Consider the following 72,089-nt stretch of genomic DNA (forward strand, 5'->3'; position numbering starts at 1 on the left):
CATAAATATTCCAAAAAAACCGTAGATTTTTTTATTAAGTTTGGACTTCGTTTGGTATGGATAATCTGTGAAACAAAAAACATACAACAAACAGGAACTGACACTGGGCACTAGATCAATATGTTAGTCCCAAAAATAGTATAAAAAGTTGCCAAAAGTATATGAAAGTTGTAGAATATTGGCATGAAACAATCAAAAATTATAGATACGACGGAGACGTATCAGCATCCCCAAGCTTAATTCCTACTCGTCCTTGAGTAGGTAAATGATAAAAAAGATAATTTTTGATGTGTAATTCTAGCTATCATAATCTCGATAATATAATCAAATCATGGCATGAATACTAAAACACAAGTGATTCGAAGCAATAGTCTATCATTTGACATAAAGACAATAATATTTCAAGCATACTAACAAAGCAATCATGTCTTCTTAAAATGTCATGGCCAAAGAAAGTTATCCCTACAAAATCATATAGTCTGGCTATGCTCCATCTTCCCCACACAACGTATTTAAATCATGCACAACCCTGGTTTTAGCCAAGCAATTGTTTCATACTTTAGTGTTCTCAAACTTTTTCAACTTTCACGCAATACATGAGCGTGAGCCATGGACATAGCACTATAGGTGGAATAGAATATGGTGGTTGTGGAGGAGACAAAAAGGAGGAGATAGTCTCACACCAACTAGGTGTATCAACGAGCTATGGAGATGCCCATCAATAGATATCAATGTGAGTGAGTAGGGATTGCCATGCAACAGATGCACTAGAGCTATAAGTGTATGAAAGCTCAAAAAGAAACTAAGTGGGTGTGCATCCTACTTGCTTGCTCACGAAGACCTAAGGCAATTTGAGGAAGCCCATCATTGCAATATACAAGCCAAGTTTTATAATGAAATTCCCACTAGTATATGAAAGTGACAATATATGAGACTCTCTATCATGAAGATCATGGTGCTACTTTGAAGCACAAGTGTGGTAAAGGATAGTAGCATTGTCCCTTCTCTCTTTTTCTCTCATTTTTTTGGGCTCTTTGGCCTCTTTTTTTCCTTTTTTTCATTTTCCTTTTCGTTGTGGGCTCTTTGGCCTCTTTTATTACTTCCTCACATGGGACAATGCTCTAATAATGATGATCCTCACACTTTTATTTACTTAGAACTCGATATTTAGAGAAAAATATGACTCTATATGAATGCCTCCGGCGGTGTAGCGGGATGTGCAATGATCTAGCGTAGCAATGACATCAAAGAACGCACAAGAAATGAAAACATCATGCTAGCTATCTTACGATTATGCAAAGCAATATTACAATGATGGTTCGTGTCATAATAAACGGAACGATGGAAGTTGCATGGCAATATATCTAGGAATGGCTATGGAAATGCCATAATAGGTAGGTATGGTGGCTGTTTTGAGGAAGGTTATATGGTGGGTGTAATGCACCGGCGAAAGTTGCGCCGTACTAGAGAGTCTAGCAGTGGTGGAAGGGTGAGAGTGCGTATAATCCATGGACTCAACATTAGTCATTAAGAACTCACATACTTAGTGCAAAAGTCTATTAGTCATCGAAACAAGGTACTATACACATGCTCCTAAGGGAAGGGTTGGTAGGAGTTAACCATCGCGCGATCCCGACTTCCACACAAAGGATGACAATCAATAAATTAATCATGCTCCGACTTCGTCACATGACGGTGCACCATACGTGCATGCTAAGGGAATCACAAACCTTAACACAAGTATTTCTACGAATACATAATTACTCACTAGCATGACTCTAATATCACATCTTCATGTCGCAAAACTATTGCAAGGAATCAAACATATCATATTCAGTGATCTACAAGTTTTATGTAGGATTTTATGACTAACCATCTGAATGACCAACTACTGTTAACTCTCTAAATAGGTATAAGTGAAGCATGAGAGTTTAATTCTTTCTAGAAAATATATGCCCCGCTCTAACAAATATAAGTGAAGCAAAAGAGCATTCTACAAATGGAGGTTTTCTATGTGTAGGGAAACAGGCAATCCAAACTTCAAATGATATAAGTGAAGCACATGAAGCATTCTATAAAGCCATACTCAAAAGATATAAGTGAAGTGCAAAGAGCATTCTATAAATCAACCAAGGACTATCTCATACCAGCATGGTGCATAAAAGAAATAGGAAAAATAAACACAAACGACGCTGCAAGCATTTGCACATACCATGTGACGAATAAAAGTATAGCTCCGAGTAAAATTACCGATAGATTGTAGACGAAAGACGGGATGCCTTCTGGGGCATCCCCAAGCTTAGACGCTTGAGTCTTCCTTGAATATTACCTTGGGGTGCCTTGGGCATCCCCAAGCTTAGGCTCTTGCCTCTCCTTATTCTTTCATTCATCGTGGTCTCACCCAAAACTTGAAAACTACAATCACACAAAACTCAACAAAACCTTCGTGAGATCCGTTAGTATAATAAAGTAAATCACCACTTTAAGTACTGTTGTTAACTCATTACAAATTCATATTAGCATTATATCTACTATAATCCAACTTCACCATGGTTCATACCCCCCGATACTACCCATAGATTCATCAAAATAAGAGAACAATGCATAGAAAACAGAATATGTCAAAAACAGAACAGTCTGTAGTAATCTGAACTTATACCATACTTATGATACTCCAAAAATTCTGAACAATTATGAAAATTAGGAAAATTTGCATATCAATCAGCATCAAAAAGTATTAACTCAAAAGCTCTTTCTGGATAGGAATTAAAAATAATTTCGTGATCACAAATTTTATGTCTTTTTCAGCATGATCAAACAACTATCACCCAAACTAATCATAAAGGCTTTACTTGGCACATTATTTTTATAATACAATGGAATTTTACAAGGGGATAATTATTTTTGTGAGAAACTTCCATGAAAAATTCTACATTGTTTCCATGAGCATGAACACAAGTGTTCAAGGTCGACCCTCACTTCCGCAATGCATCACCTTTCAATCACTTCTCTTTTTGAAAAAGTTTTAAGTTCCCCTCTATATTTTTTTCGTTTTTAAACTATATAAAAGCACTCAACATAAATAATTTACTCTCTAAAACTTCCGGGTTGTCTCCCAGGCAACGCTTTCTTTAAAGCCATTAAGCTAGGCATAAAGTGCTCAAGTAATGGATCCACCCGGATCCCAAGGTATATCAAAGCCAATTTTAATTAACAATGATTTGTAATTTAGTAGTGAGCACAAGGTAACATATATCATGCAATGACAAAGTCTAACTCTCTTCCTATGCTTTGGCATGTCATAAAAGAACAATTCATGCACATCAAGTAAAGGCCAATACATAGCATAAGTAGTTTCTTGCAACTTTATCGTATTGGAAACATAGAGAGGTGGAGATGTAGTTCCTCTCTCATAATAATTGCAAGTAGGAGCATCAAGCACATGCATACTATATTCATCAAAATCATCATGTTTAATAGTAGAAGGCAACCTATCTATGTAATCCCTAATAAGAGCAAACTTCTCCGAATAGTGTAGTTGGCAGAGTTCAAAAAGATAATAGGACTATCATCAGTGGATGCGATAGCAAAAATTTCATGTTTAACATAAGGAACTATAGCAAGTTCATCTTCATAAGCACCATTCATATTGGCATTCTGGCCACAAACATTGCAAGCATCAAGTTCATCAAAAAGGGATATTTCAAACGAATCCTAGGGATCATAGCAATCAACATAGCATTCATCCTTCGGTAAGAACGAAGGGAAATTAAACAATGTATGAGTTGAAGAGTTACTCTCATTAGAAGGTGGGCACGGGTAGCTAGTCCGCTCTTCCTCCTTTTGTTCTTCGCTCTCCTCGTCATCGTTTTCATCTAATGAGCTCACAGTTTCTACATTTTCTTCTTAAATAGTTTCCTGCAAAATATTAGTCTCTTCTTGGGCGTAGAATTTCTCCATAAATCGATCAATATGGGAATTATATTCATAATTAGTATAGCAATAACAAAGCATAACCAAATTTTCAGATCGGTAAGCAGCATCATGATTATCATCACACCTTCTAAACAGAGCTTCAATTTCATAAGCACCCATAAAAGCAACAAACCCTTCTATTTGTTCCACATCATAGTAATCATATATACCATTAGCATAAGAACCCAAGGTTTCATTAGCATTAAATTTATAAGAAAAGGGAAGGTGTTGAGCCTTCATACTAAAGCAACAAGTAATATCATATCTCGAGCATAGCTCCCAAGCATACCATTTCAACATATGAATTTGATCCCATAATAGTTTCCCTTTTTGAGTCAAGCGCTAATCCCTAAAGTATTCACGTTGATCCAACGTGTATCCCATCATATAATTCAATGGGGTTTTCTCAGGATTATTAAAGAAGTGCATAATATTTTCACATAACGAGCATCGAGGGTTTTAGGAGGTTCCCCATCTCCATGAGTAGCAAGTACACCTATTTTTTTTGGTATTTCGTGTTCCATATCCATAACTAAATATAGAGAACAACTTAGAACAGCAAATAAATCTACTTAGTGATAAATCAAACAAGCACACACGAGAATATTCACCCCACGCTATTGCTCCCCGGCAACGGCGCCAGAAAAAGGTCTTGATAACCCACAAGAATAGGGGATCAATTGTAGCCTTTCTCGATAAGTAAGAGTGTCGAACCCAACGAGGAGCTAAAGGTAGGAAAAATATTCCCTCAAGTTCTATCGACCACCCATACAACTCTACGCACACTTTACATTCGCTTTACCTAGAACAAGTATGAAACTAGAAGTACTCTGTAGGAGTGATAGGAGAGGTTTGCAAGAAAAGAAAGAACACGTAAATAAAAACTAGGGGCTGTTTCGATGAAGAAACAATTACGTTAGTTTAATGAGTGTGGAAAAGTGGTGGTAGGAGTTGCGGAATTGTCCCTAAGCAATTCACGACGTTACTAGACCGATAGCAAGTTTTATGTGGGAGAGGCCACTGCTAGCATGTCATCCCTTACTTGGAATTCTATGCACTTATGATTGGAACTATTAGCAAGCATCTGCAACTACTAACGTTCATTAAGGTAAAACCCAACCATTGGAATAAGATATATTGGTCCCCCTTCAATCCCGTATGCATCAATTTATATGCTAGGCTGGAGCTTTTGTCACCCTTGCCCTCCAATACATAGTCCTATTAACATACTACTAACCCTATGGTGTGATCCACGCAAGCCTCATATGATGGGCACCAAAGGACAACAACATAACCACAAGAAAATTAAACCAATCATAGCAATTCATCAATCACCGATAGGACAACGAAAATCTAATCAGACATCATAGGATGGCAACACATCGTTGGATAATAATATGAAGCATAAAGCACCATGTTCAAGTTGAGGGCACAGCGGGTTGTGGGAGAGTGGACCGCTGAATATAGATGGGGGAAGGTGATGGAGGTGTTGGTGTAGATCGCCGTCACACGATGATGTCCCGGGCGGTGTTCCGGCGCCGCCGGGAGAGATGGAGAGAGAGCCCTCCTTCTTCTTCTTCTTCCTTGACCTCCTCCCTAGATGGGAGAAGGGTTTCCCCTCTGGTCCATGGTCTCCATGGTGGCAGAGGGGCGAGAGCCCCTCCGAGATTGGATCTCTCTCTTGGTGTCCTTCTGTTTCTGCGCTCACAGATTCTGCCTTTCGCCGTTTCTTAAATTTCGTAACTCCGATTGGGCTGAAATTTTAACACGATTTTCTTCCGGATATTATCTTTCTTGCAGCAAAAGAAGGGCCCCAACCGCGTTAGGGATTGGTCACAAGCCTGCCAGCCGCGGCCTAAGGGGGGGCCTCCTCGGCTTGTGACCTCCTCGGGCATCGTTTCGCGTAGATTCTTCTTCCCAAAAATCATAAATATTCCAAAAAAAATCACCGTAGGTTTTTTTATTGCGTTTGGACTTTGTTTGGTATGGATAACCCGCGAAACAAAAAACATGCAACAAACAAGAACTGACACTGGGCACTGGATCAATATGTTAGTCCCAAAAATAGTATAAAAAATTGCCAAAAGTATATGAAAGCTGTAGAATATTGGCATGAAACAATCAAAAATTATAGATACGACGGATACGTATCATACATGCAGCCGCTTAAGGATGAATTGCAAGAATCTTGGGATAATGCGGTCAATACATACGATGCCTCTAGAAAAGAAAACTTCAAAATGTATCTGTGGTACATGTACTCTATGCATGACTTGCCGGCGTATGCGCTATTCTATGGATGGGGTTTGCATGGAAGGTTTCCATGCCCCACATGTAAGGCAACTCTTTTGTTTCATTGGTTGCAGGAGGGTCGGAAGTATTCTTGCTTTGACTTGCATAGACAGTTACTGGATCCTGACCATCAGTTCAGAAAAGACAAGAAGAACTTTACCAAAGGTAAAGTTGTCAATAACTTGGCACCACCTGCGTTGACAGCCAATAGATCCTGGATCAGTTAAACACCCTCAAGCCTGATCCAGAGCGTCCAGGGTATTTCAAGGGTATAATTCAAAACACACCTGGACTCACAAGCCATGCTTGTGGGATCTGCCTTACTTCAAGGACCTCCTTCTTCCATACAATATCGTCATAATGCACACAGAAAATAATATCGGAGAGGCTATTTTTGGTACATTATTCGACATAGATGGGAAGAAAAATGATAATACTAAGGCTAGAGTCGATCAAGAGACACTATGTCACAAACCATTACAAAACATGCGAGAAGGCAAAGGAAAGCAGAAGTGGTCGAAGCGAAAGGCCTGGTTCAATCTTGGAAGGCCAACTATGAGGGAAATTATCTTGTGGGTCAAAATGCACTTTATGTTCCCCGATGGGTATGCAACGAATCGAAAGAGGGGAGCGAGTCTTGAAAAATTAAACATATTTGGTCTCAAGAGTCATGATTGGCACATATGGCTTGAGCGGATAATGCCGGTGATGGTATGTTGCTTTGTTCCCGAGGATGAATGGCTAGTACTGGGGGAGCTGAGCTATTTCTTCCATGTTCTTTGTGCGGAAGAATTGTTTCCTGGTGTGGTAGATGACATGGAGGAGTTTGCACCGGAGTTGTTGTGCAAGTTTGAGAAGATCTTTCCGTCGGGCTTCTTTAATCCAATGCAACATTTGATTTTACATCTACCGACCGAGGCAAGATTGGTTGGGCCCATGCAAAATCGTTGGTGCTATGCAACCGAGGGGATGCAAAAGAAACTTCGAGCTAAATGTAAAAATAAGCATAGAATTAAAGCATCGATGGTTGAGGCATTCATTACTGAAGAGGTGGCAAACTTTGTGACAACACACTACGAAGCCAAAAATCATCATTTTCATAATCCGAAGCCTCGGTACAATGATGCAGACCCTAAAAAAGGTGGATCCAACCTCAGCCTATTCAAAGGGAAGCTCGCACCAGTCGGTGCTTCGAAACCAATAACGTTGGATGTCGAAGAATGGCGGAACATTTCGTTGTATATCTTCAACAACCTAAGAGAAGTGCGGCCGTACATCGAGTAAGTTCTCGGCACATTTTTCTGTAACTTCTGATTCCTTTGAACTGCTCTTATTCCCGGATATTTCATACAGCCGATATGTCGCCAAATTCTTTGATGGAGCGGTGATCCAAAATGATTCCGTCGAAGAGTATGAGCTTCTGTTAAAGCATGGAGGCGGCTATCCCGGTTTCATCTCTTGGTTCAAACAAACGGTAATTATCAATAATGGACCTTTTCATGTCTTGGTCTAACTTGCGGCTAATGCAAGAATCGTTTCGTATTAAACTTGTAGGCTAATTCAGAGTCTATGGGCGCCAAATTGAGACAAGCCGCTAATGGTTTTGACTATAAGGCCCGTTCATTTGAGAACTACAACATCAAAGGGTATCTCTTTCGTACCTTTCGGAAAGAGCTATCTATGCCCGACCGGAAATATACAAATTTTTGTGTCTCTGCTATCGGCGAAGGTGGTATCGAGTATTATGGAAGAGTTGAAGAAATTTATGAACTTCAATTCTATGGTGAAAACCCACCGAACGTCGTAGTCTTCAAATGTTATTGGTTCCAGCCGAAGGAGACTAGAAGGACTCATGAACATATAGGACTAGTCGAAATCAATCCAAACACCCATTAGATGTTCCCGATGTCTATATTACGTCTCAACCGGCGACCCAAGTTTTCTATCTACCCTGGGCATGGCAAACTGATAAGACTGGAAGGTTGGTATGTTGTTTATGAAGTGCCGCTACGTGTTTGACCACCTCCCCCAAATGAACAAGATTATGAAGCTCACATTAACCGAGACACATATGATGGAGAATTCTTCCAAGAAACACGTCTTTCCAAGAAACGTTTCAAGAACCGCCGTGCTTCACCCCAGAACATGGAAGTAGACAACGACAATGAATCCGACTTCACCCCTGAGCCGGAACCAGCAGAGCTGGAACTAGAAGAGGTTACTGATGCGGATGACCTATCAATGCTTGACCGATTACAGAAAGGCCTTCCACAACTTTATGCCATTGAATCCGATGAGTACGTCATTCATGAAGACATGCGTGATAGTAATGACGATGATGCATTTATTGATGATGATTATTAGTTTGTAAGATTCCCAACTTAAATTATATATGTACATATTATTATTCATGTTAGTTATTGAACTTTTTTATGTTGTACTAATTTCTTTTAATCTTTATCATGGTAGGTCAGCAGGTGTTGAAAGATGGTGGGCGCGGGTCCAGATCGCTCGACGGGTTCTTCTTCGGTGGCCCTCACGAGGGGTGGTACTTCCATTCCACCCTTATCTCTACGTAGAGCCTTGGCATACAGACTGAAGACACCACCCACGGGTGCTTCTTCATCGACGGCATTGCCCCCTCGGAGAGGTGCTGGTCGGGTAGGGAAGAAGGGGAAGGGTACACGGAGAGGTGGTGGCCGTGGAAGAGGTAGGCAGACTGTTGCGCCCTCCTCGCCACCACCACCAGCTCATTCACTCGAGCACAAGACTACTATGGTGGACCCGTTTGCGGAGGAGGCTACGGGGACTCCGGTCCACGAGCCTCGGGTGGACAGGCATTCGGCCCATGAGACACCGGTCCAGGATCAGCCTCGGGTCGAGTTGCCTTCGGCCCATGAGACTCCGATTCCTGACGCTACACCCCAGGAGACTCCTGCCACACAGGCTTCGGCCTACGTGGAGACGTCCGGATGGGGTGCCTGGCCGGATCGGACCGAGGGTCCGGGTGGCTGTTCTCTTGATGGCCGGGATGAGTCTACGGATAGTGAGGGCGACGTGCAGGTGGACGGGGCCACCGTATACAAGCGTGGTAGTACACGTCTCCCGGTTGTGTCGGCTACCCGCGAGCAGAGGCCGGTGATTAAGCCTGAAGGGGATAGATACGTACATTTACTCTTTTTGTAGCTTCTTCTTTCAAGTTTCTTCAAATATCTAATGCATTGACCTTATCATACTGCAGGGGATGGACACACCCTCGTGGAGTCCGCAAGCCGAACATCATCCTTGTTGTGCTTTGCCGGACAAATTTCCCGGGGTTTGACATGTTTCCTAGTGAGGGTCAGGTTCCCACACTAGGTTTTACCTTGGAGCACTACCAGGCTGCGCAGGCCCCACCGGAGGAGATTATAGATGGTGTCTTGTGCCACACGAGGGCCGAGATGGTGGTTAACAGCTTTTGGGTAAATTATCCTTTTACACAATGTAAAATTAAGAATATATCTAATTATTGTACTAATCTGTTTGTCTTATTTGATTGCAGACCTTCTATAGGTGTGAGAAGGGATATGAGGAGGAGGAGGCCAAGGTTATCGAGGCCGAGTGTAGGCAATTATTACAGAACTTAGGCCACGAGGCTCGGCCGCGGGCTATTCGATACTACTACGCCACGCTTGTTCTTAAGAAGGATAAGAAGGAGTGTCGCAGAAAGCATCTGAAGAAGGAGCAGTACATGAAGGTAACTACCTATTCTTAAGGCCTTGTACGTAGTTTTCTTGATTTGATTCATAGGCGTAGCGCTCAATATTATTTCTAATAACTTATAGGTGCCCCCGAGATGTTGTGTGGATAAGATGGATTGTTGGAAGGCGTTGGTGGATGAGTGGTGCACAGACAACTGGCGAGCCGTCCACGACAATGCGAAGGATCGGCGTAGCCAAATGGTTGGTGTGCCACACCATCAAGGCAACGCCAACTTACTTCAGTTCGGACGAAACTGGGTATGTGGTTTGCTTCATTATTCATGCTAGCTTGAGCCCCTTACTAATACTTTGTTCCTCTCTTTTAGACGCATCACAATAAGACAGAGATGCCAGAGTTGTACGACTTTTAAGTCATGGCCCATACCGCCTCCTACAAGAAGGCGAAGGCATTCTCTGAGTCTGACATGGATGATCCAAATAATTTCACCAACATCTCATCCCACTACAAGCTCGTGGAATACACGGACACGGGAAAGGCTTGGAAAGGGGAGGACTTTAACCCGAGCCAGGAACCTTTGGATCCAGAGCTGGTGATGATATTTGGTGGCGGGAGGCCCCATGGCTCCATAGCCATTGGATATGGGATAATACGTTGTCCAATCACTCTCCCGGAGATCAAGGTGCGCCAGTCGAGCTCATGTCCTGAGATAACGCCTCGCCCACGGCGAGTCGATCTTGCCATCGAGGTTAGTTGTACGGACTCAGAAAACTTTCATCCATTTCAATGTGTGTGTGGCCATCGATCATTACTGTGGTAACGAGGAATGGTGTTGCAGGTTGCTCTTCAGAAAGAGAGAGCGGAAAACCAGGCTTCCCTTGAGAAAGAGAGATTGGCAAGCCAGACTGCTCTTCAGGCTGCTCATGAGGAGAGGGGCCGGACCACGGCTCGGTTGATTGAGGAGGAGAGGGCTCGGAATGAGGCGGCTCACCTGTCCATGTACGAGCTTATTGTGGTATGTTTCTTTTTTACATTAGCCAAATCATGTGTGTAATGTTTGTTTCATTACTAACTAATACGACTAACTCTTAAGAACCGAATGTGCAGTCTATGTGCGAGAAGACCAGTCAAGCCCCTCCGCCGATGACCGTCTTCTCTGCGATTGGCACGGTGAGTTTCATTTCAATGGTCATTATAAACTAGTATTAACAATTGAGTGTCACCATGCTAACTGAGACATTGCAAAATATCTTTTCTACATAATAACTACCAAGCGGCATCGCATGAACCTTCTCCAGGGCAACCGTCTCCAAACGAAGCCGCCGCGAGCAACCCTGGTGTTTCTCCTCCTTGATGACCATTGTGGTAAGTTTTCTCCAAAATGACATAATAAGCACCTCCTTCATTTCTACTAGAAAAAATGGTTAGTAAACCACTAGTTTCATAACTTAGCTAATTTAGCTCCCAAATGGTTAGTGAAACCACTAGTTTCATAACTTAGCTAATTTAGCTCCAAAATGACATAATAAGCTCAATTGAAATAGGAAAAATGAAAAGAAGGAAGAGGAAGAAGAAGAGAAGAAGAAGAGAAGAAGAAGGACAAGGAGGAGATGAAGGAGATGGAGCCCTCCTTCTTCTCCTTCTTCTTCTTCTCTCCTCCTTCTTCTCTTCTTCTTTTTCTTCTTCTCTCCTTCTTCTTCTTTTTCTTCTCCTTCTTCTATTGTTCTTGCTTCTTATCTTTCTTCTTCTACGTAGCTTATTTTCCCCAACAAAGACATACTTAGCTAATTATCCTCCAAAATGATATAATTAGCTTAGTTAGGTAAAAACATCATAAGAACCTTAGTTAGCTCGTTAAAATGACTAATTAAGCTCCAAAAAGACATAATAAGCTCAAAATGGCATAAGAACCTTGGTTAGCTCATGAATATTATATACTTAGCTTGTTATCCTCTAAAATGACATAATTAGCCCATTTAGCTCGAAAAAGACATACTTAGCTAATTTAGCTCCAAGAAGAGGAGAAGAGGAGAAATAAAAACAAGAAATAAGAAGAAGAAGAAGAGAAGAAGAAGAGAAGGATAAGGAGAAGAAGAAGAAGGAGGAGAAGAAGAAGAAGAGAATAAGGAGAAGGAGGAGAAGAAGGATAAGGAGCCCTCCTTGTTCTCCTTCTTCTTCTCTCCTCCTTCTTCTCCTTCTTCTTCTCCTTCTTCTTCTCTTCGTATTTTCTTCTTCTTCGCCACCTCCTTCTCCTTCTCCTCCTCCTCCTCCTCCTTCTTCTTCTTTTTCTTGTCCTTCTTCTCTTCTTGCTTCTTCTCTTTCTTCTTCAGTTTAGCTTATTTTCCCCAACAAAGACATACTTAGCTAATTATCCTCCAGAATGACATAATTAGCTTAGTTAGGTAAAAACGTCATAATAACCTTGGTTAGCTCATTAAAATGACTAATTAAGCTCCAAAAAGACATAATAAGCTCAAAATGGCATAAGAACCTTGGTTAGCTCATTAATATTACATACTTAGCTTGTTTTCCTCTAAAATGATATAATTAGCCCATTTTACTGCAAAAAGACATAGTTAGCTAATTTAGCTCCAAGAAGAGGAGAAGAGGAGAAATGAAAAGAAGGAAGAAGAAGAATAAGAGAAGATTAGGAGAAGGAGAAGGAGAAGAAGGAGGAGGAGGATGAGAAGAAGAAGAGAAGAAGAATATAAGAAGGATAAGGAGGAGAAGAAGGAGAAGGATCCCTCCTTCTTCTCCTTCTTCTTCTCTCCTCGTTCTTCTCCTTCTTCTCGTTCTTCTTCTCTTCTTCTTCTCTTCTTCTTTTATTCTTCTTATCTTCTTCTACTCCTCCTCCTTCTCCTTCTCCTCCTCTTCCACCTCCTTCTTCTTCTTTTTCTTCTCCTTCTTCTCTTCTTGCTTCTTCTCTTTCATGTTTAATTTAGCTTATTTTCCTCAACAAAGACATACTTAGCTAATTATCCTACAAAATGACATAATTAGCTTAGTTAGGTAAAAACATCATAAGAACCTTGGTTTGCTCATTAAAATGACTAATTAAGCTCCAAAAAGACATAATAAGCTCAAAATGGCATAAGAATCTTGGTGAGCTCATTAATATTATATACTTAGCTTGTTTTCCTCTAAAATGACATAATTAGCTCATTTAGCTCCAAAAAGACATACTTAGCTAATTTAGCTCCAAGAAGAGGAGAAATGAAAAGAAGGAAGAAGAAGAAGAAGAGAAGGATATGGTGAAGAAGAAGAAGGAGGAGAAGAAGAAGAGAAGAAGCGGAAGGAGGAGGAGAAGGAGAAGGAGGCCTCCTTCTTCTTCTCTTATTCTTCTCTCCTCCTTTTTGTCCTCCTTTTTCTCCTCCTTCTCCTTCTTCTTGTCTTATTCTTTTCTTCTTCTTCTCCTTCTCCTTCTTCTTGTCTTATTCTTTTCTTCTTCTTCTCCTTCTCCTTCTCCTCCTCCTCCTTATTCTTCTTTTTCTTCTCTTTCTTCTCTTCTTGCCTCTTCTCTTTCTTCTTCAATTTTGCTTATTTTCCCCAACAAAGACATACTTAGCTAATTATCCTCCAAAATGACATAATTAGCTTAGTTAGGTAAAAACATCATAAGAACCTTGGTTAGCTAATTAAAATGACTAATTTAGCTCCAAAAAGACATAATAAGCTCAAAATGTCATAAGAACATTGGTTAGCTCATGAATATTATATACTTAGCTTGTTTTCTCTAAAATGACAAAATTAGCCCATTTAGCTCCAAAAAGACATAGTTAGCTAATTTAGCTTCAAGAAGAGGAGAAGATGAGAAATTAAAAGAAGGAAGAAGAAGAAGAAGAGAAGAAGAAGAGAAGGATAAGGAGAAGAAGAAGAAGGGGGATGAGAAGAAGAGAAGAAGAGAAGAAGGAGAAGGATGAGAAGAAGGAGAAGGAGGCCTCCTTCTTCTACTTCTTCTTCTCCTTCTTCTTCTCTCCTCCTTCTTCTCCTTCTTCTTCTCCTACTTCTTCTCTTCTTCTTTTCTTCTTCTTCTCCTCCTCCTTCTCCTTCTCCTTCTCCTCCTCCTCCTCGTTCTCCTTCTTCTTGTTTTTCTTCTCCTTCTTCTTCTCTTCTTGCTTCTTCTATTTCTTCTTCAATTTAGCTTATTTGTCATATATATGTTGCTGTTCTTCTTATGACTTTCTTATTCCCATTTTGCAGATTGAATGTACTACATGCATGGAAGCTGACATTGATGATGTGCTTTAGTTCTAGTTTTCATTTGAGTTGATGAACAATGTGCACTACTAGGAAAAGGCCTCCTAGTGACGCTCCTGTTTTGGCTACTAATGGCGCACTACAGGTGCGCCACTAGCATCACTCCATTAGAAGTTTTTACTAATGATGCACCAGGCAGTGCGCCATTAGTATAGCCCATGGTGCGTCATTAGTATGCCTCCCAGGAGGCCATAATTACCCATGTGCTCTGGCTTACTAATGACGCACTAGTTAACGATGCGTCACTAGTGTGCTTTTTGCAGTGCGCCACTAAAGTGCTGAGTTGTACGCCACTAGTATGAATATTAGGTTTTTTGGTTACTCTACATTTCTACTCTTAGGGTACTGCTAAAACTCCAGGTCGGGACCTATTCCAGAGTACTGCTAAAACTCCAGGTCGGGACCTATTCCAGAGTACTTCAGCACAAGCTGTGGTCTATATTTCGAAACAGTTCTACTAGAAACATGGTTTGGGTTGACCGAGAGGGGAAATGGTTCTCACTTGTACGTAGAGCAAGTGACTTGGTTCAGCTCAAAGGCGATGCAAACACGGCGGAGGAAGCAAATGATGATACAGACAAAGTCTTGGCAATACAGCGGATTCGCCTGACGACACAATTAGAAAAGACATAAAAAAATACCCAGTCTCGAACTGTGAGTTTGTAAGTAACAAAAACTACTCAAAATTGTTGAGAAGCTGAGGAACTTGTCCTCCACTTGAATCATGAAGCAGATAAAATTGTATGCATACTAGTCCATTTGCTACAGAAAAAAGAAGAATGGCTGGCTGTAGGTAACTTGCGAGTTACAGTATAGTATTTGATACAGCGGTAAACATGAAGAGATCGTTGACACCACAAAAAGGGAAATAATCTAGGTAAGGTAATCAAGGCCGTCGTGCTTGTCGTTGTTGTGGAGCAGCCAGTGGCCGTTATCCGCGTGAGCAAGAAAAGTTGCCCTTTGGCGCAGATCCGCTCTTGGGAGGAATCGAACCAGGGGCAGCTGCATAGAGAGGAGAATAAAATAAATCTTAGGAGCAATGTGATTCAACAAACATTATTAAGAGCTATAAATCTCAATCAAGCAGGAGCATTCAACTGTAGAAGCAGAGCAATTAAACTCGCACGTACTTTTAAAGAAATATAAAGAAGAGAATGGCTTGAAGATAAAAGTAATTGGGGCATTAATATATGGCACTGCAATCTTTTCTTCATCGGCGCACTGCTTGCTCGAGCCAGATTGCAAAAACAAAGCTACTCAACATGACAACAGTACACCTAGTTTTAAAAGTTTTCAGTTTGGCAAGTGGCAACAATGAGAGCAGACAGCCAAACAAGTTACTATTCTAGTTATTAACAAGCACGTCAACAGCGAGCTAGCTTAATGAATGTGTCAAACAAGAAACGTCGGAAGGACCTGACCACTCCTCTCCTCTCTTGTGTGAAGGAAGAAAATTTCAGTTTTCTTGTCACAAATTTGATGGCTATTAAATAGCCAACTTTATCTACGCCATTATATATACTTGCTCCAGAGATCAGATCAGAAATGGTATAAATTAAGAGAGCACCAGATTTCAGAATTGAACAACATAGCAAGTTTACGTGTTCAGAACAACATAGCAAGTTTACGCGCAAACTAAAGAATGAAAGCCTTTGGGAAGAAGATACATGTTGCGGTCATGACTAGTTCTGCTATCAAGGGGAAAAATTAGACCTAGTAAAGTAATGCACTTGTCACCTTGATGCCGACAGCGGTGAAGGACTTCTCGTAGCAGAAAAAGGTGCTGGAGTGGTGGGCATACTGCTCTGCTCTGCTCCGAGAGGGGCCATCCGTTTCTCTGCCACACCACAGGAAGGTGAGGTGATTAATCGATCAAAATATCATAAATTACGGACTCAACCAAGAGGAGAGATTTTTATAAATCAAAATTGTGTGATTTTACTAGTAAATAAACGAAACTGAGGATTTTTTTTTGCATCACATATGAATCCATATCCATCATACAGTGGTACTACTAGTGTATATATACTATCAAAAAAATAGCAGCATGTAATCCTTAAAGCTACAAGCAACACATAAATCAACTTGAGTAGATACTTCGTATACCCAGTAGCAAATTAATAGGTACATTTGAAAGCAGAAACAATCTGTCCAAATCTGATTCTTGAAAGAAGAAAAGGCAATCTATCGGAAAGAAAAACAATAATCATAGGCTAGAGAGCAGCAGCACAATTCATTCATGGAACAGAACATTTCCAAAAAAGAAGCATCAGCAGGTAATCCTTATAACTACTATGGTTACAACTCAGCCACCACCGGACTACTATGGTTTCCCTGAGAAGTAACAGCACATACACGCACACAGATTAGAAAACAAAGAAACATAGCTGATCTGAAACGGTTTATAAAGGGAAACAAAATAACAAGGAAACAGACCTTGTAACATTCCTTCCCTTGCCACGCCCTTTTTGCTTCCTGGGAGGTCACCTCAAACCAAATAATCTCTCTCATCTGCCAAAAAATATACGCACGTGTCAGTCCACTACGGCCGGGAGATGCACTAACAAACATAGAGACTATTGTGTTGAAGAAGGAAGTTTACATGTTCTGAACAAGCAGCCAGACTAATCTACAATCTCTTATGACCACTCAACTCTTGTACGTGCAGACTAAAGAAAGAAAGCCTTTGGTAAGAAGATACATGCTAGACTCATGACTAGTTCTGCTATCCAGGGAAAAATTAAAACCCAGCGAAATACTGCACTCGTCACCTTGATGCCGACAGCAGTGACACACTCGTCATAGCACAAAAAGGTACCGGAGCGGTGGGCATACTGCTCCGCTCCGAGAGGGACATCCCCTGCTCTGCCACACCACAGGGAAGGTGAGATTTTGATTAATCAATAATGTGTGCTTTTACTAGTAAGTAAATGGAACTAAGGAAAAAATTTGCATCACAGCACAGCACGTATGGATCCATCCATCATAAAGTAGCAATACTACTAGTGTATGCATACTATCAAAGAGAAAGAAAATTTAGGAACGTATACAATCATCTTGCGAAATCTGTGACCATACTCAGATATATTTATAACACAAGACTGAATCTTTTGTAGTCAGTGACTATATTATGACAGCCAACCACTAATGTGACCTTGTTTCCCTCGAAAAATAAGAATTTACCACACCAAGTTATTTTTGAAAGAAACGGGGACAGCTTCCACGGTTCATCTAAAGCTAAAAGTACACAGTGATTAATAGCTTCAACTTATGCAAAGCTCGGACATTTAGCCAAGTAACTACAGAATAGGAACTAGCCACAAGCTGAGTTAACTAGTACGTGACCATCAATTCAGATACAAACTGAAATCCCATTCATTCTGTAGCAACACAACAACCATAATTAGCTACTAGTACATGACCATCAGGAACCACACACACAAATCATGCAGCAGGACCAATTACGATATGAATTATATTGGAACCAAAGTTCAGCTAGCCTCATACAGGACCTCAATCCATCCAAAATCTGATTCTCGAAATAACGAAAGGCAATCTGTCCAATAAATATACAGTAATCACATGCTAGAAAGCATCAGCATCATTCATTCAGGAAACATTCCAATTTCCAAAAAGTAGAACCAGGTAATCCTTAAAGCTAAGGTCAGTAGCAGCACATAAATCAACTCCATAGATACTTCATATACCCAGTAGCGAGTTAATAGGTACAAGGTACTCCCTCTGTAATGAAATATAAGAGCTTTTAGATCACTAAAGCAGTGATCTCGACGTTCTTATATTTCTTTAGGGAGGGAGTACATTTGACAGCACAAACAATCTGTCCAAATCTGATTCTCAAAAGAAGGAAAAACTATATGTCCAAAAGAAGAAATAGCAATCACAGGCTAGAGAGCAGCAACTCAATTTATTCATGGAACATAACATTTCTTAAAAAGAAGCATCAACAGGTAGTCCTTATAACTACTATGGTTACAACTCAGCCACCACCGGACTACTATGGTTTCCCTGAGAAGTAACAGCACATACACGCACACAGATTAGAAACAAAGAAACATAGCTGATCTGAAACAGTTTATAAAAAGAAACAAAAAAACAAGGAAAGAGACCTTGTGACATTGCTTCCCTTGCCAAAAATAGTCACCTCAAACCAAATGGTCTCTCTCATCTGCTAAAAAATATAGTCACGTATCAGCATCATTCATTCTGCTAAAAAATATATTGCAGAGGACATATGAGTTCCATCCCTAATCATGGACAACAAAATCTTCCATGTGCACGAAATGATTAATGCACAACCTTTCGCCATATAAAGCTAACACATTTTCTGCATCCAGTTTAGCCTACCAAGAACGGGAGCACTAACCAGGGGAATAAATTTAATTTGGGAGTGGGTTTTAGTAGCTGAAGGTTAGCAGTTATGTTAACCACTTAGACCACTAACTAAATTAGGGACCAATACAAAAGCATCACTTCGAGGAGTAGAATCCTAACTACAAGAGCATCAAACAGCAGCAGGTCTATAGGAACCACACCATTTACACACTTAGACCATACCATGTCCAGGAAGGAAACAAAACATGGTACAAGAATATTATAACCAGAAGTGTAGCTTCAAGTACGTTTGGGCAGTTTTTTTTGGCCCAGAAATCTTATCAAATGTACCAACCAATCATATCTTAATACCAAAAAAAAGCATAAGTGTTGCGGCAAGTAGTGCAGCAGGACTATTCAGTTCGACATGATTTTAGTAGCTGAAACTTAGAAGTTTAGTTAACCACTTAGAGCACTAACTGAAGTAGGGATCATATCAATAACGGATCATCAATTGAGGAGTAGAATCCTAATTAACCACAAGACCATCTGAAAGCAACAAACATGTCTATATATAGCTACCCCCAGATCATTTACTTGACAAGCAAGCAGCACATAATAAACCGTAACCACATGTCCAGCAAGGAAATAGAACACGGGACAACAACAATTCTTGCACATAGGAGGTGAACAACCCTAGCATGACATAACATGGACTAGGTAGATATCCACGGCTCAGAGCAACCGGAGGCGAAGAATGGAGCAAGGAGAGGAGCTCAACACCGGGGTTCTGTAGCCGATGTCGTCATTCACTGTTGTCACACGGCATAGGAGGATACCTCGGGAAGCGCCCGTTCCATCGCAAACTCTGGTGCATCATAGCAATAGTCAGTTGGTCACTCCGGCAGGCAGTCGTGAGTAACAAACCAACTGAGGATTATTTTTGCACCAGGGGCAGAGCATAACACGTATTGATCCATCAATCATTCAGTGGCAGTACTACTATCTACGTACTAGTCTGCTGGTGTAATAGAAGAACAAGTGTGGGCACAAAAAATGGATCCATCCATCATACAGTAATGGTAGCGATCATTCATTAGTTTGGCACCAAGAATTTGCAGCATTTTGTGACTAAAGAAGATGATTTTACAGTGAGCAGGTAGATTAACCAAAGTGTGATGGGGATGGGGCGCTATCTGCTGCTGAACAGGGGAGGGGAGGATGCAGAACCACACGTCTTGCAACTCCGCGCCTCACAAATTAAATCGAGCCGAAACGAAAGAACAACATCACCAGCCTACCAAATGAAATCAAAACGGACGAACCAACAAAGGGCGGAGAGGGAGAGAGAGAGATGGGGCCAAGAGAGCATGCCGTTGTCGGACGGCGTGTCGCTATGGGGGCGGATGCGGGCGGCGCCTGACCTCGTCGAGAAGGTGCACAACACCCAGGGCAGAGCATTAGGAGAGGTAGAGAGATACCTCCACTTCCATGGCGTCGGCAGGCACTAGGGTTGGAGAACCGGGACAGCAGAAGAAGCAAATGGAGCCATGGTCTCCTAGGTGGTGCACCTGCACGCACAAGGGGAAGAGGGAGGAAACCGCGTCAGGAAGGGAAGGAGGGAGGGAGGGGAGCGGCCAAACAGCAGACATGGCGGCGGGTGCCAGATGAGTGGTAGTGGAGATGAAGACTGCCTGAGGTGGATCCGGCGGTAGGCGCAGAGGAGATCGACGACGACGGCCAAAGGAGGGCGGATCTGGGCGTGCCATGGCCGCCGGCTCACCTGCTGGTTCGCGATCGCGGTGGAACTCCCTCCGTCCTGCCTCTTCCTGCTGGTTCGAAGTCGCGATAGGAGCAGAGAGATACTTTTTTTTTTTTGCAAAAGCGCACCGCCTACAAATACGCCATTAGTAACCCTGGTTACTAATGGCGCATCAGCTAGTGGTGCGCCATTAATAGTTTTGCAAAAAGAAAAATTTATAGTAGTGGTGCACTGGGTGAGTGGTGCGCCATTACTATTTAAACTAGTAATGGCGCACTTTGCCCCAGTGCGCCATTAGGACTTTTGGAAAAAAAGTTTGTTAGTAGTGGCATACCGTGTGTGGTGCGTCATTAGTGTCCATCACGCTAATGGCGCACCTACACATGATGCACCACTGCTATATAGTAGTGGCGCACCACTTGTCTGGTGCGCCATTAGTGTCTATATTATCCATAGCCCTTTTCCTTGTAGTGGTGGAATTATATGTATATGTATATATGGATGAACAGTATATGTGGAACTATATGTATATGTATATATATGGATGAAACTTTGTTCTATGAATATGTGTTGTGACCTATATGTGTGCTATGAATTATATGTGCTATGTATATGTATATGTGTTGTGACCTATATATGTGCTACAAATTATATGTGCTATGTATATGTATATGTGTTGTGACCTATATATATGCTATGAATTATATGTGCTATGTATATGTATATGTGTTGTGAAATAAATAAATAAAAACTATGACAATATGGGCTCTTTGCCGTCTGCCAGCTGATGGCAAAATCCTTTGCCATTAGGGAGCAGACGACAAAGGTGCCATGTGGCACCCAGCTGGGCAACCTGGGGCAGCAGCAGCTGGCCCATATAGTCTCTTTTCCGTCCGCTGCCTTGGGAGGATGACGACACAGCGGGAGGGGGGCTGACGACAAAGGGATGATTCCTATGCTAGTCCAACTATGTGCTGACCCATAGAAGCAGACGACAAATAAAGGGAGGGAGGCACACGACAAAGAGCCGACAGGAGGCAGACGACACAGAGAGGGAGGGAGGCAGACGGCACAGAGAGGGAGGGAGGCAGACGACACAAATAGGGAGGGAGGCAGACGACACAGAGAGGGAGGGAGGCAGACGGCAAAGCCTCCATTAGCCCTCACAGAGGCGTTGCCTGTCAGCTGCCGTCTAAGCATGTGTGTTGTTTGCTTGGAGCCAGAGACTAACGACAAAGGTCTTTGCCGTCCGCTTCAGGAAGACTGACGGCAAAGAAGGTGATATGTCGTTGAAAGTAGTCGTAGGAACATTGCCTACAGGAGGCTGACGGCAAAGACCTTTGCCATCGGTGGATCACCTCTTTGTCATCCGTTATGAAGGATGGCAAAGATTCTGATTCTTGTAGTGATACCCGAGGTAAGCACCCGAATAATGCCTTTCCCCTGACGACACTAAGTAAAGAGTCCACACATTGGTGACATCCCTCATGATCTACATCATACGAGCCTTGCTCAAGATCATACCACCCACGAGGGCATGCAATGATGTGCTCGGTGTCTGTGAAAACAGCCCATGGTCACCCTGCTTGACACGACCCCGTCTCGAGAGTGACCACGCGAGTCTCGCCATTGGTAATGCAGGATCTCTGCTAGCATCGACCAAAGTAATCAACAAAGCCCCGTCCCATAAGGGGTATCATGGTCTCACATGTAAGGTTGGGACGGTCAACAAATAAGAAATCTCTCATGTTTTCGAAACCATACACACACAACTTGCTTCCATACACTACTTCTTTCTCAAGTGGTTACCCAGCTCAAGACCATCTCCCTGAGGCATTTGTGTCACCAAACAGGGTTTTTGAAAACTCTTCGAAACCTTTTCTTTCATTTACACCATGCATATTCCTATCCCATTTGTGTATCATTTACTAGCAACCTAACTACTTCCCACCCGCACAACCCTCATAGGAAGGTAAGGTCATGCCTAAGTGCATCTGAACGAAGGTGGTCACGGATTCAACATGTTTCAATGCATCTGAACGGAGTGCTATTGGACATGCATAAAAATAGTTCAGGAGACATGTCTCAACAAAGTCCTGGGGTCTTCAAAGTCTTCTGGTCCAAGCCCTTCGTCAACACTGCAATCTATCATCGCAAATATAACGAGAATAATTAGACCATGACAAAAATAGGAAAAATAACACACTCACAAAAACGTCAACCTATTTTTGTAAAGCACTAGGGCGAGTATAGATAGTGTGAAAATTGTTAGGTTTTATTTTTGAAGTGCAAAAAGTTGTGAAAGACATTTTAACAGAAGATTAAAATGCCCTAAACAATGTTTTAAAATAAAACATTGCACGAAACTTTGTGCAAAAATTACACAAGTGGCATCATTAAATATGTGGGTTTTTTAGAAATTTTTAGGAGTTGGAATCATTGCACTTGGACCTATATTCACTTGTGTGGGAATTTTCCAAGTACGTGGAAAAATAAAAATAAAAACACCACTATTCCCGTGGACCAAAACAGGATCAGCAGAGCTGGCCCAGAGGGGAAACAGCCCGCCCGAGGCAGCCATGTCGATGGCGTAAAGGCAAAGTACGCCTTCAGCCAACCTGACCGCTCGGCCCCAGCAGTCAGCGAGTGAGAGGGGAAAGGGAGGATGACACACAGGCCCCACCAGGGGTCATTTTCAAACTCCAGAAAGGAGAGAGGGAGGGCTCACTGGTGGCGAGATGGGGCACAACTAGCCTTGGCGATGGAGGGAATGAGAGCAACATGGACCCACCGTTTAGGTGGTGGTGAAGGGAGGAGCCGGGGTGCAGGGACTCACCAACAGCATGGTCCCTGATACTTCTCCAACGTATCGATAATTTATGAAGTATTCATGCCATGTTTGCCTTTTATATGTTTTTGATGCACTTTATATGATTTATTTAGAACTAAACAGGACTAACGTTGTTCTTGGCAGAACTATCATGGTGTTGTTTTTTGTGCAGAAATAAAAGTTCTCGGAATTGGACGTAATTTTTTGATGATTTTTTTGGAGGAAAAGAGAACTACTCGAGCAAAGAACCACTAGAGGGGCCCCTGGTGCCCACTAGACATGAGGCCGCACCTCCCCCCGGCGTGTGTTGATGTGTAGTGGACACCTCGTGGCCCATCTTGGCATGATTCCAACGCCCGAAAATCCTATAAATATTGAAAGCTCCAAAAATAACCCTAGACCAGAAGTTCCATTGCAACTTGCCTGTGTAGCCATGAAAAACCAATCTGGAGACGTTCGAGTACCCTGTTAGTGAGGGGAAATCATCTCTGGTGGCCATCTTCATCATCCCCGCAACCACCATGACAAGGAGGGAGTAGTCGACCCTCAGGGTTGACGGTGTGTACCAGTAGCTATGTGTTTACTCTCTCTCTCTCGTGTTCTTGAGAGTTAAAGATCTTGATATATCACGGGCCTTGTTAATATAGTTGGATCATATGGTGTTTGTCCCATGCTATTGTTGTGATGAATTAAATCTTTCACTTTAAGATCTCGTTATGTTGGATTAAATATTCAGGTTTGAGAGGACATAATATATGTCTTGCATGAGGATACCTATAGTGACATTGGGGTATTCAAGTGATTCACTTGATATATGTTGTGACATCTACTCACGGATTCCCAACGTGACAATGGGTAATCTAGCCATAGGGACTGATTGCCCGTTTTCATACTATGTTCTCCGACATAAATCTGGTGTGCTCCTTGAAGTTCTTTGTGTTGCATTGAGTATTATGAATCTGAATTTTTTATGGTGGTATTTTAGTACGAACTCTTGATAGATCGATCGAAAAGGAGAACTTGTTATCTTAGTACGAACTCTTGGAAAGGTTGATCGAAAAGAATAACTTTGAGGTGGTTTCGTACCATACAAACAATTTCTTCTTATGTTCTCCGCTATATATGAACATTGGATTGATTCTTTTTCGCACGTAGAGGGACTGTTATGTGATCCAATTATATTAGCATTGTTGAGAGATTGCACAAGCGAATGTACGGACCCTAGGAGAGATTGTTGAGAGGTTGTCATTTGAGGGATCTTATGTTTTCAAGCTTTGCAACAATGTTTTGCTCGCTGTTTTACACTTGCTACCTTGCTATTTTTGTATTTTTAGATTACGAAAAACTATATCTGCTATGATTACTACACTTGTAGCACCATAAATGCGCTGAACTAGTGCACCTATACAATTTACCATTGTATTTGGTGTGTTGGGGACACAAGAGACTTTTTATAATTTGGTTGCAGGGTTGTTTGAGAGAGAGGATCTTCATCCGACGCCTCCCACGGATTGTTAAACCTTAGGTCATCCACTTGAGGGAAATTTTCTACTTCCATACAAAACTCAGCGCTTGGAGGCCCAACACGAGTCTACAAGAACAAGTTGTGTAGTAGAATCAAGCTCTTTTATGGCGCCGTTCCCGGGGAGGTGATTGCTTGAAGGTATATCTTTAGATCTTGCAATTAAATCTTTTAGTTTCTTGTTTGTCACTAGTTTGGTTTTATAAAAGAAAATTATGAAAAAAATGGAATTGAGGTGATCTGATATTATTCTTCTCTATCATGTCTTTCTTGAAAATGATGGAAAGGAAAATTATGCTCAATTGCTAAAGGAAGAATGTATGAAAATGCTTAATGTGAATTCCTAGAATGATGAGCATGATAATAATATTGTTAGTATGAGTTCTCTCAATATCCATGATGCTAATGATACACAAATCCACAAGCTTGGGGATGCTATGTTTGATGAATATGATAATTTTAGTCCCCGAAATTTTGATGAGCAAATTTATTATGATGAGAGCATGCCTGCTATTTATGATGATTATATTGAAAAAAGTGGGTTTGGAAGGGTGTCAACTCTAGGTACTAATGATCCCACTATTTTGTAGGGTGTTGAATTTTTTCACAATGATGAAAGTGGATTTGGAGAGGTCATGACTTTATTTAGTTATCAGTTCACTCTTTTGGAAGAGGTTTCAATTGACTATGAAAATAAAGTTGATATCTATGATGATTATTGTGATGACATGTATGCCATAAATAGTAATAATAACCATGAAACTTGTCATCATGATTTTAATTTACATTTGGATTATGCCACTCAAGTATCACATGATAGTTATTTTGTTGAGTTTGCTCCCACTATTATGAATGAGAAGATTTTTTATTTTGTGGGTAATAATAAAAATTATATGCTTGTGCATCATGAAAATAATTATGTATGTGATAGTTATATTGTTGAATTCCTCATGATGCTACTGAAAATTATTATGATAGAGGAACATATGCTTGTAGGAATTGCAATAATATCAAGTTTCCTCCCTATGTATTCAAAGTTTTGAAGTCATGCTTGTTTTGCCTTCCTATGCAAGTTGATTATTGCTCCCATAAATTGTTTTCTCACAAAATCCCTATCCATAGGAAGTGGTTTAGACTTAAATGTGATTGTCATGTGCTTCATGATGCTCTCTTGCATGTTTCAATTACTAGTTTTTATGTGAGCATCGTTGAAATCATCATGCCTAGCTAAAAGGCATTAAATAAAAGCAATTGTTAGGAGATAACCCAACACTTTTAATTTCTGTTTCTGTGTGTTCACAAGATTAAGCTAATGTGGTAATCATTTTTATAGCTTTTATTTCAATAAAGTGCCAAGTAAAGCCTTTGTGATAGTGTGGATAATTGCTTGTTTGATTCTGTGCAGAACAAAAACTTTCATGTCTAGTGCAGAATTTCTGTGGATAATTGCTTGTTTGATTCTAAATTTTATACAAAGTTTTGGTACGCAAATTATTTACGTTGTCCAAAGTTTTCATAATTTTTAGATTCAGGTAAGTATGGTTCTAATGCATATCTTCACAGACTGGTCTGTTTTTGACAGACTCTGTTTTGAGTGCATAGTTTGCTTGTTTTAGTGTTTCCATAACTTATATTGAGTGATATAAATTATGGTAATGATAAAACATTGTAGGTATTATGTGAGAACAATTATGAATCTTGTCTTGACAGTACCTAAGTAATGATCTATATTTATCATACTAACCCATCTCACGAAGTTCTTTTAAGTTTTGTGTGATTGAAGTTTTCAATTTTTGGGTGAGATGCCAATATGAGGATAAAAAGGAGCATAAATAACCTAAGATTGGGGATTCCCAAGTCACCCTCAAGGTAATATCCAAGGAAGACTCAAGCGTCTAAGCTTGGGGATGCCCCGAAAGGCATCCCTTCTTTCATCTCCAACATTATCAGTATAGGTCACTTGGAGCTATATTTTTATTTGTTACATGATATGTATTTCACTTGGAGCATCATTTTATTCTTTTGTTATCTGTTAGATGTTATTTATATTGTTTTTTTTAATAACAAGTTCCAAGAATGGGCTTTAGAATGCTTGAATTGCATGTGTGATGTGTGTTGTACAAAAACAGAAACTTTTGCTGTAGTATTTGAATTATCATATTTTACTGGAACGTGGAAAGTTTCTAAAAATTTTACACATTACTGCCATAAAAAATTCTTTATCATTTCCTAAATTTTTGGAAGTTTTGGAGATAAAACAATAGATGTTTTAAATAGATTTCTATAGACTTTCCTATTTAGACTGATTGCTGTCATAGTTTTGTTATCTACTTATCCTATAGTTTCCATAGCCTATGTTGGTAGATATAAATTGTGGAAATGATATTAAACAGTAGATAATATTTGAAAATTACTCTGCAACTTTTTTGGGCATTACATGAATTGTTGATTTACTTTTATGTGTACTAACCTATCTCACAAGTTCTTTTCAAGTTTTGTGTGGTTGAAGTTTTTGAAACTTAGTGAAACCGAGATATGAGAGAGATTGAACGAGAGACAAAATCTCAAGCTTGGAGATGCCCAAGGCACCCCACGTAAATATTTCAAGAATTCTCAAGCATCTAAGCTTGGGCATTCTATGCATCCCACCTTTCTTCATCAAACAACTATGGGTTAGCCTATGTTGAGCCTAAAGTTTAATTTGTCCACATGATATTTGCTATTCTTGGAGTGTATTTTGTTTTATTTGCTGTATGGAACAAAATATAAGATCTGAAAATCTTTATTGAGAGAGAGTCCTCACATATGTAGTTAATTTCTTTGACTGCTCATTGATCTCCACTTATATCTTTCGAGAGTAGTTTGTTTCAATAGATCTAGTACTTCACTTATATATTTTTTAGCACGGAGGTGTTTCTATCTTGAAGAAATATGCTCTCATGCTTCATTTATATTATTTTGAGAGTTAGTTGAAACTTTTAATAAATCCTCTCTTGCTTCACTTATATTATTTTGAGACTTGAAACTTTTGAAGGAACTTGTGCTCTTGTTCTTCACTTATATTTGTTTGAGAGCTTGTTATTTGCAATGGAAATTTGCTTTTAATGAAATTGGCCCCAAAGTAATAGATATTCATGTGAGTTATAATAAAAACTTTCATTAAGATCATTGGATGTTAGACTTGATTCTTTGCAATAGTTCCGCGATATGAAGATAGTGATATGTGAGTTATGTTAATGAGTAATTATGCTTTAGTAAGAATATTGGTGTTAAGGTTTGTGATTTCCTATGCATGCACATGAACTCAATAATTATGCTATGAAATTACATACTACTTGTGTTGCATTTTCGGTGTTAGTTATGTTTAATGTTCGCTTATGATGGGTTTTGTTCCTTGGTTGGGCACTTCTCAATCTATTTACTAGCCCTCACTTGTATAAGCGGGAATGTTGCTTGTGCATCCAAATACTAAACCCAAAGTTGTGCCAAATGAGTCCACCATATCTACCTTTATGTGGTATTTCAACGTTGTTCCAAGTAAATTTACAAGTGCCAACTCTAATATTCAAAATAAACTCATGTTTTGTGTGCCCGTACCGCTCATGAAGCGGTGAGGGGTGGTCGGTATCTTCCATGTTAAATAGGTTATTCTCAAGATGAGTGTTTATTCACTTGTCATTGCGCGAGGCTATGGCGGTAATAGAGATGCCTGGTCCCAAAATAAAAAAAATATTTTTTATGTTGTCAAATAATAAATTCATTGGAAAGTGTTGGTATCGACGGTACCCGTGGATATGGCTAGATGTGAAGTGTGAAAGAATGGTGGAAAAAGGAATAAACTTTATTTTCAGTTTGGAAACCGCCTATTATTTGTTTAGGATGGGAGATATTGGAAAGTCTTAGTCATTTTCGTTGACAGGAAAAGCATGCCTCCCAAAATAATTTTATCTGTCAACTTAAGCTTTCTGCTCTGGCACCTCTAGAAATCCATGCTTCCCTGTGCGAAGGGCCTATCTATTTACTTTATGCAATTTTTATTTTTAATTTGAGTCTCATATTCTCATATAAAGAACCAACTAAGGAACACTATTATCATAATTGAGCATTGGATGTAGCTAATATTTGGGTGTGTCGCATGAATGGATCAATGATGGAGCATGATGGGCTAGGGATAACGTTCTTTAGCATTGATATTTTGAAATACTTGGTTGCTTGTTGATATGCTTGAGTATTCATTTTTTCATATCAAATTATGTACTATTGCTCTGAAACATCTACAAATCCATATGTCCATGCACTAGTAGGAAAAACCTTATTGGTAGGAGGCTAGTAGTAGCGCTGGAATATGGCGCTGGATCTGAAAAGCGCTAGTGCTAAGTAGAATAGCATTAGAGCTATTGGGGAATAAGCGCTACTGGTATGCATGTTCCTGTGTCGGCGCCCAAATCCCCTAACTCTCCCTCCACTCCTTCCCCCTCCCCTCCCCCCATGCGCTCCTGTGTCGCGGGCGCCGCCCGCCGGTGCCCTCTCTACCTGTCCCTGTGCGTGCCTTCGACCCCCCTCCCCTGCCACTCCGGTGAGCCCCCGGCCTCTCCTTCCAATGCCTCTGTCCCTCGCATCGAACGCCCCCACCATCTCCTCCCCATGATGTGGTGTAGTTAGAGATTAGGAGAAGAAGAGGAGGAGAAGAATAAGAAGAGGAGAAGAAAAGGAAGAATAAGAGGAGGACAAGTAGAAGAAGAGGAGGAGGAGGAGAAGAAGAGGAGAAGAAAAGGAAGAAGAAGAGGAGAAGAAAAGGAAGAAGAAGAGGAGGAGAAGAAGAAAAATATTTAGAATTTTTAATTTTACTTTTTGTCATTTAATTGCTATATATTGTTATTAGGTTAGTGCTAGATTATTAGGGTTAGTAATATTTAGAATTAGGTTAGGGTTAGAAGAAGAAGAAAGATGAACAAAAAGAAGAAAATAAGAATAGGAAAAAGGAAAATAAGAAGAGGAGGAGAAGAAAAGAAGAATAAGAAGGAGAATAAGAATAGGAGCAAAGGAGAAGAAGAGAAAAAATGGAAGAAGAGGATAAGTAGAAGAAGAGGAGAAGTGGAAGAGAAAGGGGAGAAGAAGAAGAAGAATAAGAAGTAGAAGAAGAAGAAGAACAACAAGAAGAAAAATAAGAAGAAGAAGATGAACATGAAAAGGAAGAAGAAGAGGAGGAGAAGAAGAGAACGAGCAGAAGAAGAAAATAAGAATATGAAAAAGGAAAATAAGAAGAGGAGGCGAAGAAAATAATAAAAAGAAGGAGAATAAGAAGAGGAGAAGAGGAAAAATAGAAGAAGAGGAGAAGTAGAATAAGAGGAGAAGTAGAAGAAGAAGAGGAGAAGAGAAGAAGAAGAAGAAGAAGAAGAAGAAGAAGAAGAAGAAGAAGAAGAAGAGAAGAAAAGGAAGAAGAAGAGGAGGACAAGAAGAAATAGGCAAGCTAGTGTGCTAGGTTAAATATGTTTTTCTTTAAATTTTTGTCATTTGATTGCTATGGTATTAATTTTTCTTTCCAAGTTTGTGTTAATTCATCACATATTGTTTTGTGTTAATTAAGTACTCTGTTCTGTAATGTTGGTCGTTTCTCCCATAGTCACGAGAATTTAAAATATCCTTAGTTTTGTCGGAATGTCCTAGTGGCCTATTATTTGTTGGAATGTTGGATCATTTTGTTCGGGCAAATTTCAGGCACACCATATGTCCACTTTTTATAAAAGGCCATGCCGAAAATTGTCGTGAATTTCGGCATGACTTGTGCTACAAACTAGAACACATTGAGTGCACGGGAATTGCCGGAAAGGGGAATGAATCAACATTCCAACCTAATATAGCCCCCCTTTTATTATTCATGGTTGTGTTTATATATAGATATTCAATTATTTTGATATAGTGTCAAGGTTAAGTTAAGTTACCACATTAAAACAGGAAATGTCTAATGATGATTATTGGGAGTGTTAATATTGCAACAACTATCGAGGTTTGTGCGACAAACCTCACTTGCGAGACGACATGTTCTTCAGCATCAAGCTTGACGAGACCTTCGAATAATCTATGGTATGCAGCGATGACAAGTGTTTTTTTTTCATAATTAAGCATTAAGCATGCATGACTTATGTTTCTTTGCTTCAACATGTAATTTCTGTTTTATACAATTCGACTAGTTCCTCCGTTGCCATGCAAGAAGATATGTGTTGGAAAGGCTCGGTTTCGAAGACCACCAGAGTATGGAGACAAAGAGAACTAACATGAGGACTATACATGGTCACACATTTCTGATCAAATTAATGAATTCAATTTTAACACATAAATAGGGTACCGAAATTGGGATGATGTTTGCAAGGCATATGGATTTCAGAAGGGTATGGAAATAACCTTCAATCTTCGTCCTGAGGATAATATGCTAGGCAACATCGACATTCGGGTGGTTTTTTTTACCAGCTACTGTAGGGAAGCACCCCACAACCTTTTCTTGTATTCCAATATAAAGAGAGTATATGTACATGAGAGGATTAGAATATACAATAGGGATGGGTGTAGAGATACAAACCTCAAGGAGGTAGGAAGGAGATCCACTTAAGGAGATCTTCCTTAAATCTAGCCTTAATCCTATAGGCTAAAAGAGAGATATCATGAGTGAAGCTAGACTTCCATTTACTGAACCTGGGATGCTCATTGTTGAAATTCCTTGTATTTTTAACTGTCCAAATATTCCAGCAAGCAGTGAACACTACTTCAGAGAAAAAAGTATGCTGAAAGTCTTTCCTGGCTGCTAATGAAGTGGCCCACATGGAAGTACCTTGCCAGGTGATCTGAAGTTAGTTCCAAACTCTGTTGCTGAATAGGCAGTTGAAAAAGAGATGATCCCTATCCTCTTTGACCCTCGCATGCCAAAGAACACATAGGTTTGAATCAGAAACTTCCCAGTGGCGCCGTTCAAGCATATCCTGGGTATTCAGCCTGTCCATAATGAGCATCCAGGCAAACATTTTGATCTTCATGGTGCATGAACTCTTCCAAATCCAACTGAGCATATGGTTGGGAATAATGGGCTGATGGACATGAAGGTAGTATTTCTTAGCAGAGTAAACTTACTGTCAATACTCCAAAGCCAAACATCTTTGATGGACTGATCTCTATCAAGGTTTTGGAGTAGGCAGGTGACTGATTCCAACTCCTGGAAGGCCCTATCAAAAAGAGGCAAGTGAAACATGCTGGTCATGTTATTTGTGTGAAAAGCTTGGAAAACCTCCTCAGCAGTGCAAAATTTATCGATAACAAAGGAGAACAGTCATTGGAATCGAAGAGCTAGGGGCATGGTTGAGTCGCCTAGTGCCCAAGAATCAGACGAAAAGAGGAAAGTATCTCCTCTGTTTGGCTGGACATAGGTGACAACTCTGAAGATGTCCATTCTCTTGCACATATCCGTCCACCAGAATGATCCACAAAGGGAGGTACCCTCGGGAACTGTGTTGTGCTAGTAGGTGTTCCATATTAAATCAACCCAGGGCACATCCTCTTTATTCAAGAACTTATCCACATGCTTAAGAAGCAGAGCCTCATTCTAGAACGACAAATTCTTAATCCCCAAACCACCCTTCATTTTTGGTCTGCACACTAAGTCCCAGGCCGCAAGAGAAGGTCAATGATCTTGGCCATTCTTTCGCCAGAGACATTATCTTTGTATGCTTTCCAACTGCTTAAGCATCCCTGGTGGTATGTCCAAACTACAAAAGAAAAAAATGGGAACAGAGGACAAATCTGAGTTGAGATATTGCAAACGACCACCATGAGCCTGGAATGAGGAGCTAGCAGAGAGCCTCCTTTCCATACTATCCACCAATGGCATTAAATCAATAATCCTTGGTTTGGTTGTCCTAACAGGTAGACCAAGATAGGTGAAAGGTACTGATCTTACCTTACACCGAATAGAGGCAGCCAACCTTTGAAGTTCTCCATGATCAATGTTGATAGGCAACATAGAAGACTTGTGATAGTTCACTTGAAGACCACTGGATTGGGAGAAGAGCATAAGCATCTTTTTGAACTGCAGTAGTTGGGATTCCACAACATGCAAGATGATAAGAGTGTCATCTGCATATTGGACTATTGGAAAGTCTTTATCATGGCAATGTATTGGCAGCTGAATGAGTCCATTCTCCAACAACTGGTTTACCAAGGTTTGGAGAAAGTCAGCAGCAATGGCAAAAAGAAGAGGGGACATGGGATCTCCATGTCTGACACCCTTCTTGCACATGAATTTTCTATGAGGAACTCCATTCAGAAGAAGAGAGGAAGAGCCATAAGTGAGTAGCTGTTGTACCCATAATATCCACCTATCATTAAAACCCTTGTGCCTAAGAATCTGAAATATGAATTCATGTTCCATAGAGTCAAAAGCCTTTTCAAAATCAAGTTTGAGGATGACAATGGTTTTTTTGAGTGGTGACATTGGTGTAGGTATTCCAATACCATCCAACATAGTCTTGGATGGTTCTCGACTTGATGAAAGCACACTGATTTTTATGGATACATTTCATGATCTGTAACTACAGTCTATTGGCAACCATTTTGGAAAGGAATTTAAGTCCCATACCAGTGAGGGAGATAGGCCTAAAATCACCTACTTGCTCAGGAGAACTCTTTTTGGGCACCAAAGTAATGTAGGAGGAGTTCATATTTTCCAGCTTTGCATTTCCTGCATGAAAGTCATTTGCAAGCTGGTAAAATTCAAACAGATGATATGCCAGCAGTTATTGAAAAAGAGTCCATTGAAACCATCTGGACCAGGAGCTTTATCAATGGGCATTTCTTTGACAGTCTTATCCATCTCTTCTTTGGTAAAAGCCAATGTAAGAACATCTAGCCCTTCTACCCTATGAATGAGAGACAGAAGATTGAAGGCAAGGTTAATTCCCTGAGAGGATCCCATCCTGTCTTTGAAAGAGGACCAAAAAAACCAGCAATTTGCTCATGATCAGATATAACAGTTCCATCCCCCAATTTAAGTGATCAAATGAAGTTTCTTCTATATCTTTAGGTTGCCATGGCATGGAAAAACTTACTGTTCTCCTCCCCAATCTTGATGAATCTGATGGTAGCTCTCTTTTTCCCGTAAAGGAATTGTAAATGCAGTAGGTGGTCTAGGTGTAGCTTCACAATCACTCTGAAATTGCCTTCAGGTCTGAACAGGGGTCTAAGTTCTTCAAGATCATCCAGACAAAGCACCACCTTATTGCAATTATCAATGAGTGCTTTGCGCTGAGAGAGGCTAGTCTACCATCTCCTCAGAGCCTGCGTTAGGTGTTTAAACTTATCCATGATGATGGCAGTGACGTGAATTTTCTTGGAAGGAATCTTCGAAGAATCTTGGACACAGTCAAGAAATCCATCCATCTCCACCAAATAGTTTTCAAAACCGAGACAGGTTACATTTGGGAATGGAAGTGTTTACTTTCACAACACAGGGGACATGATCAGATACAGATTTGGCTAAAGGAAGAACCTGTGTCAATGGGTAGGAGGATATCGAATTGGCAGAAGTGAAGAACCAGTCTAGTTGTTCGAGCAGAGGCGAGTCTTGCATATTTGACCAAGTGAAAGATCTGCCCTTGATTGGTAGTTCTAATAGACCTAGATGGCCATAATCTCATTAAAGATAAACATATCATTCACATCAGCACCATGAAGATTTCTATTAGAGTGTGAGCAAATAAAGTTAAAATGTCCAAGAAGGAGCCAATTATCATTGGCACGGATATTAAGATTATACAACCAGCTGACAAATTGATCCCTAGCCTCTCCTTGGCAAGGACCATAAACATTGACGAGAGTCCAAGATTCAGAAGTATGATTTGAGGTGAATGACACAATTAAACCAAAGGGCTGAGATTCAATCAAGGTGCCCGTTAAGATGAAGGAATTCCATAGGGTGATCAATCCACTAGAGGCACCACGTGATGGGGTATAAGCAAATTGATCAAACCTTTTGGGGCAAAAACTTCTAACAGTCCGAAAATCAATATGCCGCATTTTAGTTTCCTGGAGGCAAACAACCGAAGCTAAGCTTTCATCTATCTTGTTACGAACTGCCCATGGCCGTGAGTCTGAGTTTAAGCAACGCACATTCCAGCAGAGAACCCGCCAAGTTCTTGTAGATCGACTATCCATAGCAACGATATGTAATAACAAAAGCACAGTTACATAATAAACAATGCAACCCAAGTTCAAAGAGTTGTGACACACAACAAGCAGTATCATGATAAAGGGAACAACAGATAAAGCATAGGTACATAAGCACTTGTCTAATAATCATTGGGTGGAGGCTTGGAGACAGCAGGATCTTCCATAAGTCGATCCTCAGAGAGCTTCTCGGGGGCGATGCCAAAGCTTTGGCAACAACTTGGACCACCCGAACTGGAGTCGCTGGTGGGACGGACTCCTCCTGCAATGGTGGCGGTGCTGCCTGAACCTCCGGTACTTGCATGGGTTTAGCTCGCGACTTTCTCTTCTTGTGAACATGCATCGGAAGCTCCTGCAAAACAGGCTTGAAGCCATCCCATTTCATCGAGCCTGTGGTGCGTCTGCGGACTGATGAGTCCACAATGGGAGTGGCCTTCTTGCGTGGCACCTTCTTCGTGGCAGCTGGAGATTCAAAAGAGAAAAGATCCCCTGATGGTGCAAAGATGCTGTCACCTGGTGGCATTACCTCCGATCTCGGGGCAGGAGTGCAGTCCTTGTAAACAATGATGGGCTCCCCACGATCTGTATCAAATGCAAATGACCAGGAGTGCTTGGGGAGCACAATAGGCATAGCTGCTGGCATCTGAAGGTGACGAGGGACATGCAGAGAACTGAACATCCCCATGACTGCTTCAAAAGACCTTGTCCATGAGACGACAGGCGGCAACGGAGGTCCATAAGCAACACTACCTGCTCCAATCATCAGGTTGACATGCCTGAAGATAAGCTCCTGATAAGGAACAATCGCCAGCGGATTGATCTCCTAAGGAACATCCTCAGCGGCATCATCCTCCTCAGCAGCATCATCCTCATTGCGAGGGGCATGATCAGCAGTGGCAGCATTGGCAGGAACATCAGCAGCAGCTTCAGCATCATCCGGCTGGGGGTCGATGACCACAATCTCCTGAACAGAATCAGAAGATGTTGGTTGGTCGATGACCATGGACTCTTGATCCTGTTCAGGTGCAGCAGGTTCGGCATCAGGAACTTCAGGAACTTAGTTGTTCGAGCACAGGCGAGTCTTGCATATTTGACCAAGTGAAAGATCTGCCCTTGATTGGTAGTTCTAATAGACCTAGATGGCCAATAATCTCATTAAAGATAAACATATCATTCACATCAGCACCATGAAGATTTCTATTAGAGTGTGAGCAAATAAAGTTAAAATGTCCAAGAAGGAGCCAATTATCATTGACAGGGATATTAAGATTATACAGCCAGCTGACGAATTGATTCCTAGCCTCTCCTTGGCAAGGACCATAAACATTGACCAGAGTCCAAGATTCAGAAGTATGATTTGAGGTGAATGACACAATTAAACCAAAGGGCTGAGATTCAATCAAGGTGCCCGTTAAGATGAAGGAATTCCATAGGGTGATCAATCCACTAGAGGCACCGCGTGATGGGGTATAAGCAAATTGATCAAACCTTTTGGGGCAAAAACTTCTAACAGTCCGAAAATCAATATGCCGCATTTTAGTTTCCTGGTGGCAAACAACCCAAGCTAAGCTTTCATCTATCTTGTTACGAACTGCCCATGGCCGTGAGTCTGAGTTTAAGCAACGCACATTCCAGCAGAGAACCCGCCAACTTCTTGTAGATCGACTATCAATAGCAACGATATGTAATAACAAAAGCACAGTTACATAATAAACAATGCAACCCAAGTTCAAAGAGTTGTGACACACAACAAGCAGTATCATGATAAAGGGAACAACAGATAAAGCATAGGTACACAACCACTTGTCTAATAATCACTGGGTGGAGGCTTGGAGACAGCAGGATCTTCCATAAGTCGATCCTCAGAGAGCTTCTCGGGGGCGATGCCAAAGCTTTGGCAATAGCTTGGACGACCCGAACTGGAGTCGCTGGTGGGACGGACTCCTCCTGCAATGGTGGTGGTGCTGCCTGAACCTCCGGTACTTGCATGGGTTTAGCTCGCGGCTTTCTCTTCTTGTGAACATGCATCGGAAGCTCCTGCAAAATAGGCTTGAAGCCATCCCATTTCATCGAGCCTGTGGTGCGTCTGCGGACTGATGAGTCCACAATGGGAGTGGCCTTCTTGCGTGGCACCTTCTTCGTGGCAGCTGGAGATTCAAAAGAGAAAAGATCCCCTGATGGTGCAAAGATGCTGTCACCTGGTGGCATTACCTCCGATCTGGGGGCAGGAGTGCAGTCCTTGTAAACAATGATGGGCTCCCCACGATCTGTATCAAATGCAAATGACCAGGAGTGCTTGGGGAGCACAATAGGCATAGCTGCTGGCATCTGAAGGTGACGAGGGACATGCAGAGAACTGAACATCCCCATGACTGCTTCAAAAGACCTTGTCCATGAGACGACAGGCGGCAACGGAGGTCCATAAGCAACACTAACTGCTCCAATCATCAGGTTGACATGCCTGAAGATAAGCTGCTGATAAGGAACAATCGCCAGCGGATTGATCTGCTAAGGAACATCCTCAGCGGCATCATCCTCCTCAGCAGCATCATCCTCATTGGGAGGGGCATGATCAGCAGTGGCAGCATTGGCAGGAACATCAGCAGCAGCTTCAGGATCATCCGGCTGGGGGTCGATGACCACAATCTCTTGAACAGAATCAGAAGATGTTGGTTGGTCGATGACCATGGACTCTTGATCCTGTTCAGGTGCAGCAGGTTCGGCATCAGGAACTTCAGGAACTTCAGGAACTTAGTTGTTCGAGCAGAGGCGAGTCTTGCATATTTGACCAAGTGAAAGATCTGCCCTTGATTGGTAGTTCTAATAGACCTAGATGGCCAATAATCTCATTAAAGATAAACATATCATTCACATCAGCACCATGAAGATTTCTATTAGAGTGTGAGCAAATAAAGTTAAAATGTCCAAGAAGGAGCCAATTATCATTGGCACGGATATTAAGATTATACAACCAGCTGACAAATTGATCCCTAGCCTCTCCTTGGCAAGGACCATAAACATTGACGAGAGTCCAAGATTCAGAAGTATGATTTGAGGTGAATGACACAATTAAACCAAAGGGCTGAGATTCAATCAAGGTGCCCGTTAAGATGAAGGAATTCCATAGGGTGATCAATCCACTAGAGGCACCACGTGATGGGGTATAAGCAAATTGATCAAACCTTTTGGGGCAAAAACTTCTAACAGTCCGAAAATCAATATGCCGCATTTTAGTTTCCTGGAGGCAAACAACCGAAGCTAAGCTTTCATCTATCTTGTTACGAACTGCCCATGGCCGTGAGTCTGAGTTTAAGCAACGCACATTCCAGCAGAGAACCCGCCAAGTTCTTGTAGATCGACTATCCATAGCAACGATATGTAATAACAAAAGCACAGTTACATAATAAACAATGCAACCCAAGTTCAAAGAGTTGTGACACACAACAAGCAGTATCATGATAAAGGGAACAACAGATAAAGCATAGGTACATAAGCACTTGTCTAATAATCATTGGGTGGAGGCTTGGAGACAGCAGGATCTTCCATAAGTCGATCCTCAGAGAGCTTCTCGGGGGCGATGCCAAAGCTTTGGCAACAACTTGGACCACCCGAACTGGAGTCGCTGGTGGGACGGACTCCTCCTGCAATGGTGGCGGTGCTGCCTGAACCTCCGGTACTTGCATGGGTTTAGCTCGCGGCTTTTTCTTCTTGTGAACATGCATCGGAAGCTCCTGCAAAACAGGCTTGAAGCCATCCCATTTCATCGAGCCTGTGGTGCGTCTGCGGACTGATGAGTCCACAATGGGAGTGGCCTTCTTGCGTGGCACCTTCTTCGTGGCAGCTGGAGATTCAAAAGAGAAAAGATCCCCTGATGGTGCAAAGATGCTGTCACCTGGTGGCATTACCTCCGATCTCGGGGCAGGAGTGCAGTCCTTGTAAACAATGATGGGCTCCCCACGATCTGTATCAAATGCAAATGACCAGGAGTGCTTGGGGAGCACAATAGGCATAGCTGCTGGCATCTGAAGGTGACGAGGGACATGCAGAGAACTGAACATCCCCATGACTGCTTCAAAAGACCTTGTCCATGAGACGACAGGCGGCAACGGAGGTCCATAAGCAACACTACCTGCTCCAATCATCAGGTTGACATGCCTGAAGATAAGCTCCTGATAAGGAACAATCGCCAGCGGATTGATCTCCTAAGGAACATCCTCAGCGGCATCATCCTCCTCAGCAGCATCATCCTCATTGGGAGGGGCATGATCAGCAGTGGCAGCATTGGCAGGAACATCAGCAGCAGCTTCAGCATCATCCGGCTGGGGGTCGATGACCACAATCTCCTGAACAGAATCAGAAGATGTTGGTTGGTCGATGACCATGGACTCTTGATCCTGTTCAGGTGCAGCAGGTTCGGCATCAGGAACTTCAGGAACTTAGTTGTTCGAGCACAGGCGAGTCTTGCATATTTGACCAAGTGAAAGATCTGCCCTTGATTGGTAGTTCTAATAGACCTAGATGGCCAATAATCTCATTAAAGATAAACATATCATTCACATCAGCACCAGGAAGATTTCTATTAGAGTGTGAGCAAATAAAGTTAAAATGTCCAAGAAGGAGCCAATTATCATTGACAGGGATATTAAGATTATACAGCCAGCTGACGAATTGATTCCTAGCCTCTCCTTGGCAAGGACCATAAACATTGACCAGAGTCCAAGATTCAGAAGTATGATTTGAGGTGAATGACACAATTAAACCAAAGGGCTGAGATTCAATCAAGGTGCCCGTTAAGATGAAGGAATTCCATAGGGTGATCAATCCACTAGAGGCACCGCGTGATGGGGTATAAGCAAATTGATCAAACCTTTTGGGGCAAAAACTTCTAACAGTCCGAAAATCAATATGCCGCATTTTAGTTTCCTGGTGGCAAACAACCCAAGCTAAGCTTTCATCTATCTTGTTACGAACTGCCCATGGCCGTGAGTCTGAGTTTAAGCAACGCACATTCCAGCAGAGAACCCGCCAACTTCTTGTAGATCGACTATCAATAGCAACGATATGTAATAACAAAAGCACAGTTACATAATAAACAATGCAACCCAAGTTCAAAGAGTTGTGACACACAACAAGCAGTATCATGATAAAGGGAACAACAGATAAAGCATAGGTACACAACCACTTGTCTAATAATCACTGGGTGGAGGCTTGGAGACAGCAGGATCTTCCATAAGTCGATCCTCAGAGAGCTTCTCGGGGGCGATGCCAAAGCTTTGGCAATAGCTTGGACGACCCGAACTGGAGTCGCTGGTGGGACGGACTCCTCCTGCAATGGTGGTGGTGCTGCCTGAACCTCCGGTACTTGCATGGGTTTAGCTCGCGGCTTTCTCTTCTTGTGAACATGCATCGGAAGCTCCTGCAAAATAGGCTTGAAGCCATCCCATTTCATCGAGCCTGTGGTGCGTCTGCGGACTGATGAGTCCACAATGGGAGTGGCCTTCTTGCGTGGCACCTTCTTCGTGGCAGCTGGAGATTCAAAAGAGAAAAGATCCCCTGATGGTGCAAAGATGCTGTCACCTGGTGGCATTACCTCCGATCTGGGGGCAGGAGTGCAGTCCTTGTAAACAATGATGGGCTCCCCACGATCTGTATCAAATGCAAATGACCAGGAGTGCTTGGGGAGCACAATAGGCATAGCTGCTGGCATCTGAAGGTGACGAGGGACATGCAGAGAACTGAACATCCCCATGACTGCTTCAAAAGACCTTGTCCATGAGACGACAGGCGGCAACGGAGGTCCATAAGCAACACTAACTGCTCCAATCATCAGGTTGACATGCCTGAAGATAAGCTGCTGATAAGGAACAATCGCCAGCGGATTGATCTGCTAAGGAACATCCTCAGCGGCATCATCCTCCTCAGCAGCATCATCCTCATTGGGAGGGGCATGATCAGCAGTGGCAGCATTGGCAGGAACATCAGCAGCAGCTTCAGGATCATCCGGCTGGGGGTCGATGACCACAATCTCTTGAACAGAATCAGAAGATGTTGGTTGGTCGATGACCATGGACTCTTGATCCTGTTCAGGTGCAGCAGGTTCGGCATCAGGAACTTCAGGAACTTCAGGAACTTAGTTGTTCGAGCAGAGGCGAGTCTTGCATATTTGACCAAGTGAAAGATCTGCCCTTGATTGGTAGTTCTAATAGACCTAGATGGCCAATAATCTCATTAAAGATAAACATATCATTCACATCAGCACCATGAAGATTTCTATTAGAGTGTGAGCAAATAAAGTTAAAATGTCCAACAAGGAGCCAATTATCATTGACAGGGATATTAAGATTATACAGCCAGCTGACGAATTGATTCCTAGCCTCTCCTTGGCAAGGACCATAAACATTGACCAGAGTCCAAGATTCAGAAGTATGATTTGAGGTGAATGACACAATTAAACCAAAGGGCTGAGATTCAATCAAGGTGCCCGTTAAGATGAAGGAATTCCATAGGGTGATCAATCCACTAGAGGCACCACGTGATGGGGTATAAGCAAATTGATCAAACCTTTTGGGGCAAAAAATTCTAACAGTCCGAAAATCAATATGCCGCATTTTAGTTTCCTGGTGGCAAACAACCGAAGCTAAGCTTTCATCTATCTTGTTACGAACTGCCCATGGCCGTGAGTCTGAGTTTAAGCAACGCACATTCCAGCAGAGAACCCGCCAACTTCTTGTAGATCGACTATCAATAGCAACAATATGTAATAACAAAAGCACAGTTACATAATAAACAATGCAACCCAAGTTCAAAGAGTTGTGACACACAACAAGCAATATCATGATAAAGGGAACAATAGATAAAGCATAGGTACATAAGCACTTGTCTAATAATCATTGGGTGGAGGCTTGGAGACAGCAGGATCTTCCATAAGTCGATCCTCAGAGAGCTTCTCGGGGGCGATGCCAAAGCTTTGGCAACAGCTTGGACGACCCGAACTGGAGTCGCTGGTGGGACGGACTCCTCCTGCAATGGTGGCGGTGCTGCCTGAACCTCCGGTACTTGCATGGGTTTAGCTCGCGGCTTTTTCTTCTTGTGAACATGCATCAGAAGCTCCTGCAAAACAGGCTTGAAGCCATCCCATTTCATCGAGCCTGTGGTGCGTCTGCGGACTGATGAGTCCACAATGGGAGTGGCCTTCCCGCGTGGCACCTTCTTCGTGGCAGCTGGAGATTCAAAAGAGAAAAGATCCCCTGATGGTGCAAAGATGCTGTCACCTGGTGGCATTACCTCCGATCTGGGGGCAGGAGTGCAGTCCTTGTAAACAATGATGGGCTCCCCACGATCTGTATCAAATGCAAATGACCAGGAGTGCTTGGGGAGCACAATAGGCATAGCTGCTGGCATCTGAAGGTGACGAGGGACATGCAGAGAACTGAACATCCCCATGACTGCTTCAAAAGACCTTGTCCATGAGACGACAGGCGGCAACGGAGGTCCATAAGCAACACTACCTGCTCCAATCATCAGGTTGACATGCCTGAAGATAAGCTGCTGATAAGGAACAATCGCCAGCGGATTGATCTCCTAAGGAACATCGTCAGCGGCATCATCCTCCTCAGCAGCATCATCCTCATTGGGAGGGGCATGATCAGCAGTGGCAGCATTGGCAGGAACATCAGCAGCAGCTTCAGCATCATCCGGCTGGGGGTCGATGACCACAATCTCCTGAACAGAATCAGAAGATGTTGGTTGGTCGATGACCATGGACTCTTGATCCTGTTCAGGTGCAGCAGGTTCGGCATCAGGAACTTCAGGAACTTAGTTGTTCGAGCACAGGCGAGTCTTGCATATTTGACCAAGTGAAAGATCTGCCCTTGATTGGTAGTTCTAATAGACCTAGATGGCCAATAATCTCATTAAAGATAAACATATCATTCACATCAGCACCATGAAGATTTCTATTAGAGTGTGAGCAAATAAAGTTAAAATGTCCAAGAAGGAGCCAATTATCATTGACAGGGATATTAAGATTATACAGCCAGCTGACGAATTGATTCCTAGCCTCTCCTTGGCAAGGACCATAAACATTGACCAGAGTCCAAGATTCAGAAGTATGATTTGAGGTGAATGACACAATTAAACCAAAGGGCTGAGATTCAATCAAGGTGCCCGTTAAGATGAAGGAATTCCATAGGGTGATCAATCCACTAGAGGCACCGCGTGATGGGGTATAAGCAAATTGATCAAACCTTTTGGGGCAAAAACTTCTAACAGTCCGAAAATCAATATGCCGCATTTTAGTTTCCTGGTGGCAAACAACCCAAGCTAAGCTTTCATCTATCTTGTTACGAACTGCCCATGGCCGTGAGTCTGAGTTTAAGCAACGCACATTCCAGCAGAGAACCCGCCAACTTCTTGTAGATCGACTATCAATAGCAACGATATGTAATAACAAAAGCACAGTTACATAATAAACAATGCAACCCAAGTTCAAAGAGTTGTGACACACAACAAGCAGTATCATGATAAAGGGAACAACAGATAAAGCATAGGTACACAACCACTTGTCTAATAATCATTGGGTGGAGGCTTGGAGACAGCAGGATCTTCCATAAGTCGATCCTCAGAGAGCTTCTCGGGGGCGATGCCAAAGCTTTGGCAACAGCTTGGACGACCCGAACTGGAGTCGCTGGTGGGACGGACTCCTCCTGCAATGGTGGTGGTGCTGCCTGAACCTCCGGTACTTGCATGGGTTTAGCTCGCGGCTTTCTCTTCTTGTGAACATGCATCGGAAGCTCCTGCAAAATAGGCTTGAAGCCATCCCATTTCATCGAGCCTGTGGTGCGTCTGCGGACTGATGAGTCCACAATGGGAGTGGCCTTCTTGCGTGGCACCTTCTTCGTGGCAGCTGGAGATTCAAAAGAGAAAAGATCCCCTGATGGTGCAAAGATGCTGTCACCTGGTGGCATTACCTCCGATCTGGGGGCAGGAGTGCAGTCCTTGTAAACAATGATGGGCTCCCCACGATCTGTATCAAATGCAAATGACCAGGAGTGCTTGGGGAGCACAATAGGCATAGCTGCTGGCATCTGAAGGTGACGAGGGACATGCAGAGAACTGAACATCCCCATGACTGCTTCAAAAGACCTTGTCCATGAGACGACAGGCGGCAACGGAGGTCCATAAGCAACACTAACTGCTCCAATCATCAGGTTGACATGCCTGAAGATAAGCTGCTGATAAGGAACAATCGCCAGCGGATTGATCTGCTAAGGAACATCCTCAGCGGCATCATCCTCCTCAGCAGCATCATCCTCATTGGGAGGGGCATGATCAACAGTGGCAGCATTGGCAGGAACATCAGCAGCAGCTTCAGGATCATCCGGCTGGGGGTCGATGACCACAATCTCTTGAACAGAATCAGAAGATGTTGGTTGGTCGATGACCATGGACTCTTGATCCTGTTCAGGTGCAGCAGGTTCGGCATCAGGAACTTCAGGAACTTCAGGAACTTAGTTGTTCGAGCAGAGGCGAGTCTTGCATATTTGACCAAGTGAAAGATCTGCCCTTGATTGGTAGTTCTAATAGACCTAGATGGCCAATAATCTCATTAAAGATAAACATATCATTCACATCAGCACCATGAAGATTTCTATTAGAGTGTGAGCAAATAAAGTTAAAATGTCCAACAAGGAGCCAATTATCATTGACAGGGATATTAAGATTATACAGCCAGCTGACGAATTGATTCCTAGCCTCTCCTTGGCAAGGACCATAAACATTGACCAGAGTCCAAGATTCAGAAGTATGATTTGAGGTGAATGACACAATTAAACCAAAGGGCTGAGATTCAATCAAGGTGCCCGTTAAGATGAAGGAATTCCATAGGGTGATCAATCCACTAGAGGCACCACGTGATGGGGTATAAGCAAATTGATCAAACCTTTTGGGGCAAAAAATTCTAACAGTCCGAAAATCAATATGCCGCATTTTAGTTTCCTGGTGGCAAACAACCGAAGCTAAGCTTTCATCTATCTTGTTACGAACTGCCCATGGCCGTGAGTCTGAGTTTAAGCAACGCACATTCCAGCAGAGAACCCGCCAACTTCTTGTAGATCGACTATCAATAGCAACAATATGTAATAACAAAAGCACAGTTACATAATAAACAATGCAACCCAAGTTCAAAGAGTTGTGACACACAACAAGCAGTATCATGATAAAGGGAACAATAGATAAAGCATAGGTACATAAGCACTTGTCTAATAATCATTGGGTGGAGGCTTGGAGACAGCAGGATCTTCCATAAGTCGATCCTCAGAGAGCTTCTCGGGGGCGATGCCAAAGCTTTGGCAACAACTTGGACCACCCGAACTGGAGTCGCTGGTGGGACGGACTCCTCCTGCAATGGTGGCGGTGCTGCCTGAACCTCCGGTACTTGCATGGGTTTAGCTCGCGGCTTTTTCTTCTTGTGAACATGCATCGGAAGCTCCTGCAAAACAGGCTTGAAGCCATCCCATTTCATCGAGCCTGTGGTGCGTCTGCGGACTGATGAGTCCACAATGGGAGTGGCCTTCTTGCGTGGCACCTTCTTCGTGGCAGCTGGAGATTCAAAAGAGAAAAGATCCCCTGATGGTGCAAAGATGCTGTCACCTGGTGGCATTACCTCCGATCTGGGGGCAGGAGTGCAGTCCTTGTAAACAATGATGGGCTCCCCACGATCTGTATCAAATGCAAATGACCAGGAGTGCTTGGGGAGCACAATAGGCATAGCTGCTGGCATCTGAAGGTGACGAGGGACATTGTGACATCCTCGACTTTTGCTACAGTAGTGATTGTAATTAAGCTACAGTGATCAACCGCTAATGATGCCATGTCATCGAATTCCCATCTCCGACCCGCGTGGATTCGCGTCTGTCCGGATCGATGATTTGAAAGCAAAGGAAAGCACTTTATCGGTTCATTACAAGTATTAAAAGGATATATATATAAAAGGAAAGTATTAACGAAATAATAATGATGAAAGAAAGAAAGAAAACTGAAAGAAAGAAATAATAAAAAAGGAAAAAGGTAAAACAAAACAAAACAAACAAAAAAAAGAAAAAGGAAGAAAGCCCCCCCCCCAGCCGGCCCAACTGGGCCAAGTGGCCCAGCCGGCCTCCCCAAAAACCCTAGCGCGCCCCCCTGGCGACCAGACCCTCCTCCCCTCGCCGAACTCCCTCCCTTTCCCACGCCGCCGCCAGCCACCCCCCCTCGTGGGGGGCCCCACCCCACGCGCCATCTCCTCCCCCTCTCTCGGCCCCCCACCTCACGAGAGCCCCCCACCCCCCGAGATCCCGTCGCCCCCCTCTGCCCCTCTCGCCTCTCCCTCCCCATCTCGCCTCCTCCACCTCGCCCCTCTCCCTCCCTAGCCGGTGGCCACCCTCCTCCCGCCGGCAGCCCCCCGGCGGCCACCTTCCTCCCGCCGGCGGCCTCCTCTCCCCACGGCCGCCTCCCTCCTCCGACCATCCTCTCCCGGCGGCCCCCCACCTCACGACCTCCTCCCCCGGCGGCTCCTCCCCTCTCTCCGCGGCGAGCCCCCTCTCGGTCTCCACCCCGCCGGCAGGGGCGCCGGCCACCCCTCCAGGTCCGGCGGCCGGGGCCCTCCCCATCCCGTCGGCCGACCCCGGGAGCCCCGCCGGCCGAGCCCCTCACCATCGGCGGCTCCATCTCCGGGGGGCCCTCCTCACCGGCTCCTCCTCGCCGGCACATCACCACCATCGGCACCGTCACCGCCTCCACGCCCGTCTCCACCGTCAACTACGTGCGAACTCCGGCTTCACCGGGCCGTCACGTCACCGTCGGTGAGCCCCTCTTCGGGCTCCTCCCACCGTGTCGATCTCCTCGCCGTCCCGGTTCCGTTCCGGCAAACGGGGCCTCGATCCGTCGACGGTGGACTCCGGTAGGAGGATTTGAACTTTCGGTTCTTCTATGGAGTTAGAGAGAGTTCTCTGTCTCTGTTAACAGAGAGAGAGAGATGAGTGTTGAGAGAAAAGAAAAAGAAATGAAAACAATTGATGTATTAGATGCCGTATGTATGTATGTATGTATTCGATACCCGTATTATGTATGTATTTGCGTATATAGGCATGTGGAGAGATACGACATTTGTATGTTTATTTATTTGTAATTTAAAATGTGTATTTGGTCTTAGGTCACTTACCGGTGGGGCCATTGCACCCGGGTCTATGACAGGGAGGCCCCACGCGTTAGTTGAAATAAAAATATAAGAATAATGTTTTTCTTAAAATAAATAAATAAATAGATATTTAGTTAAAATAATTAATTAACATAATTAGAGTATGACACGTGGGTCCCTCGTTGAATTAATCTGATTAATAAATAATTAATCTTAATAAAAACTTGTGCCTATGACGTTCGGGACCCGTTGGTCAGTTGACCGGTCAAATGTGATGTCAGCCTGACATCGCGATGATGTCATAATAGGATTTTACTAAATCTTTTAAATCTGTTTTTAATTCTTAAATAATTAATAAAACTTTAAAAATTAATATTAAATAATCCGTAAGTCAGATCGAAATAATTTCAACATGAAAGTTGATCAGCAAAGCGAGACGAACCCGGATGCACGGTCCATTCGTTTGTCACGCGTCCCTAGCATAGTAAACATGGAACTTTTCCATCGTTTCCAGTATAACCGGTAGTAGCCCGAGACCGGGAAAATATCGTCAGATATTCTTCCGACCCGTCTATGACGGATGTTGCTGCGTTAGCTCATGTCTAGCCTGCATATTTCCATGTCATGCTTTGTGTTGCATCGGTGCTATTATTTATTGTTTCTTCCCCCTCTTCTTACCGGTAGACCCCGAGACTGACGCTGCTGCCGGGTACATCTACACCCCTGCCGATCAGTCCTTTGCCGCAGAGCAGCAAGGCAAGCAAACTCCCCTTGATCATTCCTATATCGTCTATGTCTTTCTTCCTACTGCTTGCATTAGTATTTTGCTACTGTTGTAGTTAGCTCCTATATCTGATGCATAGCCTGTTTTTGATGAACTGCTACTTTCAGTCCTGTACCTTTCATCTGCTTAGTATAGGTGGAGCAGTCATCCCCTCTGACCCCGTAGATCAGTTGCCCCGCTTGTTTTCAAATCTCGATCTCTGATCGACGAGCCAGACCCGACACAGCACATTCACCCCCCTTCGTTGTACGACGCTACAGAGATACTATCGGGTACCGAGGGTGACACCTCGCTAAGTACTCCTGATGATATCTCTGTAGTATAGCTAGTCAGTCGTGGTTATCGAGGGTGATCCCTCTTTCACCATTCCCGATGACGTCTCTGTCGTGCCACCCCGCGAGTGTGGGACCCCCGAGGGTGATTCCTCTAAGCCCACCTTGACGGGTACATCGTTCAGAATCCAACGAGGGTGATACCTCGGATTCCCCCGATGTTACAACCACACAGTTACTCGACCATGTTACTGGGATCTTCGGTGTTTAGTTGTAAGACTGGTGGATTCCCGCGAGATTGTGTTGCTGGCCTAATTAAAATGTTAATGGATTTGGGTATTTGATCTGTGTTGGTCGGAGGCCTTTTCGCACTAACCGGCTACGCGGGAAGAATTATGGGTACTCGACGTCGCGGTATCAGCCGAAGCTTTTCAGATGCCAGCAGTGTAGCGGCGCGCGCCCGAGTGGTCCCGAGATGCATCGCGCTTGTGATTAAGGGATGCTAGGACTGACGTCGGCCGCCCACGCCACGTGCAGGAGCGTGAAGGGGAACTGGGCCCACGAACCCTTTGTGCTTAGGATTTAGACCGGCGGGCTGGCCTCTCTGATTAGTCTTAGGTGGGGCTGCGACGTGTCGATATTCCGAGGCCGGGCAGGACCCAGAAAAGTATGTCCGGCCAGAGTGTTATCGAGCGTGACGGGACATGTGGTGCACCTCTGCAGGGATGAAAATTAACTATTCGGATAGCCGTGTCCACGGTTACAGGACGACTTGGAGTTGTGCCCCGATCTTATACAACTACAATTGTTACTTAACTGGAATTAGTTTGCCTCGGGATTTCTTCCTCGCAGGGAGTCGAGGGAGGATCTTTAGGCGTGACCTCACTTTAATATTGCTGCAACAATATGACTATTAATGTGTTACCCCTGTTCTACTCTCGTCTATTGCTGCAAGACCCTGAAGATGCTAGTCTTCGATAGGACTAGGCCTTCTCTCTCTATTCTCGCATTGCTGCAGTCAGTCCACATATAACCCCCCCTTCTTTGATACTGATGCATAATTAGAATAGTTCTGATGTAAGACTTGCGAGTACTTTGGATGAGTACTCACCGCTGCTTTGCTCCCCCCTTGTCCCCTTGATCCGCTTGCTGCGACCAGATGATGAAGCCCAGGAGATGGAGGTCCCCGCCGCCGATGACTGCTACTCCGACGGTGCCTACTACTACGTGGAGGCCGCTCATGATCAGGAGTAGTTAGGAGGTTCCCAGGCAGGAGGCCTCGCCTCGTTCGATCGTTGTATCTTTTGTGCTAGCCTTCTCTAAGGCACCCCATGTTTTATGTCTGTACTCAGATATTTGTTGCTTCCGCTGACTCGTGTGTTTATCGAGCTTTCGTATTCTAGCCCTCGAGGCCCCTGGCTTGTAATATGAAGCTGATGTTATTTTATTTGTGTCTAGAGTTGTGTTGTGATATCTCCCCGTGAGTCCTTGGGTTTGATCGTACGCATTTGCGTGTATGATTAGCGTACGATTAAGCCGAGGGCGTCACAGACATGCAGAGAACGGAACATCCCCATGACTGCTTCAAAAGACCTTGTCCATGAGACGACAGGCGGCAACGGAGGTCCATAAGCAACACTAACTGCTCCAATCATCAGGTTGACATGCCTGAAGATAAGCTGCTGATAAGGAACAATCGCCAGCGGATTGATCTCCTAAGGAACATCCTCAGCGGCATCATCCTCCTCAGCAGCATCATCCTCATTGGGAGGGGCATGATCAGCAGTGGCAGCATTGGCAGGAACATCAGCAGCAGCTTCAGGATCATCCGGCTGGGGGTCGATGACCACAATCTCTTGAACAGAATCAGAAGATGTTGGTTGGTCGATGACCATGGACTCTTGATCCTATTCAGGTGCAGCAGGTTCGGCATCAGGAACTTCAGGAACTTAGTTGTTCGAGCAGAGGCGAGTCTTGCATATTTGACCAAGTGAAAGATCTGCCCTTGATTGGTAGTCTAATAGACCTAGATGGCCAATAATCTCATTAAAGATAAACATATCATTCACATCAGCACCATGAAGATTTCTATTAGAGTGTGAGCAAATAAAGTTAAAATGTCCAAGAAGGAGCCAATTATCATTGACAGGGATATTAAGATTATACAGCCAGCTGACGAATTGATCCCTAGCCTCTCCTTGGCAAGGACCATAAACATTGACCAGAGTCCAAGATTCGGAAGTATGATTCAAGGTGAATGACACAATTAAACCAAAGGGCTGAGATTCAATCAAGGTGCCCATTAAGATGAAGGAATTCCATAGGGTGATCAGTCCACTAGAGGCACCACGTGATGGGGTATAAGCAAATTGATCAAACCTTTTGGGGCAAAAACTTCTAGCAGTCCGAAAATCAATATGCCGCATTTTAGTTTCCTGGAGGCAAACAACCGAAGCTAAGCTTTCATCTATTTTGTTACGAACTGCCCACGGCCGTGAGTCTGATTTTAAGCAACGCACATTCCAGCAGAGAACCCGCCAACTTCTTGTAGATCGACTATCCATAGCAACGATATGTAATAACAAAAGCACAGTTACATAATAAACAATGCAACCCAAGTTCAAAGAGTTGTGACACACAACAAGCAGTATCATGATAAAGGGAACAACAGATAAATCATAGGTACATAAGCACTTGTCTAATAATCATTGGGTGGAGGCTTGGAGACAGCAGGATCTTCCATAAGTCGATCCTCAGAGAGCTTCTCGGGGGCGATGCCAAAGCTTTGGCAACAGCTTGGACCACCCGAACTGGAGTCGCTGGTGGGACGGACTCCTCCTGCAATGGTGGCGGTGCTGCCTGAACCTCCGGTACTTGCATGGGTTTAGCTCGCGGCTTTCTCTTCTTGTGAACATGCATCGGAAGCTCCTGCAAAACAGGCTTGAAGCCATCCCATCTCATCGAGCCTGTGGTGCGTCTGCGGACTGATGAGTCCACAATGGGAGTGGCCTTCTTGCGTGGCACCTTCTTCGTGGCAGCTGGAGATTCAAAAGAGAAAAGATCCCCTGATGGTGCAAAGATGCTGTCACCTGGTGGCATTAGCTCCGATCTGGGGGAAGGAGTGCAGTCCTTGTAAACAATGATGGGCTCCCCACGATCTGTATCAAATGCAAATGACCAGGAGTGCTTGGGGAGCACAATAGGCATAGCTGCTGGCATCTGAAGGTGACGAGGGACATGCAGAGAACTGAACATCCCCATGACTGCTTCAAAATACCTTGTCCATGAAACGACAGGCGGCAACGGAGGTCCATAAGCAACACTAACTGCTCCAATCATCAGGTTGACATGCCTGAAGATAAGCTGCTGATAAGGAACAATCGCCAGCGGATTGATCTCCTAAGGAACATCCTCAGCGGCATCATCCTCCTCAGCAGCATCATCCTCATTGGGAGGGGCATGATCAGCAGTGGCAGCATTGGCAGGAACATCAGCAGCAGCTTCAACATCATCCGGCTGGGGGTCGATGACCACAATCTCCTGAACAGAATCAGAAGATGTTGGTTGGTCGATGACCATGGACTCTTGATCCTATTCAGGTGCAGCAGGTTCGGCATCAGGAACTTCAGGAACTTCAGGAACTTAGTTGTTCGAGCAGAGGCGAGTCTTGCATATTTGACCAAGTGAAAGATCTGCCCTTGATTGGTAGTTCTAATAGACCTAGATGGCCAATAATCTCATTAAAGATAAACATATCATTCACATCAGCACCATGAAGATTTCTATTAGAGTGTGAGCAAATAAAGTTAAAATGTCCAAGAAGGAGCCAATTATTATTGACAGGGATATTAAGATTATACAGCCAGCTGACGAATTGATCCCTAGCCTCTCCTTGGCAAGGACCATAAACATTGACCAGAGTCCAAGATTCGGAAGTATGATTCGAGGTGAATGAGACAATTAAACCAAAGGGCTGAGATTCAATCAAGGTGCCCGTTAAGATGAAGGAATTCCATAGGGTGATCAATCCACTAGAGGCACCACGTGATGGGGTATAAGCAAATTGATCAAACCTTTTGGGGCAAAAACTTCTAGCAGTCCGAAAATCAATATGCCGCATTTTAGTTTCTTGGAGGCAAACAACCGAAGCTAAGCTTTCATCTATTTTGTTACGAACTGCCCACGGCCGTGAGTCTGAGTTTAAGCAACGCACATTCCAGCAGAGAACCCGCCAACTTCTTGTAGATCGACTATCCATAGCAACGATATGTAATAACAAAAGCACAGTTACATAATAAACAATGCAACCCAAGTTCAAAGAGTTGTGACACACAACAAGCAGTATCATGATAAAGGGAACAACAGATAAAGCATAGGTACATAAGCACTTGTCTAATAATCATTGGGTGGAGGCTTGGAGACAGCAGGATCTTCCATAAGTCGATCCTCAGAGAGCTTCTCGGGGGCGATGCCAAAGCTTTGGCAACAACTTGGACCACCCGAACTGGAGTCGCTGGTGGGACGGACTCCTCCTGCAATGGTGGCGGTGCTGCCTGAACCTCCGGTACTTGCATGGGTTTAGCTCGCGGCTTTCTCTTCTTGTAAACATGCATCGGAAGCTCCTGCAAAACAGGCTTGAAGCCATCCCATTTCATCAAGCCTGTGGTGCGTCTGCGGACTGATGAGTCCACAATGGGAGTGGCCTTCTTGCGTGGCACCTTCTTCGTGGCAGCTGGAGATTCAAAAGAGAAAAGATCCCCTGATGGTGCAAAGATGCTGTTACCTGGTGGCATTACCTCCGATCTGGGGGCAGGAGTGCAGTCCTTGTAAACAATGATGGGCTCCCCACGATCTGTATCAAATGCAAATGACCAGGAGTGCTTGGGGAGCACAATAGGCATAGCTGCTGGCATCTGAAGGTGACGAGGGACCTGCAGAGAACTGAACATCCCCATGACTACTTCAAAAGACCTTGTCCATGAGACGACAGGCGGCAACGGAGGTCCATAAGCAACACTAACTGCTCCAATCATCAGGTTGACATGCCTGAAGATAAGCTGCTGATAAGGAACAACCGCCAGCGGATTGATCTCCTAAGGAACATCCTCAGCGGCATCATCCTCCTCAGCAGCATCATCCTCATTGGGAGGGGCATGATCAGCAGTGGCAGCATTGGCAGGAACGTCAGCAGCAGCTTCAACATCATCTGGCTGGGGGTCGATGACCACAATCTCCTGAACAGAATCAGAAGATGTTGGTTGGTCGATGACCATGGACTCTTTTATCCTGTTCAGGTGCAGCAGGTTCGGCATCAGGAACTTCAGGTTGCCAGCCCCAACTGCCCTCTTCCGGGTGAACTGGAGGCTCTGGCATTGGGGGTGGTGGCGGCACATCGTTCCACCCTAGAGCACGATAGGGTGGCAGAGCAAAGAGCAAGTTATCCTGCTCAAGCTGACCTGGCATCGGGTGGGGGTTGCGATTGAGGGGCATGCGGTCTTCATCGTTGGGCATCTATTGTGCAAATGCTGCAACTAGGATGAAAAGTGGCGCAGACCAAGAAACCTTTGCTCCCTCCAAGCAGCATATTCAGAAAATGTAACACTCCAAGGAAACAGAAAATCGTCCGGGAACGATGCAAAAACTATGGAGCGGACAAGATATGGATCATCACTGACCCGATGGTGGAATTCACCAAACATGTTCACCGTAGTACGAAGGTCATCGGTGTTTTGAAAATACAGAGGCACACCCAAAAACATCAAGCATCCCCGACAAAAACCAGCAACGCCACAAAAACCCACGCCCTCATTGTGTCGCATGAATCTAACTAAAGAATCGTTCCCAAGGTCCTGAGGAACCATCTGGATAGCAGCAAAGCTCTCACCAGCATCTCTAAGCTCCGATAAACCTACCCCCACAATCCAAGGTTATGCGGAGTGAACATGGAAACCCCGGTTGTGCAGAAGATCAACAACATCCTGTCGTACCTGAGCGACTTGATCGGAAGGCGGGGCAGGCATCACCTCTGCGGTGACGAACTGTTCATGTCTGCGAGCAATGGGGATCGTCGGAGTGATGAACGTCTTTGGGAGGCAGTTGGGGCCGCCGTCGATGATGTGATGGCCCGGAGGGACATATCGCTCAGGGTCTAGCTCAAAGTTGGCCATGTTAGGGAGTGTAGCAGGAGGAGGTGGCCTAAATGGCAGTGGCTTAGATGGAGTCCTCGGACGTGATGAGTGCGACGAGATAGGGGAGAACTGTTCGGCAGGTTTAACCAAGATCAGCAGAGGTTCGTGAGAAATCGACGACAGGGGAGGTGGTGGGGCTCTTTCGTTTCCGAGTAAGACAATTATGACGCATAAAAGAAGCACAATTAGATTTCGTATGGCCCACCCTGCCGCAGGAAGAGTATATTGGCGAAGTCATGCAGTTGAGAGCTAGATGCCCATGATTCAAACAGATCGTGCAAGAAAATATCTCCTGAACCATGCCATTAATTAAATCATCAAAGAGCTGATGGGCCTCTTGCGAGGAAGAAATATCCGGTCCATTTGAAGATGAAGCTACTGTCGGCCCATTAGTTGGAAATTAATCAGAGGAAGGCCCATTGAGCAAGCCATCGGACGGCGCCAGTTTGAAAGAATCCGAAATCCCACCCGAAGGGGAGGGGGGAATAGTATCTGCACGACGAGAGGAAGAAATCCCGTTCATTCCGCCGATATGATTATGAATGCCGAATAACGCGGAGGGTGACACCGACTGAGAAACTGTCCTGAAAGCAATGTGAGGCGGCGCCGTCATCCACTGGAGTTCAGCCAGCGGTGGTGAACTGATAATAACACGCTCCTGCTGAGGAATAGAATAGCCAACATTTTGAAGCGTCGTAAGCTCATCTTGGGTGACAGAACAGCTGTAACCTTTCCAACCTCATACTGTTGAAGGGTTGCGAAAGATAGCTTCTTACGTGAGGATGATCCTGATTTAAAAGAGTACTTAATAGGTCTGGAATGCATTGCCATCAGACCTAATGCTGCCCTCCATTTACATGGGCTAACCAAAATCCATTCAGCATCACACTTTTCCTCGATAGAGAAAATTCTCGACGCCAATTCGGACCACCATTGCCCCAGAGATGAAAGAAACAATTAAAATTGGAGCACTTATAAGAATGCAAGGCCAGAATATGAAAACCAACTTGCTTGCAAGAAACCCTGAACGAGAAAACCGAGCCCGTGACTTTAGTGACCACAAGATCAATGGCTGAACCCCCAACAGCAGACTTGTCGGGACCCCGATCCTAAGCCATAGGAATCCAGCCTGTAACACATTGCATCCCCTTGCGGTCTCACGCACAGTTAACCCCACGTCTGCCACCTTACCTTAGCCGGGACCGTTTGCGCCTTTTGACTCACGCATGCATTAGTGTCGCTAGCATTCCAATGTCAAAGAACCCGGGTCAACATATCTAGTCATAAACTCAAGTAGCTCGACTGTACAGAGACAAGCATACATAACCCAGCAAAGTAGGCGTCGGTCATCAGCGAGTGTAGACGAGTCGTAGCAAGCTACAAGGACTCCATTACACCACATGACATTTCCCCGTAGGGACAGACACGACAACTAAGAAGGATACATGCCGGTCAACAAATGTGTCCGGAGCAGTAATGAACTACCAAGGCTCGGTGGAATCACAAAGGGGCATTTCTCTGTATAGAGAGCTACTAAGGGCATACGACTAGGTGTCGAATCCCATACATATCACAGTGCATCACACGTACGCATGACATACTTTATATGCATAGATACAACAATGGCATCACAGCATAACCATACAACAACACAACATTTATTTAGAAGACTCGGAAGAGTCTTGCATAATATGTTCATACAGGTAGGGGTCACATGACGCGACACTCAAGTCATACAAGCAGAATTATACAAAGCAACAGAAGCATTAAAGTTGTCTGAGTATAGACAGATGAAAGGGAAAAGGCATAAATCCGGACTATCTACAGATCCCTTCTCAAAGGGGCCAGTAGCTGGGACACCAGCTACTCGTCATCATCGATGTCTGGATAGAACCCACCTATTGGCTCGTGGGTATAATCTCCAACAATTATTAAGCAAACATGACTACAAGAGTACTCAGCAAGACTTTAGAACAGATCTATCTACTCATGAACCGGTATCAACAAAGGGGGTTGTGGTGTTTCATGTAGCAAGCCACCTATGACTCTTGGCTAGACTAAACTACAATTTTAAATAGTTTTAACAACTTTGATAAGTCGTACACGAGTCCACTACCACCACAACAATACACTATCATGAACTCCTTTCCGTCTTCCTACGGAAATGCCATACATGATACTCACGCTTATCTTGATACTTTTATGAGTAGCCATTAAAGTTATCTATGAGCAACATATGTCTCCAAGTAGTCCATATCCGCGGACACGGCTATCCGAATAGATCATAGCCCTGTAGGGGTGTACTTCTTCACACACGCTCTCGCCACTTATCGCCATGTGCACATCATGCACCTCGGCAACCTTCAAGTGGAAGCCTGGCGAGGGAGTCGGCCACGACCGTCATCCACACTAATATCTAGTCCAGGTCTATCGCCTATTTGAGGGTGAACCCGCATGGAATTCCGGCCGAGGTTTCGGCCACGGCCCCAAACGATGTGCGCAGGGTTCCCAAGCCCACCATCCGGGTGCCATTTGGTACACCGTGCCACTGCCTACCGCATCATAGCCCACCTGTAAGTTCAGCACTATGCACGGCCTCCAGCATCACTATAAACACCCGAAACTACTTGCTACTCCTGGACCGAGTACTAGGCGATTAATAAGACGAGAGGGTCAATTAAGTATCCCAACGTGTGGTAGTATCTAGTCTTGGATTACATACACGGAACTCAGTTCCTAAGGACGGTTCCAATGAAACAACCCGCAATGTACTCCTACATAGCCTTTCATCGGTACCTTTACCAAATCAGGTTCCACACTTATTCTTTGTAACTAGAACACATTCATCCATTCATGTTCATCACCCAGATGAAACAGACCTGACACAACTCTAGGCATAGCAAGCATAGCAGGAAAAGGCACATCATGGCTCAAGTAACAACCAGGTAAGCTAGGTTGCAAGGTTTGGCTATTTACTCTAACAATGACAGGTCATGCGAAGGAATAGGTTCAACTACCGAAGTAAAGCATTTGAAATATTTTGCCCTAATGCAATAAGTGGGAGCAGGAGCAAGAGCATGGGATTATATCGGGATGATCAAAATGGTGCTTGCCTTGTTGCTCAGCAGAGGGATTAAATCCGTCAGTCGGATATCCGGACGTATCCGGAAGGGAAGAGCCTACCGAAATAATAACAGCAATCAATAACATTCATATGCAACAATATGATGCATGATCATGGCAAGAAATGAAATGTAGCATGAGCTAGTGTGGCTATCAAACCTTTGGGATGATGCTGATTTGAACTCAAATTCAAATATTAGTTGAAATAATATATTTATCATATTCGTTTAATTGATTTGACCTGATGCTGTCTCATAACTTTGTTAGTAGCACCATTGTGTTCATTGAATTTTTTTGTTCAATTTGCATATATTATTTGTCAAATTTGGAGTTATAATCACTTTTCTATGAATTTACAAAGTTTTATCATTTACTGGAATTATATTAACTCAGAAATATAGTTACTGCATCAGCATGACATCAGCAGGTCCAACTGGTCGTTGAAAGTCAAACCTGACCAGTGGGACCCACTGGTTAGTGACTCTGGTCAAATTCCACTTAAACTTCAAGTTAATTAGTTATTTAACAGGAGCTAGCCCACATGTCAGTGACAGTTTAGGGTTTTAATTAATCATTTATTTTTATTAATATAAACTTTAATTAGCTCTCATAGCCCTAGATTATATCTTGTAGTTAGTTGCATCAGTAAGCATTCATGAATGCATTCAAATCAATTTAATTCAAATTTGGATGATCTACAAATGGGGATGACCAAACCCTAACACCAAACAACATCCAAATAGGTTCAACAAAGAAAAATCCTAGCTACTCTATATTCAAAACAAAACCCTAGCAACTCTATATGCAAAACAATTCAAAAGTGGTGACAAATCAATGAACCAAAATGGTTTTCATAAAAGTCCATCATTTTTGATAAATGTTGGAAAGAAAATATCAGGGCTGATATATATTTTCAAAATACTTTTGTCATTTTATTTTAAACTCAAAAGCCACTGAAATCAATTAATTAATTGATTTCAAATACTTCCTAGTTTTATAAAATGTTGAAAACTTCACATGGGGTTGGAAATATTCCAAATAACACCCCAGAGTTGTTTACCTATTTTCTTTGAATTAGTAGGAGCCAAAACAAATAAAACAAATGTTAGAAATAACAAAATAGAAAAGAATAGAAGAAAAAAAAGGTAACGCTTACCTGTCGCCCCTGCAGGCCCAGCCCACCAGGGCCTCCCCGTGCTCGTCGTCTTCCGTGAGCAGCTGCGTAGCAGCAGCGCGTGCGCCAGCTCCACCTCCTGCTTCGCGCTGGAGGCACCTCCTCCATCCCTATCCGCATATGAAGACGATGTGGATGAGCTCCTGGATCTTTTTCCCCTCACCTAGCACCGTTTCCTCCTCCTGCTTCCCGCTCCTCTTCCTCCCGCCATGGCCGAGCTCTGCTTGAGCTCACCGACGCATTTCCGGCCGCAGCGAAGCCTCCCCGAGCAGTCCATCCTCTCCGCCACGACGAGTAGCTTCTCCACGCCGAAGGAATCAAGTTGCAGCCTCCTGAAGCGTCGCCACCGCTGTCTTCCCAATCTCCGGTCACCGAGATCCGTCGCCGTCGATCCGCTACCAGAGAGCCCCTCCAACTTCTCCGATGCCAGGAATGGAACCCCTGTGAGGCTCCGATGCTTCTCCCTCTTTGTCCCGCTCGAAATCGCCCTCCAGAGCATCTCCCCAATGAGCTCCACTTCCGGCCGCCGCACACGCTCGTCGCCGGCACTCTCTCCGGCGACCCTAGCTCCTTCGCCAGCAACCTATAGCAGGCAAACCCCGCTCGATTTGGTGCTCTGTAGCGCATTTTAGCGCAACTCCGGCGAGCCCTCTGCCGCGGGCTTGGTCGCCGGCGACCACCCTCCGGTGGGGGCCGACGTGGCCAGCTATTAGCCACTAACCCCCCTCCCCAGAGACGCTGACATAGGGCCCCACGGGTGAGTCAAACCACCATTAGGGTGGGTCAAAGCGGGATTAAGCCCTGGGTCACTGACCAGTGGACCCCACTGGTCACGTTTGACCTCGGACGGTTGCTGTTGATTGATGACGCCAGTCTGACATCGCACTGACGCAATAAAGGTTTTCTGTTTTTAATTAATTCTAGAAAATGCCTAAAACTTGTAAAAATCATAGAAATTAAAATATAACTCGGATGAAAATAATTTATATATGAAAAAGTATCAGAAAAATCCAAGGAATCTGATTATGGCATTTTCATGCATGTTTGAAAAAGCTAACAACACCAAATAGGCAAAATGATGAATAGGGTAAATTTAATAAACAGTTTGGAGTTTGAAATTGATACTTATTTGATTTCCAGTTCAATTGTTATGACCAAACATTGGTCAATGCAAAACAGTACCTCAAAATACTAACCCCATGCATGTTCGAACAATTTGTTATGAGCATCAGGTCGAATCAATTATAAGGGTACTTGGAAAGATACCCGGCTTGAAGTGATGCTTGGATCCTAATTCAAACCAACTTCGACTTAAGAAGTGATAGCCACATTAGCCCTGCCACCTTTCATTTCATGTCTTAAGCATGCATCATAGTGTTGCATTTCTGTGAAGTAATTGTTGTTCTTTCTTGTTTGCCGGTGTTGTTCCCTCTCGGTAAACGATGTTTCCGACCATGTGATCGTTGACATTGATGAAGACTCATTGCTATTTTCAGACGTGTCAGGCAAGCAAACCCCCCTTGAGCATATTGATATAAACCCACTCTCTCGCTCCTGCTCTCTTTTACTGCATCAGGACAAACACGATTCAACTGTACATGTTATCGGTAGTTGAACCCATTCCTCTGCATGACCTGATTTTGTCACAGTAAATAGTTGAAACCACTTAGCATGAGTAGCAACTGCTTGAGCCTTGTTGTGCTTACTCATCCATGCTTGTTACAATGCCTGCTATGCTTAGAGTCGTGTCGGGTTTGATCCATCTGAAAGATGTATCGGAATGGTTGTGTTCATGTCCTACAGTGTGAGAGTAAATGTGTGAATCTGATTTGGTAAAGGTAGCGATGAGAGGCCATGTAGGAGTACATGGCGGGTTGTCTCATTGGGACCGTCCTTAAGAACTGAGTTCTGTGTATGTTATCCAAGACAAGATACTACCATGCATTGGGCCCTGAAATATGACCCAGCTCGGCTTATTAATTGCCTAGATCTCTGTCCAGGAGTTGCAATTAGTTTTTGGTGTTTGTAGGAAAAGTGTTGGCGGCCGTGTTTAGCTCTGCCCGACGGGGTAGGCTTCACTACGGTAGATACACAGTGGCACGGTGTACCAAGTGGCACCTGGATGCTGGGCTTGGGAACCCTGCGCGCATCGTTTGGGGCCGTAGAGGAAACCTCGGCCGGACTTCCTTGCGGGTTCAGTCTCAAATAGGCGATAAACCTGGACTAGGGTCTTATGTGGTTAACGGTCGTGGCCGACACCCACGCCAGTGCTTTCGCTTGAAGGTTGCCGAGATGCATGACGTGCATATGGTGCTAAGTGGTGGGAGCATGTGTGAAGAAGTATACCCCTGCAGGGTGTTTCAATCTATTCGAATAGCCGCTTCCTCGGTTATGGACTACTTGGAAACATTACATGGTACATAGACAATTTAAATGGATACTCTAAAACATGCAAGATAAGTGTGAGTGCTATGGAAGGCCTTCTCGTAGGGAGACGAGAGTGGATACATAGTGGTGTATTGAATTGGTGAATATGTGGACTCGTGTGCGTTATTCCACCTCAAAGAAAGAACTTGTAGTCATAGTACAGGTTAGCCAAGAGTCAAAGCTGGCTTGCTGCAATCAAACCCCACAATCCTTTCATCGAAACATGATGCATATGTAGATAGTTCTGATGTAAGACTTGCTGAGTACCTTTGTACTCACGGTTGCTTTATTTATGTTTTTGCAGAGAAGACTTAGACTCATTAAAAGGTTCTACGCGATGTGTTGATGTTGACCGGAATAGCTTGGGAATCCCAGACAGAGGTCTGGCTCCTTTGGTAGGGCCGTAGTAGCTTTCAGGCTCTTCCATCCACTTTTAGTAGATGTCTGTACCCAGACATGATTTTCTTCCGCTTGTTGTTTGTATGGCTTGAGTGTCGGGTCACGAGACCCCTGTTTGTAATATCACACTATGTTGATTCTTATGAGTCTTTAATAAATGCTTGAGTCATAGAGTTATGTTGTGATGCCATGTTGTATCTACACATATCGTGCATAATGTGTGTATGTTTGAAATGCATTATATGTGTGGGATTCGACACCTAGTTGTTTGCCTTTAGTAGTACTCTTTACAGGGAAATGCCTCTTTGTGATTCCATCGAGCCTTGGTAGTTTGCTACTGCTCGGAACACATTGATTGACCGACATGTATCCTTCTTTGCTGCTGTGTCTATCCCCTCGGGGAAATGTCACCGGTGTAATGGAGTCCTTGTAGCTTGCTACGACTCGTCTACACACGCTGATGACCGACACCTGCTTTGCTGGGATATGTATGCCTGTCCCTGTACGGATGTACCGCTTGGGTTTATAACTAGTCATGTCGACCCGGGTTCTTTGTCGTTTGAACGCTAGCAACATATTCATATACGTGAGCCAAAAGACGCAAACGGTCCCGGCCAAGGTAAGGTGACAGCCGTGGAGTTTACTGTGCGTGAGGCCGCAAAGTGATGTGATGTGTTACAGGCTGGGTTCTTATGACCTAGGATCGGGGTCCCGACAGCTTTGGTATCAGAGCTTGACTGCCTGTAGGATAACCAAGCCAAACTGGTCGATGTTGAGTCTAGCAACTCTTTAGTTATATAAGGGAATTGTTTGTGGAAGGGAACGTAAGGTTCTTTTTACTCCTTTCCTTGTGTCATTCTTATTCTGAGTCGCCCTCTTCTTTATTCTAAGGGGTTTAAGAATTAGGCTTTCTCATCTATTCATTAGGATGACGAGTTACTATGTTGGAGACTTATAGAGAAGTTGTTGTCTTCCTAAATCAGTGTCTCCATAAGAATTCAATTGTTATGTTGTTAGTTTTCTTGCAGGTTGCCTCATATTTCATGCCCGTAAAACCATTATGCTGTCCGAGTTTTCCAAAGTTCCCAAATAGTCTGATGCAATTGCAAATTCCCTCCACCTGAGCTAATGTCTTTGGCCGGACAAAGCACACTAATAATTGTGTTGAGGTACTTTATTACCTCGATGTTTTGTTGAAGTAATAGGAAAACATGTTACCCCGAAAACTACCCAATAGTCTAGATGTGTGGTATGTCTTCCAATGTGATAGTTCTGGCCATCATTTTCGAAAAACATCTCGTGATGTTAAATAGCTTCTAGGTACTCTATTTCTAGGTTCCTGGATCCAATGATCATTCTTCTCATCTCTGTTGATAGTGTTGCTAGTTCCTCTAGGATGATAAGTAACCTTGTTGTAGTCCTCAAGGTGTGTGGTATATCATTCTTCCAATACCATGGACCATCTCTGTCAAAAGTTCTTCGTGAACTAAAGATCATAATAAGAGTGCTCGTGATGAGTTCCCCACTCCATATTGTGACTCTGTCAACTCCGCCTTTCTGCATGGGTTATCTGGAAGAATTATGTTGAACTCGTTCGACATGCTACTCTATGCATCTACAACTCCGAAAATCATGTGCCTTTGAGTTGCCCCTCCTTAGTTGGATTCTGACCTTCATCTATGAGAGGATAGTTAAGAGTAGTTGTGCATCCATGTCATCGATGCCTATTATTCTTTTAGTCTATCAAGTTGTTGTATTCTCGAATGACTGGAGAAGCAAACTCCAGTACCACATCCATCTCTTGGATTGGGTCAAAGTAGTTATATTCCGTAGATCGAAATGCTAAACCAGCTTTTGCTCTGTTTTATCTTGGAGTATTACCCTCTTTTTGTCAAGAGTGTTATGAGAATTGCACCATCTCTTATGAGCTCTTGATGTAGTGATACTTTTCTCTATCATTGTTCATTCCTCGGTTTTCGTGTTGGTTGTAACCGGAATATCGACAAGTGAACCATGATGTGTGAAATCAATACTCCTAGCAATGTTATTGCTTGGTAGCTAATGGACAATAATTTCACTCTTTTGGTGATGGTGATTGAATCGTCATCCTAAGATTGAGTGTGCTACCTAGTCCATGTTTCATGGTGCACCTTTTCGATCGATGGGTTAGGATTGTGTCAATCCCTCGCTCTATTGATCACATCATCTTGCCCTGAAAAGCGAGATTGTTCCCGAGCTTAATAATATATCGGTGGTTCGTGATTTTCCGAATATCTTCTCGGAAGTATTACCAGGTTGTTTCCTGACTATTATGATAGAGCTCGTGATCAAGTTGGTTTTTCTATAAACCAACCCCTTCTCCAAGAATCCGTATTGGATACCCCGAGCTAGTTGGTTAAGCTAAACAACAACTTGGAGAGTTGGAAGATAAAAGCTTCGCCTAAACTCAACTCGTTTAAAAGGGATATCTTTCTGTTGTGTGAGTCTTGAAGAAAAATGATATTTTCATCGGTTGATTCATGCGATCAATTTTTGCATATATTATCTTGTCCAATTCTGATTTGAGTATGGGTATTGCCAAATCAAAATCAGAGCCAAAGATTTTCGTAACGGTGTCCTACTAAGGGTTTTCCTTGAGCCTACACCATTATATTCTTTGATCCGACCAATCCTACTATCTTGCTCACATAGTTGTGGAAATCCATTTATATGGGTATCTTGATGAATTGTTGTTGAGCCCATCGGCAACATTCTAATTTGTTCCATGATCTATGTTGGACATCAAGCTAGTGCTGGAAACTTTGTAGACATTGTCTTCGCGTCTCGAACACGAGGTATATGTTAGGTGTAAGAAGTGACTTCCTCTAATTCATGTGCATCTGATGCAAGTTGCCGCCGTGAATTCGAGAAAAGTTAATTTGTTTCTTCGGAATCATCCCAAGTCAATCATGCACGTGCGAAGTATTCTATGGTTTGATAGACTGATCATCTTCACTCCATATGTATCTCCTAGCACACCAAGCCACTGATTGATTTGTTCAAGGAAAAGAAGGTAAGTGCCATTCCTGAAGGTACCAGACGGACTTGCACATGGCTTCGTTATCCGCAATGATGGTTCCCATCCAGAACTCAGTAGTGTTTTGTTGTAAGACTTTTAATGTGTTCACAGTTGTCTTGGGTAGTGTGTTCACGTGGGTCTTGCGATCCAGCTCATGTTTTGGAGTTGTCTTCCGTAGTTCATTTCCTGAGAATCATGCAACGTTATCTCGTCGATTTGTGTTGCAAACTTTCTTTTTGGACATGCTGAGTCTGAAGCATCGTGGCACCAACCGGAGCTGAATCTCAGGCAGTTATAATGGTTGGAACTTCCCCAAGAATTATAATATTGGTCTCTATGTAACCCGGTAAAGTGGTGAAATGGCTAACACACCTAGCCGGAAGACTTGATATTATAATATCTTGTATCAACAATCTTAGCCGTCTCCCCGTGAGGTTTGGTATGACTTATTTTGGAAGTTGTTCCTCATGGACTTCCTTTGATGCCCCGAATTCCGACCTATACTTGATGTGCTAGATATCAAGCATGATCTATAATTGGGTTGTGCTAGTACATCAAGGAGAAAATTAGAAGCGGAGTGCTAAATGTCTCTCGGTCGATCAACCAGATTTCGTTTCCTTGGCACAGCTAAGGTGAAATCTAAGGAAGTGTTGTCTTCCTTTGCATATGCATCCTCCATCACTGTTCATCATGGTAGTATGTTGTGTCACCAGGATCCTTGGCACGGATGTTGGTAAACCTTGATGAATATGGAAATGCTCAAGTTCTTGAGAGCACGCTCACACACTAGGTTATATCCTCGGTAATACTTGGAATGTGCCTTCCGTTCGCCGAGTTGTTCTATAACTCTAGCTTCTTTCAAACTGAGTATGCCATTCTTTCAAATTCCTTCAAACAATCAATTGTGAATTGCCTTACCCTGGTATGAAGAGTTTCAATGATCTTAGGATCAAAAGTAATTCTTTTGCCACTTAAGGGGAATAACTCTAAGAGTCACCTTTCTAAGGTGCTCCGTTGTGGTATGAAGGGCAACTTAATCCTCGCTACTTTGAAACCTCGCCAGCATCGGCTTTAAGCTCGGATTTGTTGCCTACCCATTGAACCTCTGTCATATGTCTCATTTCCTCGTCCGTGTTATGTGTGTTGCGTCTCAGCTCAAGGGACGTTCCTACATCTCATTCTATGAGTTGATCTTGAGTTGCTCGATTTTCGAGGAGATCGAATCTTGTGTAGTCTCCCTGTTCTTTTGTCGTCAAGCTAGATGAAGACCTCAAGGAAAGAGATGTCAAGATCAACATGGGGCGATGAATCAACGTCCTCGAGAGGAGCAAATGGATCATGAAGATTGTGATAGTTTAGTGTCCCCTCTTCCTCTTCCCGACTACGCTTGAATCTCGGGACGAGATTCTTGTTTAGTGGGCGTGAGTTGTCACAACCCTAGATTATATCTTGTAGTTAGTTGCATCAGTAAGCATTTATGAATGCATTCAAATCAATTTAATTCAAATTTGGATGATCTACAAATGGGGATGACCAAACCCTAACACCAAACAACATCCAAATAGGTTCAACAATAGAAAAATCCTAGCTACTCTATATTCAAAACAAAACCCTAGCAACTCTATATGCAAAACAATTCAAAAGTGGTGACAAATCAATGAACCAAAATGGTTTTCATAAAAGTCCATCATTTTTTATAAATGTTGGAAAGAAAATATCAGGGGTGATATATATTTTCAAAATACTTTTGGCATTTTATTCTAAACTCAAAAGCCACTGAAATCAATTAATTAATTGATTTCAAATACTTCCTAGTTTTATAAAATGTTGAAAACTTCACATGGGGTTGGAAATATTCCAAATAACACCCCAGAGTTGTTTACCTATTTTCTTTGAATTAGTAGGAGCCAAAACAAATAAAACAAATGTTAGAAATAACAAAACAGAAAAGAATAGAAGAAAAAAAGGAAACGCTTACCTGTCGCCCGTGCAGGCCCTGCCCACCATGGCCTCCCCCTACTCGTCGTCCTCCCCGAGCAGCTGCGTGGCAGCAGCGCGTGCGCCGGCTCCACCTCCTGCTTCACGCTGGAGGCAACTCCTCCGTCCCTATCCGCGTATGCAGACGATGTGGATGAGCCCCTGGATCTTTTCCCCCTCACCTAGCACCGTTTCCTCCTCCTGCTTCCCGCTCCTCTTCCTCCCGCCATGGCCGAGCTCTGCTTGAGCTCACCGACGCATTTCCGGCCGCATTGAAGCCTCCCCGAGCAGTCCATCCTCTCCGCCACGACGAGTAACTTCTCCACGCCGAAGGAATCAAGTTGCAGCCTCCTGAAGCGTCGCCACCGCCGTCTTCCCCATCTCTGGTCACCGAGATCCGTCGCCGTCGATCCGCTGTCAGAGAGCCCCTCCAACTTCTCCGATGCCAGGAATGGAACCCCTGTGAGGCTCCGATGCTTCTCCCTCTTTCTCCCACTCGAAATCACCCTCCAGAGCATCTCCCCAATGAGCTCCACTTCCGGCCGCCGCGCTCGATCGTCGCCGGCACTCTCTCCGGCGACCCTAGCTCCTTCTGATGGCCCTGGTCGATCAGGCGCTTCGCCAGCAACCTATAGCAGCAAACCCCGCTCGATTTGGTGCTCTGTAGCGCATTTTAGCGCAACTCCGGCGAGCCCTCTGCCGCGGGCTTGGTCGCCGGCGACCACCCTCCGGTGGGGGCCGACGTGGCCAGCTATTAGCCACTAACCCCCCTCCCCAGAGACGCTGACATAGGGCCCCACGGGTGAGTCAAACCACCATTAGGGTGGGTCAACGCGGGATTAAGCCCTGGGTCACTGACCAGTGGACCCCACTGGTCACGTTTGACCTCGGACGGTTGCTGTTGATTGATGACGCCAGTCTGACATCGCACTGACGCAATAAAGGTTTTCTGTTTTTAATTAATTCTAGAAAATGCCTAAAACTTGTAAAAATCATAGAAATTAAAATATAACTCGGATGAAAATAATTTATATATGAAAAAGTATCAGAAAAATCCAAGGAATCTGATTATGGCATTTTCATGCATGTTTGAAAAAGCTAACAACACCAAATAGGCAAAATGATGAATAGGGTAAATTTAATAAACAGTTTGGAGTTTGAAATTGATACTTATTTGATTTCCAGTTCAATTGTTATGACCAAACATTGGTCAATGCAAAACAGTACCTCAAAATACTAACCCCATGCATGTTCGAACAATTTGTTATGAGCATCAGGTCGAATCAATTATAAGGGTACTTGGAAAGATACCCGGCTTGAAGTGATGCTTGGATCCTAATTCAAACCAACTTCGACTTAAGAAGTGATAGCCACATTAGCCCTGCCACCTTTCATTTCATGTCTTAAGCATGCATCATAGTGTTGCATTTCTGTGAAGTAATTGTTGTTCTTTCTTGTTTGCCGGTGTTGTTCCCTCTCGGTAAACGATGTTTCCGACCATGTGATCGTTGACATTGATGAAGACTCATTGCTATTTTCAGACGTGTCAGGCAAGCAAACCCCCCTTGAGCATATTGATATAAACCCACTCTCTCGCTCCTGCTCTCTTTTACTGCATCAGGACAAACACGATTCAACTGTACATGTTATCGGTAGTTGAACCCATTCCTCTGCATGACCTGATTTTGTCACAGTAAATAGTTGAAACCACTTAGCATGAGTAGCAACTGCTTGAGCCTTGTTGTGCTTACTCATCCATGCTTGTTACAATGCCTGCTATGCTTAGAGTCGTGTCGGGTTTGATCCATCTGAATGATGTATCGGAATGGTTGTGTTCATGTCCTACAGTGTGAGAGTAAATGTGTGAATCTGATTTGGTAAAGGTAGCGATGAGAGGCCATGTAGGAGTACATGGCGGGTTGTCTCATTGGGACCGTCCTTAAGAACTGAGTTCTGTGTATGTTATCCAAGACAAGATACTACCATGCATTGGGCCCTGAAATATGACCCAGCTCGGCTTATTAATTGCCTAGATCTCTGTCCAGGAGTTGCAATTAGTTTCTGGTGTTTGTAGGAAAAGTGTTGGCGGCCGTGTTTAGCTCTGCCCGACGGGGTAGGCTTCACTACGGTAGATACACAGTGGCACGGTGTACCAAGTGGCACCCGGATGCTGGGCTTGGGAACCCTGCGCGCATCGTTTGGGGCCGTAGAGGAAACCTCGGCCGGACTTCCTTGCGGGTTCAGTCTCAAATAGGCGATAAACCTGGACTAGGGTCTTATGTGGTTAACGGTCGTGGCCGACACCCACGCCAGTGCTTTCGCTTGAAGGTTGCCGAGATGCATGACGTGCATATGGTGCTAAGTGGTGGGAGCATGTGTGAAGAAGTATACCCCTGCAGGGTGTTTCAATCTATTCGAATAGCCGCTTCCTCGGTTATGGACTACTTGGAAACATTACATGGTACATAGACAATTTAAATGGATACTCTAAAACATGCAAGATAAGTGTGAGTGCTATGGAAGGCCTTCTCGTAGGGAGACGAGAGTGGATACATAGTGGTGTATTGAATTGGTGAATATGTGGACTCGTGTGCGTTATTCCACCTCAAAGAAAGAACTTGTAGTCATAGTACAGGTTAGCCAAGAGTCAAAGCTGGCTTGCTGCAATCAAACCCCACAATCCTTTCATCGAAACATGATGCATATGTAGATAGTTCTGATGTAAGACTTGCTGAGTACCTTTGTACTCACGGTTGCTTTATTTATGTTTTTGCAGAGAAGACTTAGACTCATTAAAAGGTTCTACGCGATGTGTTGATGTTGACCGGAATAGCTTGGGAATCCCAGACAGAGGTCTGGCTCCTTTGGTAGGGCCGTAGTAGCTTTCAGGCTCTTCCATCCACTTTTAGTAGATGTCTGTACCCAGACATGATTTTCTTCCGCTTGTTGTTTGTATGGCTTGAGTGTCGGGTCACGAGACCCCTGTTTGTAATATCACACTATGTTGATTCTTATGAGTCTTTAATAAATGCTTGAGTCATAGAGTTATGTTGTGATGCCATGTTGTATCTACACATATCGTGCATAATGTGTGTATGTTTGAAATGCATTATATGTGTGGGATTCGACACCTAGTTGTTTGCCTTTAGTAGTACTCTTTACAGGGAAATGCCTCTTTGTGATTCCATCGAGCCTTGGTAGTTTGCTACTGCTCGGAACACATTGATTGACCGGCATGTATCCTTCTTTGCTGCTGTGTCTGTCCCCTCGGGGAAATGTCACGCGGTGTAATGGAGTCCTTGTAGCTTGCTACGACTCGTCTACACACGCTGATGACCGACACCTGCTTTGCTGGGATATGTATGCCTGTCCCTGTACGGATGTACCGCTTGGGTTTATAACTAGTCATGTCGACCCGGGTTCTTTGTCGTTTGAACGCTAGCAACATATTCATATACGTGAGCCAAAAGACGCAAACGGTCCCGGCCAAGGTAAGGTGGCAGCCCTGGAGTTTACCGTGCGTGAGGCCGCAAAGTGATGTGATGTGTTACAGGCTGGGTTCTTATGACCTTGGATCGGGGTCCCGACATTAGCTAGGGGCTGGCCCCACCTGTCATAGACCCAGGGGTTCAAGCCCACCGACGATGGGGTCAAACCCTCCGTCGGCGAGCCTCCGATGGCTCCGAAGACGGCGGAGGGCTTCGGGATTGCTCCTCCGGCGACAAAAAGGATGGTGGAGGGCACCAGGGGAACGGCCCCCCGATGGCGCATCCATTTTTGTTGGTCTCAGGGGTTGAAGTGGCCTGGGATGACACCGACGACGAGCTGGGCAGCTGCCGGAGCTCGGGCAACAATGAGCTCAACGAAACAGGGGGCAAACGGATTGGGGATTGGCTCCTACGGCATCTACGCAGCACGTTGAAGCTTCTCGTGGTCTCAGGTTGATGAACCGATCATCGGAGCATCACCGGCGACGAGCTCCCGCGTCGGATCTCGTCGGGCTCCGGTGGAAACGGGGCCTAGAGCAAGGGATCGATGGGGAAAACAAGTGGGAAATCACCCTAGGCTCACGGGGATTGCAGAGGCGTCGAGAGCGTGCTCGGGGACGGCCTGGAGAAGGAGAACGACGACGGTGATCAACGGCGGCCCGAGGAAGAAGACGACGATGATGTGGCGATGCAGGGCTCGGGGGCTCTTTTCCTTTGGTAGGGACGACGAGCTCGATGAGGCGGAATGAACGGCGTGGTCAGAGAGGCTTGAGGTGGCCAGGAACGATGGCGATCTCGAGCTCGAGCTCGCTCCAATGGCGGTCGAGAGAGAGAGAGACGCAGGGGGCGAGTGAGGAGGGGAGAGAGGTGGAATGGATTGCGGGGAGGGTTATCCTCCTTGCCAGCGCGACGGGGAGGTCCAGGAAGGCACGCAGGTGCGTGGCCTCGCTGGAGGAGGCGGCGGCCACCTCCTGCTGCCGACTGGCAAGAGGAAGACGACAACGAGGGGATGGACTTGGGCTAGGTGAGCGTCAGGTAAGCGTTTTCTCTTTTCTTTCTTTTTTGTTTTCTGTTTATTCTTTCTAACAATTGTTTCATTTTATTTTTGGCTCCAAACTATTTCTAAAATAGTGAAAGTAATGTTGGGGTGTTATTTGGAATATTTCCAGCCCCACATAAAGTTTTCAACATTTTATGAAACACTAAAATGTTTGAAATCAAATATATAGTTTATTTCAGTGGCTTTTGTATTTTAGATAAAATGCGGAAGGTATTTTTAAAAAGAAATCCACCCCTGAACTGTTGTTTCCAATATTTATCAAAAATGATGGACTTTTATGAAGGCCATTTTGGGTTCATTGATTTGTCACAACTTTGAATTGTTTTGAACATAGAGTTCCTAGGGTTTTTCTCTTTGATTTCCATTTTCACTTTTAATGCAAGAATGAAAATATGAGCACAATCTTGCTAATCATCAAAGGGGAGCTAGGGATGTGACAAGACTCAAGCGCTGCAGCTACTGAATCCTCAGATAGGCGGAAAACATGGTGGCCAAAAGAGACCATCATGAAGAAAGGTCGAAGATGATTCATCAGGTGCACAGAAACACCAGAATGATAGAACACCTCATCCGCAAAAATCGCACCAGGTGAAAAATCCAGATCCATTGTGGAGCCAACCATGCAGGCCATGAAAGAGAATGCGTAGAGGATCGTGAGAGTTCACCTGAATTGATGAGCGGGGAGAGAGAGATACACTTGAAATCCAGATCGCCATGGAGTCGCCGGTGTAGGTGGTGGGAGGTGGGAGTCGCCATGACATTCGGGTGGTTGTCTATATGCTTCCTCTTTTACCTCCATTTGAGTTCCTCAACCATATTTGTCAAGTAATTTCATTCTATATTTAGAAATAGTTGGTGTTCATCCATATTCTAAATTTGTTAAATTATAATTTACAGCTTATTTCGGTGATACGACTGAATTACGGAAATTAATTGACACGACACACTACACGTATGGATGACATCTAACTTGGGAGGAGAAGGATGTTCTTCTCTACTTTATTGTTGGTGTCCTGGTTGGTAGGGGTAAATTCTCGTATAATTTGGGAATTGGCCCAAATTATACATTTTACATTCCACTAGTGC

General features: G+C 43.8%; 1 protein-coding gene across 5 annotated transcripts; it reads right to left on the reverse strand.

Moving 5' to 3' along the window:
- Positions 1-14,909: 14,909 nt before the first annotated feature.
- Positions 14,910-20,432, reverse strand: LOC123448390. 5 transcript variants are annotated; one of them, XM_045125245.1, is made up of 7 exons: positions 20,250-20,432; positions 20,037-20,126; positions 18,351-18,409; positions 16,995-17,088; positions 16,660-16,734; positions 15,937-16,060; positions 14,910-15,225 (listed from the first exon to the last, which is right to left on the reverse strand). In XM_045125245.1, exons 1-7 carry the CDS (start codon positions 20,322-20,324, stop codon positions 15,155-15,157), a joined length of 588 nt encoding a protein of 195 aa, XP_044981180.1. In that variant the 5' UTR covers positions 20,325-20,432; the 3' UTR covers positions 14,910-15,154. The 5 variants fall into 5 exon arrangements, with proteins under 5 accessions (XP_044981180.1, XP_044981179.1, XP_044981183.1 ...); XM_045125244.1 differs by having other exon boundaries at positions 18,351-18,412; positions 20,250-20,431; XM_045125248.1 differs by having other exon boundaries at positions 15,961-16,060; positions 20,250-20,426.
- Between the last annotated feature and the right edge of the window lie 51,657 nt (positions 20,433-72,089).

This window comes from Hordeum vulgare, chromosome 4H (assembly GCF_904849725.1).
Source record: "Hordeum vulgare subsp. vulgare chromosome 4H, MorexV3_pseudomolecules_assembly, whole genome shotgun sequence".
Lineage (NCBI taxonomy): Eukaryota > Viridiplantae > Streptophyta > Magnoliopsida > Poales > Poaceae > Hordeum > Hordeum vulgare.

Excerpts from the sequence above, each read along its gene's own strand:
- LOC123448390 (XM_045125244.1), bottom strand. The coding sequence starts at position 20,324 with ATGGCACGCCCAGATCCGCCCTCCTTTGGCCGTCGTCGTCGATCTCCT. Across the intron at positions 16,735-16,994 it reads TCACTGCTGTCGGCATCAAG|ATGAGAGAGATTATTTGGTT; the intron begins GTGACGAGTGCA and ends ATTTTTTGGCAG. Across the intron at positions 16,061-16,659 it reads AAGGGAAGGAATGTTACAAG|AGAAACGGATGGCCCCTCTC; the intron begins GTCTGTTTCCTT and ends GTGGTGTGGCAG.